Source organism: Panthera leo, chromosome D1, assembly GCF_018350215.1.
Source record: "Panthera leo isolate Ple1 chromosome D1, P.leo_Ple1_pat1.1, whole genome shotgun sequence".
Taxonomy (NCBI): Eukaryota; Metazoa; Chordata; class Mammalia; order Carnivora; family Felidae; genus Panthera; species Panthera leo.
Window position 1 is genome coordinate 102,715,517 of NC_056688.1, and position 67,315 is coordinate 102,782,831.

General features: G+C 45.8%; 1 protein-coding gene and 1 non-coding gene across 2 annotated transcripts; both read right to left on the reverse strand.

The window, feature by feature from the left end:
* Positions 1-31,328: 31,328 nt before the first annotated feature.
* Positions 31,329-32,386, reverse strand: LOC122201336 (olfactory receptor 1052-like). The gene is given in 3 exon segments (XM_042907208.1): positions 31,329-31,938; positions 31,940-32,246; positions 32,299-32,386. Coding segments are annotated over 3 exon segments (1,005 nt in total).
* Positions 32,387-43,721: 11,335 nt separating this feature from the next.
* TRNAR-UCU lies at positions 43,722-43,794 on the reverse strand. Its single transcript has one exon. It is a non-coding gene; the product is annotated as a tRNA-Arg (tRNA).
* Between the last annotated feature and the right edge of the window lie 23,521 nt (positions 43,795-67,315).

Here is a 67,315-nt window from a genome sequence, read left to right on the forward strand (position 1 = left end):
AGATCCTGCCTCCAGTTAGGGGCACTTTCTGAGGTCCTGGGGGTTAGGACTTCAATATGTAAATTTGGGGGAGGACACAATTCAAGCCATAGCAATCATAAAAGACCACATGGCTTTCTCCTTGCTATCCCTCTCTTGGATCACTCACCCTGGGGGAACCCAGCTGCCATGTTTTGAGGACACTCCAGAAGACCTACAATAAGGTTCACATGGCCGGGAACTCAGGCCTCTGGCTAACAGCTCTGTGAATGAACCACCTTGAAAGCACACCTGCCAGCCCCAGACGACCTTGAGATGACTGTGGCTTTCTCTGACATTTTTCCACCCCCTCCCCTCCCTACTTCCCCCCCTTGATTGAGGTATAATCAACAAGTAAAGATTGTGTATATTTAAGGGTACCCCTTGATGATTTGACATACAGATCCATTGTGAGATCATCATCACAATCAGGCTAATTAACATAATCATCACTTCACATAGTTAGCATTTCTTTTGTGGGTATGGTGAGAGCATTTAGGATTTACCCTCATAGCAAATTTCAAGGATACAAGACAGTATTAACTACAGTCACCACGCTGTATCTTAGATCTCCAGAACTTGGTCATCTTGCATAACCGAAAGTTGGTGCTCCTTGACCAACATCTCCCATCTCCCCGTCTGCCCAGCCCTTGGTAACCACCACTCTACTCTGCCTCTAGGAGTCTGGCTTTTTTTAGATTGCACATGTAAGTGAAATCATGTATTTGTCTTTCTGTGTCTGCCTCATTTTATTTATTTAGCATAATGCCCTCCAGGTTCATCCATGTTGGGACAAATGGCAGGATTTTCTTTTTTTGAAAAGGCTGAATAATATTCCATTGTGTGTGTGTGTGTGTGTGTGTGTGTATACCTATCTCTATCTGTCTATCTATCATCTATCTATCTATCAATCATCTATATCACATTTTCTTTAGCCATTCACCTAATGACAATATTCAAATTGTTTCCACATTTTCGCTATTATGAATAACACTGCAGTGAACATGGGAATACAGATATCTCTTTGAGATCCTGATTTCATTTCCTTTGGATAAATGCCTAGAAGTAGGATTGCTGGCTCAGAAGGTCGTTCTAATTTGGATTTTTTTGAGGCACCTCTATACTGTTTTCCACGGTGGCTGAACCAGTTCACATTCCCACCAACAGGGCACCAGGGTTCTGGCTGACATCTTTTCTACAACCTCATGAAAGACACTGAGCAGAATCATTCCGCTCAGCTGCTCTCAAATTCCTGGCCTGCAGAAATAGTGAGATAACAAATGTTTGTTGTTTTAAGCTGCTAACTTTTGGGGTAATTTGTTATTCAGCAATAATTAACTGAAACAGACCCCACAGGAAGGGAGAAGGCAGAAACCAGAGTCTAGAAAGTACACAGAATGATCTGCCTCTGGCTATGCTGCCTACTGGCTTTCTCTAGTACTTCATCCATGGAGAGAAGCCTGGTAACCCCGTAGCTCCTGAGTTTATACATTACAGTTCCAGTAACACAGAAATCCTAATTCCAAATTTCTGAGAGAATGTAGAGTCTAATCTGTGTCGGTGGTGGCAGAGGATAGGTCTAGGGACAAATCCAAGTTTTGTGGGGCTTGCAGATTATATCATTGTGGGGAGGCTCATTAAGGAAAAGAACATAAGTTTACATCCAAAAAAAATGATTACTGGGAGTGACTGAGAAAATAAATCACAAGGAATTAAACGTGTTCTAAAGCTGACAGATACCAAAACATTACAAAAGTTTTAAAAATCGCATGATATTCATAATAGCTCTGATGGCTGGGAGAGGGTTCCATAGATATCTTCTGGCTCTGTCCCTGTCAAACACACATGCATCTGGGTGCTGTAGGCTACGTGAACGCAGTGATGTGAGTCCTGACTCTGTACGTTCGTGCATGATGCTGGGTGAGTTGTTACGATGGGTGATGGCGACTCCTGGAAGTCATTTTCCACTGGGTTGACTACCGGAACTTGAGTAAGATGAAACTATTTACAAGTCATAGATAAATGTAGTAAGCCCAAGTATATTCCTGCCTCAACTACCCCTTAGCTGGATCTCCTATTGTCTGCAGCCACCCTAAAGCTGCAAGGGAGAACGTGTGATGGGGCAGGGGAGGGGTGGACCTGCCGTGGAAAGATACACCGGTTTTAACCAATTGTAGCTAAAATTACTTCCTCTTACAATTATACAGAAAGCATCTGACCTCGTGAACACCTAGCTATGAACTTCCCAGAGCCTTGGAAGAGTCTGGGCAAGCGAGGAACTTGCTTCTGGGCAGGGTCTTGTAACTTTTTTCAAGTTTATTTATTTGTTTTGGAGCGGGGGAGGGACAGAGGAGGGGAGGGAGACAGAGAATCCCTAGCGGGCTCCAGGCTGTCAGCACAGATCCCGATGCTGGAACTCACGAACCGTGAGATCATGACCTGAGCCCAAATCAAGTGTCAGATGCTTAACTGACTGAGCCCCCCAGGGACCCCAGGGCAGGGTCTTGCAGCACAAAATGGTAGCTGGAGACCTAACCTGAACCTGGTGGGTGAGGTGAGTGTTCCCTGAGAAAACAAACCAAAAAAATTCTTTAATGTAAATACATACAATATGCAGTGAGGAGAGGTTTGGGCAGACTGAGAGAGCACGGGAGCAGAAGTGGGGGTTGACTCAAGCTTGTAGGGTAGACTTCCCGGAAGCCTTGTGTGGAGAATGACATCTGGGGTGAATTACAAAGGGTGAGTGAGAGCGAGGTGGAGAATGTTCTGGGCAGAGAGGTGACATATGTAAATGGGGGACGTGTGGGAGACCGTGCTGACAGCAAATGTTTTAGTGATGTTGAGTAAAGGGTGTGAGGACGGCCTTGCCAAGAAGCCAGAATCAACCAGAGCCAGATCATGAGGGGCCTTGCATGCCAGGCTGTGCTCTTCAGACTAAACCTTGAAGGACACGGGGACTCAGGGAAGGGAACAGAGAATTCAGAGGACCAGATGTGCATCAGCCCAGTACTTTTAGTCACTGCGGGTGACTTAGTGGTGTTAAAAGAAAATGTTTCACAAATAATTTACTGATCTAGTAAACTTTTATTTGGCGATGCATGAATCGGCATCATCCCCTCTGGCAGATAGAAAGGAGCACCGAGGAGCTGTACAAGGCGAGGATGTTCATAGACCAAAGTGAGCAGGAACAAGGAAGCTGTACTGAGCACTTGCTACCTGGTCAAAGCAGGGTTACTTTCTGTAAATGGAGAAAAAGGAAGTCAGGGAGGTGGGTCAGGTAATTTGTGTTGAGCAGACAAGTGTTGATTGGATGACCTTGGCTTACTTTTTCTGGCAGAGCCGAGCATAGAACTTAACCAAGTTTTGGTTTGCTGCCATGGGCTTGGCATGAGCAACTCCATCTTGGACCTCATGTGGTTACTTTCGCAGTGGAAACAGGAACTCCTTCCCATCTCATGTACAGAAATGTAGGGGGAAAAAAATCACAAAATCATTCAAAAGCTATGACTGGGCTCAGATGTAAGGAAAGGAAATCCCGAAGAGCCAGAACTGAAGAGTCTTCTAAAAGCCAGAATAGTGAGTGGAACTTGAATAATGGTTCCAAGGGGAAGGAGACTGGATAAGGATCTTCATAGTTGAAGCCTGGGGCTTTAACGGCCATGTTGGGAAGGGAGTTTGGACCACACACTTGGCAAGGCAGAATGTTGGAACTGACCTTAGGAGTCATGAATCTGGCTGTTGCCCAGGTTCCTATAGATAAAGGGTTAGGACATTGGAAAACAGAAAATAAGGGGTCACCCCTTCCTGAACTTCAAACATGGAGACCTCTCAGACACCCCTTCTGCCCAGGGTCTGGGCTGTGTTTGCCACCGATAACAAATTCATACATGTAGGTATAGAGATCTTACTATATGCCAAGTTTTATGCACTAGGGACATAAAGTTTTCTTTTTGTTTGCTTTTTTGTTTTAAAGCTGCTGAATGATTATCTGGGAACATTTCCAGTGAGAAAAAATTTGGAAAATTTTGGAATTTCTTCCCCTTAGATGGTCCTGGCCTCAGCATTTCTTCCTTTTCCCCCTTCCTTCCTTCCTTCCTTCCTTCCTTCCTTCCTTCCTTCCTTCCTTCCTTCCTTCCTAAGTTTATTTATTGATTTTGAGAGAGAGAAAGAGAGAGAGCACATGCACAGTTGGGGAGGGGCAGAGAGAGAGAGAGAGAGAGAGAATCCCAAGTAGGCTCCATGCTTGGGGCCCACCCGAGCCTCGATCTCATGAACATCAAAATCATGACCTGAGCCAATATCAAGAGTCAGATGTTTAACTGATGAGCCACCCAGCGGTCTCAACATTTCTTTTTCCATCCAAGCTGCTGCAGGGTCTTTGTTTGAGCCAAGAAGAGTTGATTCCTAGATGCACATCTGGGCAGAAAGAATGGGGAAGACCCCACCCATAAAGAGAGACTATAAATCTCCATCCAGGGTCAGAATTCTAGGCCTGGTGCCTTGACTAGGAATTTTTCCACAAGGCTTGGGGATGTATGGATCGGCGAGAGGTGAGCAGTGTAACCGAGCACCTTATCTGTCTTCCAGGAAGCAGATCCGGATGAAAGGTTAGTGAATAGATAATGGCCCACAAGTTGGGGGCCACAGGGCCTTGCAGATCTGAAGTCCTGAGTGAGGCAAGTGGTGAGCAAATTGAGCTGCAGGGAAAAGAGCAGGGCGTATAAAGCCTGGGTGGACGCATCTGACTCGGGAAAATCTATGCATAGGGTGGGGTTAGACTAATTTACAGCCTGAAGGTTTATAACTGTCTTCCTGACGCAGGGTGTGGCGTGCAATGTCTGAGGTCCAACCTGTGAAAAGGCCCAGAGACAACCTGGAAGCTGCTTTGTTTACCTGCCCAGGGAGGGGGCATTGTTTTGGATGGAGCAGGGCTATTTTGTTCCCTGAGTTACAGATATCTTCTTCTTGGAGGATGTGGTGTCTACACACACACACACACACACACACACACACCACACAGTTTGAGAGAGAGGGTGGGTGCGGATCTTATCGGTTTTGTTCCTCTGGAGAACCTTGAAGAATACTGATTTTGGCACGAATAGTGGTTCCAGAGGAACAGAACGTTAAGGATGAATTTCCTGAATTGGTTCCGGAGTTTCTGGAATTGGCTCTAATCTGATCAGATTTAAAGATACTAGAAGGAAACAGAGCCCTGCTGGTCCATGTGGCAACTGTTTACAGAGATGCACAAAAGATCTGCGTTGGTTACTCCCAATCAACCACGTGTAAGAAGCAAGGAGCTAAGTAACTCTGTATATGATACTTTTGAGCATTTTGGAAAATCAAGAAATAGAGTGACACTGGTTGGCTGCTCCGAGGGCCTCCGGACCAGATGGCAGAATAAAAGAATGAGCTCAAGTGTTTGAATTCCCAGCTCAAGCCGCAGAAATGACCTAAAAGCTTCCATGTGTTCTCCAAGGCAGACCCTTATCGGTTGCAACCCCAGGACCAAAACTGCTGAAAAATCAGACGCAGGATCTCATCGTGTGACTGGCTGGTTTACCAAGCAAGTGAAGGCTTCAAGCGCGGGCACTGACTGGGAAAAAAGCGGAATTTAAACAAGTGTGTTGGGGACGTGTGGGAAGATGGTGGTGAAGCTGGGAACATTGAACCCTAAATCCTGATGGGCAGTGGAAGAGGTCTCCCTACCCCCAGTGGCAGGGGCATCTCCCCACCTCACAGCGGGAGTGTCCATCTCTGGTCTCTGGGGATCCATTCGGCATTGCCTGAGAAAACAGTAATAGCCCTTCCTGAGGCAGATGCCAGGCAAGACAAGGCTGAATTTCCATAGGATCCTCTTTGCTTCTTGACCTATAGACTGTGTGTGTATATGTGTGTGTGTGTTTGTTTGTTTATTCTTTAACGTTCATTTATTTCTGTTGAGAGAGAGAGAATGCAAGCCGGGGAGGGGCAGAGAGAATCCCAAGCAGGCTCCACACTATCAGCCAAGAGCTGGACTGGGGCTTGATCCCACGAATTGTGAGATCATGACCTAAGCCGAAATCAAGTTGGACCCTTAACCGACCGAGCCACGCTGGTGCCCCTATAACTTGGGTTTAGAAGAAAAAAAGGGGCTCTTGGGTGGCTCAGTCAGTTGAGCGATCAACTCTTTTTTTTTTTTTAATTTTGTTTATTTATGTATGTATGTATGTATTTATTTTTAATTTATTTTTGAGAGACACAGAGAGAGATAGAGCATGAGCAGGGAAGGGGCAGAGAGAGAGGGAGACAGAATCCTAGGCAGGTTCCAGGCTCCGAGCTATCAGCACAGAGCCCAACATGGGGCCAGAACCCATGAACCGTGAGATCATGACCTGAGCTGAAGTTGGACGCTTAACTGACTGAGCCCACCTAGGCGCCCCTGTTCATTTCAAAGCAGGCCTCACTGGGGGGCGGGGGTGGGGGTGGGGGGCAGGTGCCTGTGTGGGGTCAGTGGGAGGAACTTGCGAATCTTGATCTCTCAGGGTGTGAGTTCGAGTGCTGCATTGGGTACAGAGATTACATTTAAAAAAATAATAAACTTAAAAAAAAATTCCAACTGAGTAAATGTCTAATTTACTCTAATTGGCTTAATTAAGTGATTTGTGAATGGGGGGGGGCAGCCCATCTCGGAAGCAGAGGGGAGCTCTGAGGAGATGTACAAAATAGAAGGGTTAAAAAATTTTTTTTTAAGTTTATTCATTTATTTTGAGAGAGAGAGAGAGAGAGAGAGAGAGAGAGAATGCGTGTTCGGGCGCTCACAGGCTTGCACAAGTGGAGGAGGGGCAGAGAGAGAGAGGGAGGGAGAGAGAGAGAATCCCAAGCAGGCTCCACACTGTCAACACAGAGCCCGGTGCGGGGCTCAAACCCACAAACCTTGAGATCCTGACCTGAGCCCGAGATCAAGAGTCAGACGCTCAACCGACTGAACCACCCAGGTGCCCCAAAATGGAAGGTTGTTTTTGTTTTTTTAATAGGAAGGAGTGTAGGACAAGGAAGTTATTAGGAAAAGAAAGGATTGTTTCAGGCCAGGTCACCTTCCTTCAGAGGGAAAGGCAGGGGCTCTTATCATGCAGATGACCTCATCTTCCCTTGGGGAATGGAGAGGGCCCTTGTGACCCATTATTAGCTCATTGGTGCTGACCAGAAAATTCCTGACTGACCCATTAAGACTTCTATTTATGGGGGAGGTTGAAACTACAGTTAGGTCAGGTAGTAAACCCTGGTTTGGTGACTTGGCCTAGGGGACGCCATTTTGGGCATGTGGTTTTCCTTCTGACACTTTACATTTTTTACAAAGGAACTAACTCCGGGAACTTGATTCCTTCTCCGTGAGCAGTACTTACTGCTTCTTGCCCGCTGCTCTGAAAAAAGCAGCAGTAAAGCCCTGATGTGATTATGGCCTGAAGGATAATCTCCACGAGCTGCTAGGAGAGGCAGGTGCAGGAGAGGACAGAAGGAAGGTGGAGATCCCCGTCCCCGTGTTCTTCGTAAGGAAGGGAAGGGAGCCGGCAATCCTGATGAGGCCGGGGTCTCCACTGGGCTGACTCCCCCTCCTGACCCCCAGCGGATGCGTGGCAGTGTCTGGAGATGTATTTGGTCGGCACAGCGGAGCGTAGGGGGTGGTGTGCTTCTGGCATCTCAGGGGGAGGTCAAGAATGCTGACAAACATTCTATGGTATGGGCACAAGCCGCCCCCTCCCCCACAAAGAATTATCCAGCCCCAAATGTTAATAGTATCAAGGCTGAGAGATCCTGGCCTGCACCTAGGAAGGACTCTGAACATCCTTGGACAGGGGTCAGGCAGGAGGGTGTGGACGCTGACACAGCAGAGGAACCTGTTCCACCCTCTTCCATTCCCTGGCTCTTTCTAGATCATCAGTGACTCATGGTCTCCGCCCCCCCCCCCCCCCCCCCCCCCCCCCACTGAACTCCTGAGCCTGTCTGAACTCATCCTGGTGGAGACAGAAGGAGTTCTCCTTCAGAGGTGGGACTCACCCTCCCGGAGCCCCAGGTGGAGATCACTCCCAGCTGGAGACAAGCCCTCTGGGAGAAAGCTCTAGAAAGCAGACTGGTCCATCCACAGGGGCTGCGTTACTTGCCTACTTGTCCCCTGCCTTGCCTGTCTTCTTCCCGTCCCCGGGGCCCTCCATAGCCCTCCTGGAGCTCATTAGAAGTTCCTGGTCAGACCAACTCTACCACAATTGTTGGGCAGCCATCCCTGAAGAGGAAGCTGGTGGAAGCTGATAGGGTTTTCTCAGAGGGAATAAAAACTGAGCTGCCTCCAGATTTCTTGAGGGAAACTGGGTCTCCAGGTGTGCAGGGGGAGTGTGCTGGGGGTTAATTCTGTAACTTTCCACCCAGATTTCCTTGAGCTCCCCACTCCCTGCCCTTAGGGAGTGCACAGTCTAGCTGGAGACACAAAGCCTGCACACTTAAAATGATTATAAATGGCTTTAAAGAGGGCTCAGTGAGAGCACAGGCTTCAAAGGAACAGCGCTGGGGGTCAGAGTGATGACAGGGTTACCCATATCCAGAGCTATGGAGGGAGCCTGTGCTCCAGAGCCCCCAGGCTCTCAGGACAACTCTCAGGACGGTTTTCCAACCCTGTGACCTTCTCCACAACAGGAAGGCAACAATAAAAATCTACGATTAAATGAGACTGTGAACTGCCCCTGCCCCCACTCCCCATGCGCGGTAGGTAAGGCCCATTTCTAGGACTCCTGGATGCTTCCAGACGGCTGTCTGTGTGGCAACATGGTCCACAGGTGCAGCTTGGAGCTTCGGAAGTGAGGGGTATCAGCTCCTCATGGAAAGATGCAGCTCTGTGACTTTGGAGGCATCTCCTCCGGTTCTAGGGAGAAAGGTTCCTGCCCATTATTCAGTCTCTGAGCTTCTATTACGTGTCAGGTGCCTTGCTGGGCACTTTGCTGTATTACCCGTGTAAGCCAGGCAATTAACAAAAAATGTAACATTCTCATAAATAAACTTTAAAAAAAAAAAAAAAAAAGGCAGGGGCACCTGGCTGACTCAGTCGGTAAAGCGTGCAAGGCTTAGGATGGTGAGTTCGAACCCCATGATACGTATAGAGATTATGAAAACAAACAAACAAACAAACAAACAAACAAACTTAAAAAAAAAAGAATCTTGGGGCCCCTTGGTGGTTCAGTTGGTTAAGCGTCCGACTCTCGATTTCTGCTCAGGTCATGATCTCACGGTTTGTGGGTTTGAGCCCCACACTGTCTCTGCACTGACAGCACGGAGCCCGCTCAGAATTCTCTCTCCCTCTCTCTCTGCCCCTATCCCACTCCTGCTCTCTCTCCCTCTCAAAATAAAGAAATAAACTTAAAAAAAAAAGGAATCTAACATTCTCTCTGTATCCAATACCAGGTCAGGGGCTGTTCAACGGGGACATAAGATTAAAAAAAACCCAAACCAAAAACAATGCACTCCAGGCACTCATGTCTCACGGGGGAGAAAACGCGTTTTCTACCATGGTCTCCTGGCTTTAGAAAACCACCCTTTCTTCTTCCCCATTTTCCTAGACTGTGCTGGACTGGAGCTTCCTGCTTGAAAGTAAATGTTTCTTTTTTTCCCACTCAGCACTGTTTTTTTCTTTAAGAAAGGCAAACCACAGCGCAGAGGAAGGAATGAGAAATTCTCTCTGTAGGAGTCAGAGAAGTTTCCCAGAAGAGATTACGTTTAGGCTGGGACTAGAATGACAGCTGGAGGGATTTGTCAGGCAGGCTGATAGAAGGTTAGATCGCATATTTCAGGCGTGGGGAAAGCCATGAGCAAAGGAAGAGCAATGTGAACATGCACGACTGGTTCTGGCCAGCCCAGGTCATGAGTTGTGGCTGCTGGGCAGGTGTTTGGTGGGACCTGTGGGGTGAGTGTTCCCTCGAAAGTTAGGTTGGGACAGGCTTGTAAGGCAACACTAAGGAGTTGAGAATATCCCCCACGGGCCAAGGGTTGCATACTCCAATGCCTTCAAGGGCTACTCAAATACCTTACGTGGACGAAAAAGGTAGGTTTCATTCTTTCTGCCTGGATGTACGATTTTGGTGGGGACGGGGAGCTCATATTCCATCCCTCTGCACAGTTTTCACATCCAAAAGATAAACGTTATCTTCATGCGTTCAAAGAGTACTGACCAAGCCAGGCATTGTCCTAGGCACTGGCTCTCTGACTCGAAACATGTCACTTGTAGGTCCCTGTTTTCTCTTCTTGTGTTTACCAGAGAGGTGAATACAGTCAGTTTTCTTTCCTAGCAGGAAAAACTGTGATATGAAGGCAACACTTTATATTTTTTTTAATGTTTGTATTTATTTTGAGAGAGAGAGAGCATGAGTGAGGGTGGGGGACAGAGAGAGAGAGAGAGGGAGAGAGAGAATCCCAAGCAGGCCCTGCACTGTCAACGCGGAGCCTGAAACATGGGGCTTGAACTCATGAACCGCAAGATCATGACCTGCGCTGAAATCAAGGGTTGGACGCTTATCCGACTGAGCCACCCAGGCGCCCCAGTTCAGTCATCTTTTAAAGGCCCTGTCTCCAAATACAGTCATGTTCTGAGGTATTAGGGGTTAAGGCTTCAACGTGTCAATTTAGGGGTGGGGGGGACACAATTTAATCCATAGCAGAAGTTGTGTATTAAAGATGCTGGACAGAAAGAGGGAATTTTCCTGGATCTCCATTGCCTCCAGGGAGCCTCCACACCAGTGTGAATCACTTGCAGCCTTTAAAAAAATATATGATTCCATTACAATTCAGGACGCATGGACTTCTCCCCGATCCCTTTGTCAGCCTGAAAAATCTCTTTGTTATCAGTCTAGCCCTAGCTTCAGCCTAACTGCTCTTTGGGAAACTTCTCTGACTCCTACAGACAGACTTCCTCATAAGCAACCTTAGGACTTTAAGCCGTTAAGGTCAGTTCTCTGTTGCTAGCGGGGGAAGGCAGTTCCCAGCAGATTCATAAGGGCTTCCTGGAAGAGGAGCGATTTAGCCCAGTGTGTGTTTTCCCGAGGTGTGAGGCAGAGGAGGGGCATTTGGAGGCAAGGGAGACTCACAAACCATGAGATCGTGACTTGAGCCGAGATCAAGAGTTGGACCCTAAATGACTGAGGCACCCAGGCGCCCCAACATAACATTATTAAAGGCTAGCTAGTTACTCTTAAGTGCTAAGGCTTGCTCTCTCTTTTAAAAAGGGAGACTAGATTAAGAAAGGTTTAAAAAAACCTTTTTTAATGTGTATTTATTTTTGAAAGAAAGAGAGAGAAAGAGACAGAGCAAGAGCAGGGAGGGCAGAGAGACAGGGAGATACAGAATCCGAAGCAGGCTCCAGGCTCTGGGCTGTCAGCACACAGCCCGGCATGGGGCTCGAACTCACAAACCGTGAGATCATGACCTGAGCTGAAGTTGGTCATTTAACCAACTAAGCCACCCAGGCGCCTCTGGATTAAGGAAGGTTTTATGTCAAACTAGCACCCAAGCAGGGGTGTCTACCTTGATGTAATCGTAAGAGGTAAGGACAAAATAAAGAATTTTCTGGTGATTCAACTAAATGCTATTTAATATCAGAGCTACATGATATCATCTCATTCTTAAAAAATACTAATGTATAAAAATATTTGGTCTTGGCGGTACATTGAGTTCCATAGAGACGGCCCCGGGGCAAGTGAGAGCCACCCGAGCACTGGCCTACTCTGTGCCTCGCTGAAGAAAATAATTAAACATGGGCATAGGAGATACTAAGAAGTCAAGAGGCAAAAATGTCATCATATGCATTCTTTGTGCAAACTTCCCAAGAGGAAGCATGAGATGCTTCCGTCAGCTTCTTAGTGTATTCCTTTTTTAAAACGTTTATGTATTTATTGAGAGAGACAGAGAGAGAGAGAGCACACAAGCAGAGGAGGGGCAGAGAGAGGGGGGAAAAGACAGAATCCCAAGCAGGCTCCACACTCAGAGCAGAGCCCAGTGCAGGACTCAAGACTCCTGAACTGTGTGGCCCTGACCTGAGCTGAGATCAAGATTCGGATGGACGTTTAACCGACTGAGCCCCCCAGGCACCCCTCTCAGAGTATTCTAAGAAGTGCTTAGAGATGGGGCATCTGGGGAGCTCACTCAGTTCAGAGTCCGACTCTTGTTTTCGGCTCAGGTCATAACCTCGCAGTTTCTTGAGTTCGAGCCCCGCATTGGGCTCTGGGCTGGCGGCGTGGAGCCTGCTTGAGATTCTCTCTCTTTCTCTCTCTCTCTCTCTCTCTGCCTCTCCCCCACTGACACTATCTCTGTCTCTCTCCAAGTAAATAAATAAGTAGATAAACTTAGAAAAAAAAGTTTAAAAAGAAGTGCTCAGAGAAGTGGAAGACCATGTCTGCCCAAGAAAAAGGAACATTTGAAGACAAGGTAAAGGTAGACAAGGCCCATCATGAAAGAGGAATGAAAACTAGTATCCCCCCCTAAAAGGGAAAAAAAAAAGAAGTTCAAGGACCCCAATGCACCCAAGAGGCCTCCCTTGGCCCTTTTCTCCCCTCCCCCCTTCCCCCCTCCCCTCCCCCCTTCCCCCCTCCCCTCCCCCTTCCCCCCCTTCCCCCCTCCCCTCCCCCCTTCCTTCCTCCCCTCCCCTCCCCTCCCCTCCTCTCCTCCCCTCCCCTCCCCCCTCCCCTTCCCTCCCCTCCTCCCTTCCCCTCCCCTCCCCCCCTCCCCTCCCCTCCCCTCCCCTCCCCTCCTCCCCTCCCCTCCTCTCCTCCCCTCGCCTCCTCTCCTCCCCTCCCCTCCTCTCCTCCCCTCCCCTCCTCCCCCTCTCTCCCCCCCTTCCCCCCTCCTCTCCTTCCCCCCTCCCCACTCTCCCCCTCTTCCCCCTCCCCTACCCCCCTTCCCTTCCCCCTTCCCCCCTTCCGCCCTCCCCTTTTCTTCTTTTCTTTCCTTCTCTTTTCTTTTTTCTTTTTAATGTTTATTTATTTATTTTGAGACAGAGAAAGCAGGGGAGGGACAGAGAGGGAGAGAATCCCAAGCAGGCTCTGCGCTGTCAGCACAGAGCCCAAAGTAGGGCTCAAACCCAGGAACCGGGAGATCATGACCTGAGTTGAAATCAGTAGTTGGAGGCTTAACCGACTGAGCCACCCAGGCGCCCCCTGCTGGTATTTTCAATAGCCGCTAACCTTGCCTGGTACCTTATGGGGGTTGTAAACCGGCATGGAAATTTAAAGCAGGTTCTTGTTGGTGCACAGCACAAATGAGTTGCATATGGGGATGGTAGTTTGTTCATTTTTCAGTTGTCTCTGATGCAGCTTCTATGAAATAATTATTGTTCTGTTAGCTGAATGCCACTCTGTAATTGCAAAAAAAACCCCCACAAAGTTGCAGCTGTTTTGTTGATACTCTGAGTGCTTCTAAGTAAATACAATTTTTTGTATTAAAAAAATATGTGTTCTTATGAAGAGGTTTTTCCAAGCAAGAAAGGAAAACAGTGGTGTCTGAATAATTGTTTGTGAGCCTCCTGTACTCTCACGGGACCCTTGCAATGACCACTTGAGATGGGTGGTTGTACCCCGTTTTCGCTTGGGAAAACTGAGGGTCAGGGGGTTATGTACCTTGACTCGACGTCACAGAGATATCAAGAGACAGAGTCACTCTGAGGTAGCATGAACTCAGGTGTGCTAAGGCCCTAGTCCCTTCTGTACCACTGTATAATTCTATAATCTGGTCCTTCCCCGTGACGTATGAATTCAGGAAAAACCGTGCCCACTGTCTGTCTGTGAAGACGCAGTCATCAGAAAGGGACAATATAGTGTATTGGCTGAGAACATTGCCTCTGGAGCCATTGCCTACCTGGATTCAAATTCTGGCTCTGCTTTTTATTAGCTGTGTGACCTTGGGCCAGTTACTCAGCCTCTCTGTGTCTCGGATTTCCAGGGATAATAATAGTATCCGTTTCATACGGTTATTGTGAAACTGAAATGAGTAGATAGTGTAAAGCTTTGTAAAGCTTTAAAAATAGTACTCGGGGCGCCTGGCTGGCTGTCAGAAGAGCATGCAACTCTTGATTTTGGGGTCACGGGTTCGAGCTCCATGTTGGGTGTAGAGATTACTTAAAATTAATAAAATAAAAAAAATAGTGCTGGCATACATTTGACTCTAAGTATTAATATTATCCGTGCTTTAGCGGGTGGCTACCATGGTTTGGCTGGGCTAGAATGTTCCACATTCGGTTAGGAAGGCAGCTTGCCAAAAGCATCTCTTCTGTAAGTGGCCTTCACCTCCTTATTCCTCAGGCTGTAGATCAGAGGGTCCAGCACGGGGTTGACCACAGAGTAGAAGACGGACACGACCTTGTCCTGTTGTTTCATGGAACTACAACAGCTCAGCTGAGCATCCGGGACGGTGATGCTGCGCGCCATCGACGAGGCAGGTGACGGTGAGATGGGAGGCACAGGTGGAGAGCACCTGACTCAGGAGGAGCCACACACCCCGCGGATGGTGACTGGGATGTAGGCATAGGAGGCCAGGGTAACGCTGACGTAGAGAATACGGTAATCGGGGCAGAAGATGCCCTGATCACTGCCCTCAGCAGTGTCTGCACAGGTGGTCGGAGCACAGGCTCACAGGAAGTGACTAGAAATGCTAATGAAACCAACATATGTGTGCTCTTTGAAGGTCTAGATGTGGCTTCCCCGACTGCTACTTCCTTTGACCTTCAGAATAGCCCTGGGACATGCGCTTGCTGGGGTGTGTGTGTATATATACCCGTATCGAGCATAAGGAAGACCTGCATCATCATACTTGGTGGCTGCGTCTTGTTTTGTCGTGTATGTGTGTCGCCATTTACTTAACTGGTCCCCTTGGTTGACGGTAAGGTGTCTCCAGCTTCTCCCTGTTGTAAGCGACTCTCTGACAGACGCCCCCAGGTATGGCGTCCGGAGGCCAAGTCCAGTGAGCACAGGGTGTACAGAACCTGCTTTTCCTCTGCCAGGAAGGAAGACTCTGGCTGGCACCTTGGGGAGCCTGGCACCCTGGGTTTCCACAGCCCCAGGGGGAATCACCGCACAGAGCAAAGGGCCTTGTTAGGCAAATGATTTGTTTGGGTAGAAGAAATTTGGTCCCTAGACTCTGATCTGGCAGACAGTCTCAGCAGATGAGCGGCTGGATTGCCCACACTTCCTGGAGGTAAGAAGGGGTCTCCCCATGGAAGTGAGACAGTGCTCTGTCCCCTGGCCTTCCCCACTGCACCCAACCTGCACTGGTCGTGGGACGCATCTCCCTGGCAAGTGCCCCCTTCGGTGGGCCAGGCTTCTGCCTGTGAACGTGCCACAGCCTCGGCCGGGCCCTCCGTGGTGGATGTCGTTATGGTGCCCAGGAGTCAAGGTTGCTCCTTGTGGCTCCATTATCTCCGTCCTTTAGACTTAGCTCGGCTGCATGATTGGGTTTGGCCCTGGAGCATGAGAGGAAGCGAGTTGTGCCCCCTTCTGAGCGTGGAAGGCTCTGGATCCCCCCTGCAGTCTCCCACTTTCTCCCTCTTTCCTCTATGGGGACACCAGCCACGGGCACGACATAGAGGCTCCTCTTACCTCAGCCCGAATCTGGGAGGGAGAAGGAGCAGACTCACCATGGACTCATGACAAACGGGAACACGAGTGAGAAATAAACTTATTCTAAGCCTGTGAGATTTGGGTGTTAATTGTTAATATGGCGGCCTCCGCTGTCTGATGTCTTCTTCAAGGGCAAACTTCTTTTCTTGGCTATGGCCCCGGGTCTATCTCATCTACCCTAACTCAGGTCATCCGGGCCTGTCAGGTAGGGTTCCTTGCTGCCTCCTCCAGAGGCAACTATTGTTGACTTTTATTAATTTTTAAAAAATATTTATTTTTTTGAGGGAGCAAGCGATAGAGAGCGAGTATGAGCAGGGGAGGGGCAGAGAGAGAGAGAGAGAGACAGACAGACAGACAGAATCTGAAGCTGGCTCTGTGCTGTCAGCACAGAGCCCAGTGCGGAGCTCAATCCCATGACCTTCGAGATCGTGACCTGGGCTGAAGCCAGCTGCTTAACCGACTGAGCCACCCAGTGTAAATAAAAGCCCTGACTTTTATTAATTTTTAAAAGTTAGGGGCACTCGGGTGGGGTTTGTGAATTCAAGCCCCGCATCTGGCTCCCTGCTGTCGGCACAGAGCCTGATTCAGATCCTCTGTGCACCCCCGATCTCTGCCCCTTCCCTGCTCATATGTGCTTTCTCTCTCTCTCTCTCTCTGTCTCTCTCTCTCAAAGTAAATAAATAAATAAAATAAAATAAAATTTAGATATAACTGGTATCTAACATTTTATAATTTCAGATATCCAACATAATGATTTGACATTTGTCTCTGTTGCGAAATGATCACCGGTGAGCCTAAGTGGACAACCGTCACATTCATAGCTGCAATGTTTTTTTTTTTGTGATGAGAACTTTTAAGGCCATTTAATAATCTACAGTATTATTAACTACAGTCACCATGCTGTACATTACATCCCATGACTTTATTTTATTTTTATAATATGAGATAATATAATATAATATAACACAATATAATATAATATATAAGCAATTTATTTTTATAATATGAGATAATATCATATAATATAATATATAATATAAGCAATTTATTTTTATGAGATAATATTATATAATATATATAATATAAGCAATTTATTTTATTTTTATAATATGAGAAGGTTCTAGCTATTAATGGCAGGTTCTGTGTGACTCTGTTCTTGCAAACCTGGTTGACAGGCGATAGGATGCAATGAAAGAAAGTCCTGGGCTAAATTCTACCAAACGTACAAGTTCTGCCAAACAAACACGCGTTAGTAAGCAAGTACAAACAGCCGATAGTCCTGTCTGTAGGTTGGGAGGGCCCTTTCTCTCTCCTCAGGTACACTGACCAGCAAAGTTTTCATGAAAATCTCACTCAGAAGTGAAATATCGGTGTTCCTACACCAGTTCTGTCAGCTGGCAGGATCCTTCAGGAAGTAGAAAGATGGAGAACCAGAGGGCTGTGCGTTGTTACCACTCGGCGGTAAGTGGGAAAGACAATTGCGTGCCATGAGCTCTTTGTGCTTCCTTCTGCATGGCACTGGGCTAAGTTCTACTCTTTTTTAAATTTAATTAATTTAATTTAATTTAATTTAATTATTTTTTTAATTAAAATTTTTCTAATGTTTATTTATTATTGAGACAGAGAGAGACAGAGCATGGGAAAGGCAGAAAGGAGGAGACACAGAATCCAAAGCAGGCTCCAGGCTCTGAGCTCTCAGCACAGAGCCCCACGCGGGGCTCAAACTCACAAACTGCAAGATCATGACCTGAGCCGAAGTCGGACGCTCAACCGACTGAGCCACCCAGGTGTGCCCCTTGATAAGTTCTATTCTGAGTAATGCAAGTCCATGGGCTTAGACGGTATGTTCTTGAGGAATGTCCCCACAGGGAAGACTATATAAAGGCTATGGAAGCAGCCATAAAGGATGTCCTTTACTATCTTTGCATCTTTTTTGATCGAGGGTGGAAATACATTAGCAGGGCCAGATCAAAGAACCAGAAAGCCAGAGTTGAAAGGACTCCTGGGAAACATCCCACCCAACGTGTCTGAGAGTGGGAAAAGAGGCCCAGAGGGAAGATGCTTGCTAAAAGTTATACACAGCCAGTGACTCTGGGGCTGGAGACCTGGTCTTTCTGAATAAAGCATATATCCTAAAATTACCTAACAATGCCCTAATAATGTACTGCTGTTCCCAGGCCCACTGGGGGAACTGGATCCTTTTGGACGAGTGCTGATTACTCATTAACCATCTGGGGCACAGATAGGCTATGTGCACATGACAGTGAGCTCTTTTCCAGCTGAAATGATCTCCCTATTGACTGTCCCTGCTCATTTGGTGGGGTGGGGTGGGAGAAACATTCAGAATTATGTCATCCAGTCATAATGTCATTGGTGGGGGAAGTGAGGTGATGTTCTGTCTCCAGGGGAATAGAAGCATGCCCCACAGTGGTGACTGTTCTTAAAATTTTTTAATGTTTATTTATTTTTGAGAGACAGAGAGAGAGAGACAGAGCATGAGTTGGTGGGGGGTGGGGGGGCTGCAGAGAAAGAAGGGGACACAGAATCCGAAGCAGGTTCTAGTCTCTGAGTTGTCAGTACAGAGCCCTATGCGGGACTTGAACTCACGAACTGTGAGATTGTGACCTGAGCCAACGGACTGAGCACCACCCAGGTGCCGCCCCCCTCCCCCCATGTGGTGTTTTAAAATAAGAAGTTCAGAGGCAACTGGGTGGCTCAGTTGGTTAAATGACGGACTCTTGATTTTGGCTCAGGTCATGATCTTGCTGTTGTGAGATTGAGCAGTGCCTCGTGCCCCATGCACTGAGCGTAGAGCTTGCTTAGGATTCTCTCTCTTTCCCCATCTCTCTCTGCCCCTCCCCTGCTCATGCTCTTTTTCTCTCTCTCAAAAATAAATAAACATTAAAAATAAATAAATAAATAAATAAATAAATAAATACAACAGTAAGTTGAATTTGAGAATGGAGATCCTCTGTATGCACATGGCTTAACTCTCAGGAGTTACTGTAGGAGCAGTGACTTCCTACAGCGACAGGCCATAACTATTGTTCCAGGAAATTCAGCCCGGAAGATAGGACCATAACCGAAGAAGTAACTTCACTGCTTGCTTCATGAAATCCCTGCAAGCCAATTTTATGTAAACAAATAGTTTGCTCGTCTGGGTAAACAGCTGTCCTATTCAGACTGTAGATTGCTCACCCAGGGGAAACAATGTCCTCCTCAGTAAATCTTCCTTCTCAAGGTTGGCTTTCAGGCCCTGCTTTCCCTGTGCCTGCAGATCCTAAACTATAATGTCACAAACTTCATCCAGTCCTGATGTGCTCCCCGATTTGAAAGATCCACTTTAGGGGTGCCTGGCTGGCTCAGTTAAGAGCATGCAAACTCTGCATCTTGAGGTTGTGAGTTCCAGTCCCATGTTGGGTTGTAGGGATTGGTTTAAAAATAGTGACATAAATGGGGCACCTGGGTGGCTCAGTTGGTTAAGTGTCTGACTTTGGCTCAGGTCATGATTTCATGGTCTGTGTCTTCGAGCTCCGTGTTGGGCTCTGTGCTGACAACTCAGAGCCTGGAGCCTGCTTTGGATTCTGTGTCCCCTTCTCTGCTCCTCCTCTGTTTATTCTCTGTCTCTCTCTTTCACTCTCTCAAAAATAAATAAAACATTAAAAAAATTTAATAAAAAAGCAGTAACAAAAAATATTAAAAAAAAAATCTACCTTGGGGCGCCTGGGTGGCTCAGTCGGTTGGGCGTCCAACTTGGGCTCAGGTCATGATCTCATGGTTTGTCAGTTCGAGCCCCGTGTCGGGCTCTGTGCTGACGGCTCGGAACCTGGAACCTGCTTTGGATTCTGTGTCTCCCCCTCTCTCTGCCCCTCCCCTGCTCATGCTCAGTTTCTCTCTATCTCTCAATAATGAATAAACGTTAAAAACAATTTTTTTTTTTAAATCTACCTTAACCCACTTGGGTCCAGACCCCCAAACTCTGTAAATATCTTCCATCGATTTCCTCCTTTTGAGACATTAAGATTCTGTGCATTCTCTTACTATAGTAGGCCGGGCAAAGACAAGCTTCGGCTGAGCAAAGGTTTTCTGGTGGTCTTTTGAAGAGTTATCAGTTGACTATCTATTCTTTACCCAGGGTTACTGTACTTGAGAACATTTTGCTTCTTGCTTTTCCTCCTCCCTCTTCCCTCTTCCCCTCCCCTCCCCTCCTCTCCCCTCCCTTCCCCTCCCCTCTCCCTTCCCTTCCCTTCCCTTCCCTTCCCTTCCCTTCCCTTCCTTTTCTTTGGCCCTTTTGCTTCCTGTTTTGACTACCTGATAATCAGGAAGAAAAGTAGAGTTACAATGCCTTGTGAAGGTTACCTTGTCAGTATATCTTTTATGGGTACACAGGTTCACTGGTAATTTCATGTGAATGTCAAGACTGGAAGACACCTTACATAGATCACGTTTTCTTAATACCTCCTTTTGCCCCAGGAATAATTGAGGTTCTGGGACAGCAGACCCTTCTCTGATTTGGAGGAGAGATGCTAAACTTTAGGCAAAATCACTCCTTCTCTAAGCTTCAATTTTTTGATCAATCAATGAATCACTGCTTGTTCACTCTTGAAACCAGTCTGGACTGGCCATGAAAGAAACAGTGCTTTTATTCTTTGTTATGACTCACAGAGAAAACTCTGCGCTAGCGTTAAGATGGGGCCCGGGAAGGGCTTGACAGAGAGGTAACCGGCTTAGGGCATTGGGGCTTTCTTTTGTGGCAAGAGGGCTGGGGCCAAGGCAGGGGAACCAAGGGTCCTTTCATGCTCTAATTCTTTCTGCCTTTTCTATCCCACTTCTGTTTTCCTGTTCCAGGTTCCTTTTCAGGTGCTCAGTAGAAACTGGGAACTCCTGATAGGAGTCAAGACTCTATGGGATTAGCAGAAAGCTGGGCTCTGGTGGGAAATATGGGAGCAGCTCCTTGGAATTTTTGGAAGCAGTGGAAATAAACTTGTTGCATAATTTCCTGCAAAAATCCAAGGGGTTTTAGGCGCTAGAGTAGAGCCTAGGCTTTGGAATCAGCTGGACTTGGGTCTACCAATTACGATCTATATTTGACCTCAGAGTTCGTGGGCTCTCAGTTTCCTCATATGTGCGGTGGGTACAACCTACTCACAGAATTCCTACGAGGGTTAAATGAGATAGTGTGTACAATGTGCTTCCCAGAATGCTTGGGACATAATATATGTTCAATAAATATTAGCTATTAATTATCATTGTTGGGAAAGTGCCTTCCTCAGATAGCAGTAGTATTTTGTTAGGCCTGGGCCTTAGAGAGGAATGACAGCTGGTGTTCTTTTTGTCATCTCCTGCCCCAAGACCTAAAACCCAAAGAGGAAGAGATCAGATATATATGAATAAATATGCCCTGATTAAGTACCCAGCACTGTTCCAGGCTCCGTGGGGATGAAACCAAGTATGAGGCTGGGTTTTAGTGAGCCTGCGGTTCCCCTGGGGAGGTGAGATGCCAGCCAGGTAACAGCGGTGAGCAGAGTCTGTGGGCGATAATTGCACAGTGTCCCAGTGATGAATGTACTTGTGTTTGCATGCCGCTCCCAGAAGTGGAAGTCTCATGACCAAAACAGGAACTGGTAAGAAAACAGGGGCTGGAAAAGAGTATAGTTCCCTGCAGCCTCTGGAGTGCTGTCTTTGGCCATTGTCTCTCATCTGGGCATAGAGATGTGGAAGACAGATCAATGTCAGGGGCCAGGATCCGAGAGGAGCTTCTTAAAGCTTCAAAAGAAGCTTAATTCCAAACACATTTTGTGCATAAACAGAAGTCTGGAAGGATCTGGAAACACCCCTTTACTCTGAGTCTGGCTCCTCATGAGCTAGGTTTGACTTCCCAGTGGGCTTAAGGGCAAGAAATCCAATCTTTGTCTTGCTCCCAAGGTACCACCTGTTGGTCTAACTTCATGCTTGACCCTGATTTCACTCAGGATGCTGCTTCCCTTGTTTTGAGCCAGGTTTGGAAATCTCATCTTCCTCTCCTGGCATTTGACCCGTGGCTCGTCCTTGGTTTGGAGTCACCACTCTGCTGTCCAGGATCTGATAACCTGTCCTGGGCTCTGACCCGCCACAGGACCGCACGGTCGGCCCATCACGAGAGGCTGGCTGAGCATGTGTGAACATCATGGAAGAAGATGGGATGAGGAAAGGTACAGATGGAAAGAGGTTTGCTTCGGGCTTCAGGGGCTGCCTCCTTCAGAAGGTGACTAGGATGGCCACGATGGGGAGGAAGAGAAAGCAGAAGGAAGAAAATGGCCCTGGCCTTGGCAACATCAGCACAGGTGGGTTGGCGGTTGAGCAGAGGAACGGAAGTAGGGACTAGTGATGCTGGGGCCACAGGAGAGCAAAATGAAGCTGTCATTTTGCGTGACCACATCGCTGATAACCAGCAGTCAGTGCCTTGTTCAATGCCCAGAATGGATAATGCTGGGGGCCAGGGGGACAGTGTTTCAAACGAGCATCTACTCAGCAGCACACTTTGTGCTAGTTTTTTGGTTTTCTTTTTTTGTCATTTGAGTATTTAATCTTCACCCAACTTTCTTGTTTACAAATCATGCCAGATTGTATGTTGTAAAACCGGATTGAGACATGGGTCTTGTCTGATTTTAGAACCCCTTAACTTCTGTTCTTGTGAATCTACATTTTTTTTTCTGGCACAGCGTTTCTGGTTCACGGGGAAAGAGAAGGACATTTGGGAGTGTGACTTAGGGGCCCAGGAGGCGGCTTCATTACCTGATAGGTCTGGGCTGTATCGGGGGGCTTGTGATTTCCCAGTGACTGCTGGGCCTGGAGGAAAGGGAGTCAGGCAGGGGCACGGCAGACCGGGAGCTTGGGCAGGCCTGACACCTGGCTGCGTTTCTCTGCTCACGACATATAGAGCGAGCTTGTTGCTGGTTTGTTGCTGGGGACCCCGCCAGCCTCGTGGTTATGTGAACTTGTGGCTTCACGAAACTTCCTCCCCTGCAGAGAAATAATCAGGGAGATAAAAATAATAAAATAACACAGGTTGGAGAAATGATTCAGCGTAAGCACGACTAATGACAGCAGCTCAGACGTGCTGAACGCTAATTAAGGGCCTGACATCGTTCTAAGTGCTTTATAGACATTAAATCTCTTTTAATCCTCACAAACCACGTTATGAGGTAATTACTATTGACAGACTCATTTTTCAGACAAAGAGACCAAGGTCATACAGCTTTGTGTGGCAGAACAGGAATCTGGTGCCAGGTCTGGCTGTCTCCAAATGTCGTGCTCGGAGCTCAAGGATGCGCGGCCTCCCCCAGGGAAATGAAAGCGGGCTGGGACACGACTGCACAGGCACGGAGGCCACGCCTGATGGAGCCGCTGCAGAGAACCCCGCGAGGCTTGGGGACCGAATTCCAAATAATTCAAGGACAATCCGTTAGCGGTCATTCCAGTTATTTTTACTATATAAGAAAACTTCTTAAAATGTAGTATCTTAAAACCGCATTCATTGGTTATTTTTCACAGTTAGGGTTAGGAGTTAGAGTAGGACTTGGGGCAAATCGTTCTCCTCCACACGGCGTGGACGGACATCACTCACACAGTTGCGTGCAGCTGGGCCGTCCTGGAAGGTCAAGGCCTTTCTCAACACCTGGGGTTTCGTGCTTTTCCATAGGGCCTTTCCACATGGCTAGCTGGGCTTTCTCACAGCACGGTGGTCTTAGGGTGGGCTTCCAAGATGGAAGAAGTAGACACCAACAGCCTTCTTCTTCTTCTTCTTCTTCTTCTTCTTCTTTTTTTTTTGATGTTCATTCATTTTTTTTTTTAACGTTTATTTAATTTTTGAGACAGAGAGAGACAGAGCATGAATGGGGGAGGGTCAGAGAGAGGGAGACACAGAATCTGAAACAGGCTCCGGGCTCTGAGCTGTCAGCACAGGGGCCCGATGCGGGGCTCGAACTCACGGACCGCGAGATCGTGACCTGAGCCGAAGTCGGCGCTCAACCGACTGAGCCACCCAGGCGCCCCATGATGTTCATTCATTTTTGATAGAACGCAAGTCAGGAAGAGACAGAAAGAGAGGGAGACAAAGGATCTGAAGCAGGCTCCACAGTGACAGCAGAGAGTCCAATGCGGGGCTCCAACCCATGAACCGTGAGATCATGACCTGCGCTGAAGTCGGACACCCAACCGACTGAGCCACCCAGGCACCCCCCAACTTTAAGGCTTTAAGATCTTTAAGTCTCAGCCCGAAATCGGCACATTTTCACTTCTGCTGTGTGTTATTGGTCAGAGCAAGTCACAAGTGAGGTTGCCAGATAAAATACATGGTACCTACCTTACCGAATTTCAAATAAACAAAATAGAGTATTTTTTAGTATAAATATGTCTCATGCACTATTGGGATGTATTTATGCTAAAAATTGTTGTCTGTCTGAAGTTTGATTTAAAAGATAATTAAATTTTTTTTAATGTTTGTTTATTTTTGAAAGAGAGAGACAGAACATGAGCAGGGAAGGGACAGAGAGAGAGAGGGAGACACAGAATCCAAAGCAGGCTCCAGGCTCTGAGCTGTCAGCACAGAGCCTGACGTGGGGCTTGAACCCATGAACCGTGAGATCATGACCTGAGCCGAAGTCAGATGCTTAACCCCTGAAATTCGATTTTAACTAGGCATCTGTATTTTTACCCCAACCTTGATGGGATGGGCAGTATGTCATTCAGGGAAATAAGGAATTAATGGTGGCCATCCTTAGAAATTCAATATCATAGGGTCCATGGAATACTTTCTGAAAAGTAGAGGTGGTACAGAATAGTGGTTAAGCCCTCCTGGCACTCCAGAGTCTAAGTTTCAGTCCTGGTTCTGCCCGTTGTTATTTACATAATTTCAGACAAGGGACTTCACCCTTCTGCGACTCAGTTTCTTTATCTTAAAAATGGAGCTATAGTAATTTGCGTCTCACAGGGGTAGATGGGGAGAATTTTATGAGATGAAAATAAAATTCGTGGTGGCTCAGTTGGTTAAACATCTGACTCTTGATTTTAGCTCAGGTCATGATCTCACAGTTCGTGAGTTCGAGCCCCACATCGGTCTCTGTGCTGACAACAGGGATCCTGCTTGGGATTCTCTCTCTCCCTCTCTCTCTGCCCTTCCCCAGCTCATTCTCTCTCTCTCTCTCTCTCTCTCTCTCTCTCAAAAAGTAAATATATAAAAAAAAAATTAAAGAAAATTCCTGGCACACAGCAGGTGTTTGATAAATGTTACCTATCATTAAGGTAGGATTTCAAGTGAAATTCTGGCTAATGTTCCAGTCCTACCTCGTCAGAGAGCAAAGGGCAAAGAGCCCCCCTGCTTCCACCCTTCGCAGTCCCATAGAAGGTCACACCTAAGGTGACCACCATTTCTTTAAAAAAAAAAACAAAACTGTTTTTTTAAATGTCTTATTTATTTCTGAGAGAGAGAAGGAGACAGAATGTGAGCTGGGGAAGGGCAGAGAGAGGGGGTGGGGAGGCACAGAATCTGAAGGAGGCTCCAGGCTCCGAGCTGTCAGCACAGAGCCTGATGGGGGCTCGAACTCACGAACCATGAGATCATGACTTGAGCTGAAGTCAGACGCTTAACCGACTGAGCCACTCAGGCGCCCTAGGTGACCACCATTTCTAATACTGTCTTCGTAGTGGCAGAGTGGCCATTTAGTTGTACCTCGGTACTTTCCTCAGGCTTGCCCTGGGAACAAGCCAACACATGCTTGTGACATGTGTCCCGGAACCCCTGCCCCATATCACTACAGCTTTATTACTTTCCAAGGTTTTAGTCACCCTGGGACTCTGCGATCTCAGGCTCATGGAGTGCAGAAGATGAGCCCCCAGGAAGAAACACAAAGGACAAGCTGCAGAGTTCACCATGAAGCAAATATCGGGTTGAAGAAGTTAAAGCTAAGACATTGTGGGGGCGCCTGGGTGGCTCAGTCGGTTAAGCATCTGACTTCAGCTCAGGTCATAATCTTGCGGTTCATGGGTTCGAGCCCCGTGTCGGGCGTTGTGCTGACAGCTGGGAGCCTGGAGTCTGCTTCAGGTTCTGTGTCTCCCTCTCTCTCTCTGCCCCTCCCCCACTCACGCTTTGTCTCTCTGTCTCTGAAAAATGAATAAACCTTAGAAAAAATTAAAAAGAAAAACAGCTAAGAAATTGTGGCTTGTAGGAAAAATGCTGCCAAGATCCTTCCCACCATGTTTCCCGTTAGAATGAAGGTGTCTTCAGGCTCCTTAATGTGTGGAAACAACGTGAGCAGTGAGAAAGAAAGAAAAAACAGCTCGACTGGGTCCCTCAAATGGATCCTTTTGCCTTTTCCACATCTGTGAGCAGCTGTCAGCCCCATGGCGGATGGGCGATCAGGAGCCGGGGCCTCTGGTCGCAGGTAGATTGAGACCCTTTAGCTAACGTGTGATTTGGATTTAACCATGAACTGTGACGGCCACACCACATGAAAAGTCTGGCTGTCAGAAGAAGGCACTGGGGGATGACTTCCCCGGGGAGGTCCACGGTGGGGACGTCCGTGCCAGGACAGACACCCACATTTGGGCACAAGGTCTGAGCACAATGTCGGATGGGAACCCTAAGAAGTTGGGCAGGATCTCGTCTTGCCCAGAGATCCTTTCTCTGGTCCTTCTTCCTGCTGGGGCACTTTTTGAGAGCCTGCCAGTCTCGCCCACATCACTTATTTACTGGTACTTTGTGAACTGAGTGATTGGGTTACTTACATTAAAAGTTGCAACTTTGAACTTAAAAGCACAAGTGAGTAGAACAGAGTAGAACAGTGAGTAGAACAACAACAACTGTGTTGTCAGATACAGTAATCATACCCCCAGGAAGCCACGGTGTTCAAACCCTGAGGTCACGCTTCAGACACCTGGTTCATTGGGCAGCACTTTACGGATTTGTGGGCATGGAATTTTCTGTCTGGTTTTAAATCTGGAGGACCGGCCCTGGAACCTCTGTCTCTCGAATTACGGCAGACATCATATGAGCTTTGCGAGCATCTTAGAGGAGAACGGAATTCTGAGATCGGCCGGTGCCCCTCCTTTGAGCAAATCTATCTTCACGGAGCTTATCCGCACACTGTCCACGAGTCAGGCTTGCTTCCCATCTGGCTCAGCTTCTTGGTGGCCAGTTTCTCTGAGGTCCTGGAGAGAGTAGGGATGAAACTTGAGGTCTATGACATTCTGGAGTGGGGGCGTGGCCAGCGTTCAGTATTCTGACCTGTGCAGAAGTCAGGGCAACTGCTCAGTGGCGGGATCCATGAATCATCCGGAGGATGTCTGTCCCTTCTTTGATACTGGTCACCTCTGACCAGTCCCAGCTGGAAGCGTCCTTGGACCGTCTTGGGTTCTTTCTTCCAAGAAACACCCCTTTCTCACTTGTATCTGGCTTCTTCCATCCTGCACCAAGTTGTCCCCTGAAGTGATGCCTGGAGAGACATCCCATGTGGCCAGTGATAGCTGTCAGCGATGGAGAGCGTGAGTGTTCCACTAAATATCCCCAAACCAGAACTGTCTCCCCACCTGGTTACACTGTCCTTCCCCAAGGGCCTCTAAGGTTAGTTTAAATGAGTTTGAGACGCTTGGGAACAAGATGGACATTGGAGAGATTCGCAGTGACTTACCCCCTTTTCCATCTGTAAACGGCGGGCTTTGGCCATCACGTCTCCATTCCCTGTGGGACAGGCGGGGGCCCAGCAAGGCTAACTCGCTTTCCTCGGGTGATGGAGCCAGTGCCTACTAACAGTACCCATTCACTCAGCATCCAGTACTTGCCGGCAGCGGTCTGCTGTGGCCCAGTGCCTTGGCTGCCTGGCCAGAACCATACATCGGCCTTCCTTTCGGCACCTGTGGCTGCAGCCGCCCTTCCACCTGACCTTTGGCTTCACCACCACCCAATAGAAAGTTCCACATCACAGGTACTGAGTGGGCTCTGGGTGGTCCTAAGACACGGTGTTGATAAAAATTTAATTCAAACGCTCTTGAGACAGGTAACACTTTGACTTCATTTCCGAACAACATTCCAATGACTCCTACTGGGTTCCACATGGTTTTAGGTGAAGGAAGAGGGGAGGAGAGGGTGAGCTCTGTTCAAACACGTCGGTGTGCATGGGGCCGAGGGAGCTGGGTGCCTGGTCTCTGAGCAGACTTTGCCGTGTCCCCCGCTGCTCCTGCGCTCCCCCTTCTCTGCCTTATCTCCGCCCCCCCCCCCCACCCCGCTTTCCTTGTAGGAATTTCTGGCAAGCCCGTTTACTTTGTAGTCTGTGACTGGGTGGCTCAGGACCGTGGAGTGAGGGTTCTCAGGAACTGATAAAATTAGGAGCAGAGTGTGAGTTTACTGTGCAGTGAAAAAGGGGTTGACATCCCCGTCTCTGTTCCTGGATCCTCTGTGTCTCCTTGGCCCTAAGAGAAATTATTATTCAAAGGAAAGTTTTCTGCCAGGCAAATGGCTTATTTACATGAAAAGATCACAGTCCCTAAACTTCTGAGTCTGGGATAGAGTGTCGGGTGTTGATGGTGGTGGGGACGGGCTGGCACCTGCTGTATTCCTTAGCGTGTGTGATTCTTCATTTATGTGTCACCTTGACCGGTCTAAGGGATGCACAGAGAGCTGGTAAAACACAACTTCTGGGTGTGTCTGAGTGGGGTCTCTAGATAAGACTAACATTTGAATCGGTAGACTGATTAAAGATCACCCTCACTAACGGGGGTGGGCCTCATCTAATCCATCAGGGGCTTGAAGGAAACAAAAAAGGCAGAAGGGTGAATTTCCTTTTTGCTTGAGTTGAAACATCCACCTTCTCCTGTCCTCAGACATCAGTGGGCATGGTTTTGGGGGCCTTTGGACTCCCACCAGGGCTGACACCATCAGCCCCCGGTTTTCAGGCCTTTTGATTTAGACCGAATTACACCACCAGCTTTCATGGTTCTCTGCTCGCAGATGGCAGATGGTGGGATTCTCAGCCTTCATCATCGCATGAGTCAATTCCTATAGTAAATCTCCTCTTCTATGTATGTATGTATGTATCTATCCTATGTATGTATCTATGTATCTATGTATCTATCTATCATCTATGTATCTATGTATCTATCTATGTATCTATCTATCCTATGTATGTGTGTATGTACCTATGTATCTACGTATCTATCATCTATCTATCTATCTATCTATCAATCATCTATCTTAACTATCCTATGTATGTATGTATTTATGTGTGTATCTATGTATCTACGTATCTATGTATCTATCACCTATCTTATCTATCCTATCTATCTATCTATCTATCTATCTATCTATCTATCTAATCTATCATGTCCTATTGGTTCTATTTCTTTGGAGAGCCCTACTACAGTATATTAAGAAAAATGACCCCAAACGTGTAAACAAAGCCAGTACCATCATTCAGCATTGATCAGTAGGTTCACCCACACATTATTCACTTTGCCAAGGACATGTTGTTTCACTATGATATTGATGAAGTTACGCGTGAACAGGGAGGTTTCGTCTAGAAGAGATGCGGTTGCTTCTTGGTTTCCTCTGGGATGTGAACCCCCTTCTGTTGGCTCAGCCCAGTGTGCTCAAGTCTCCCCCTGCCCCCTCCCACCAAGATCTACAATGGTTAGGCGCTGTTTCCCTGTCGTCCCCATTTATACCATCTACATTTCTAGCTCCATGGTTTTCCCCCCTTCCTGACACATAAGCCAGAGTACATCAGTGGATTTAGGAATTTCAAGCTAGACGTAACTGGGAAAAACACAAACCATCTACTCCCCATTCCCCAGTACCTCAGATTTGCCAGATGGATAGGCAGACATACAGGGATTTCATCACACATGTGATGGGGTTCAAGCTAATTTTATTTGACTCCCAAAAAGATATTAAACCTCAGTTGACATCTGGATGTTACAATACATTTCACCTCGTTCTTCCCCTCTTAAAGTAGTAAGATTGATTTCTGTTACAATAAAGAAGGCTTTGTCTAATGACATAAAGTTAATTTGACTTGGATTGAAGAAAGTTCTATGGCCTGTCAGCTTTTTATTTTGTTCAAATTGTTGATTTATATAGAAATAGTGGCTCATTATTGCTGTAGATTACATTCTGATTCCTGGCTGATTATAATGGAGATTTCTGGAGCAGGGGTTCCATTCTTTCCCACAAAGTCAAATGATCATGATCTCCTTCTGATACACAACCCCACACAGACCGTTTCTCCAATATCACAGATTCAGAAGGGCAATAACCCCTAAGATGACCTTTTAGGGAAGGTTGCTGTGGCATTCAATGATTCTTTCTATATGTGAGAACTGTCAAAGATAGGAGGAAGATAGAATCTGACTCTCACTGGGAATGCAAACTGATGCAGTCACTCTGGAAAACAATATGAAGGTTCCTCAAAAAACTAAAAATAGAACCCTAAGACCCAGCATTTGCGCTACTAGGCATTTATCCAAGGGATACAGGTGTGCTGTTTCAAAGGGGCACATGCACCCCCGTGTTTATAGCAGCACTATCCACAATAGCCAAAGTATGGAAAGAGCCCAAATGTCCATCGATGGATGAATGGATAAAGAAGATGTGGTATATACATACTATGGAGTATTACTCGTCAATCAAACAGAATGAAATCTTGCCATTTGCAACTACATGGATGGAACTGGAGGGTATTATGCTAAGTGAAATTAGTCAGTCAGAGAAAGACAAAACTCATATGACTTCACTCATATGAAGACTTAAAGAGACAAAACAGATGAACATAAGGGAAGGGAAACAAAAATAATATAAAAACAGGGAGGGGGACAAAACAGAAGAGACTCATAAATATGGAGGACACACTGAGGGTTACTGGAGGGGTTGTGGGAGGGGGATGGGCTAAATGGGGAAGGGGCACTAAGGAATCTACTCCTGAAATCACTGTTGGCACTACATGCTAACTAATTTGGATGTAAATTTTAAAAAATGAAAAAAAAAAAAAAAGAATCTGACTCTCACTTCTGGGACCACTGATTGGAGGTCCTAGGGGTCTGTAAGATACAAGTGTGGATGTACAAGGGGGGCACCTGGGTGGCTCAGTTTGTTAAGCGCCCAACTCTTGATATCTCATGGTCCAGGAGATTGAGCCCTGCATCAGGCTCCACAATGACAGCTTGGAGCCTGCTTGGGATTCTCTCTCTTCCTCTTTCTCTGTCCCTCCTCTGCTTGCTCTCTTTCTCTCAAAACAAAGAAATAAACATTAAAAATGATTAAAAAAAAACAAGTGTGGATGTAGGATATCAGGGGATGTAACAGATCCGAGCTGAATGTAGTGTATTGACAGAAGTATAATAGTGATGTTGCCAACCAGGTAGATGTTCCTGCCTAGGGCTTGAACTTCAGGGAATGATGGAAGGGTGTAGAGTCAGTCAGAGCTGATATGTGGCTGGACGCTATGGAGGGTGGTACAGTGGCTAGTGTAGGTGGCTTTTTGTGGCAGCTGAGCAGTGCTGAATGCCCGGGGGCAGCAGCACTAGCCGTGGCAATGGACGATGTCCCCTATGGTGGCAGCCTGCACATACCATTCTCGTGGCTGGTGTTCAGCTGTGCTTGGCCACTCTTGGTTCCTGTCCCAGGCTTCTCTTCTGTTTTATGAGCTACCAGACACCTTGCTAACAAATTCCTTTTCTGCTGAAGTTAAGGACCCTAATTTGTACAGCAGCCTCGACATCTTTATTCCTTAAGCTGTAGACCAGGGGGTTCAGCATGGGGATCACCATGGTGTGGAACACAGAGAGGCCCTTGTTATAGGCTGCAGCACTTCCAGGGTTGGGTTGGACATAGACAAAGAACACAGACCCGTAGAAGAGGGAGAGGGCAGTGAGGTGGGAGGCACAAATGGAGAAAGCTTTGTGCTGGGCCTCCAGGGACCTCATCCTACAGATTGTGACCAGGGTGAAGGCATAAGAGATCAAGATGGCTGAGACCGTGGGGACAGTGACCAAGGCAGAGAGGCAAAGCAGGATGACGTTGGCCACTGTGGTGTCTGAGCAGGCCAGTTGGAGCACAGGGGGGATGTCACAGAAGAAAGGATCAATGACGTTGGGACCACGGTAGGGCAAGATGAAGGCATTCCTTGTCTGCGGAGCTGAAACGAACACCCCCGCAGCGTAGGTGACCATTACCAGCTGGATGCACAAACGCTTAGACATGATGGCGTGGTAGAGGAGAGGGTGGCAGATGGCCACAAATCGATCATAGGCCATTACGGCCAAGAGCAGGCTCCCCTGTGCCGTGGAGGATCATGGAGGCCATCTGGACCACACAGCCTGTAAACGAGATGGACCGGTCCGTGGTGAGGATGCTGATCAGCAGCCTGGGGGTGAACACGGAGGAATTGCAGGTGTCCAGGAAGGAGAGCACGCTCAGAAGAAAGTACATGGGGGTGTGGAGGGTGGACCTGGCACGGATCAGGTCTATCATGCCCAGGTTGCCCACCAGTGTCACGGTGCAGATCATCAGGAAGACGGCAAAGAGGAGTTGTTTTTGGTCAGCCTGGTCTGTGAGGCCCAGCAGGATGAATCTTGTCACTGCGGTGCCCCGATATCATCCCACTGGTGTGGGATGGTGTGGGATTCATACCCACAGGACAATGAATGCAGGGAGGAGAAACAAGAATGTTAACATTCTCATCAAAGAGGTAGCCTTTAATCTCTTCCACTTCGTGCATCTCTGAGTGGCAGGCTGGTCCCCAAACTCCATATCAATCCCATCATGTCACCCTCATGCGAGGTACTGAAGGTCCTCTGTACCCCTAAGGATAATGTCTACATTCTTCAGCTTGCCACACGTCCTCTGTGACGCCTCTGTGCTACTGTGCACTCAACTTGCAATTCTGGACAACTTACTTCCACAAACACAGTGCGTGATTGCAAATGTCTGTGCTTTTTCAAATTCTACATTCTTGTTGAATGTCTTTTGGTCTCTCCAGACCCAGCTTAGAGGTCCGTCCCCTCCCTCTCTCCCCGGAGTTGCACAGATGCTCCTTTACTTGACATGACACTGTATTTTAACTTTAAAAATAAAACGCCCGTCCATCTTTCCTGTTGGACTTTACTTTATTTTTTAATTTTTAATGTTTACTTATTTTTGAGAGAGACAGAGTGCGAGCAGGGCAGGGGCAGAGAGAGAGGGAGACATAGAATCCAAAACAGGCTCCAGGCTCCGAGCTGTCAGCACAGAGCCCGGCGTGGGGCTCGAACTCACAAGCTGTGAGATCATGACCTGAGCCGAAGTCGGCAGCTTAACCAACTGAGTCACCCAGGCACCCCTCCTCTTGGACCTTCTTACCCCTAGCAGCTGGAGAGTGACTTCATATCTCAGTAATTTGTGCCCTGGTATCTATCAAGTGCTGGTATCAGTGAATAAATAGAAATTCTGAATTCGATAAAATCTTCCTCATTCAGGGAATGCCAGCAGGATCCTGTCAGTTGTTTTGGCCCAAACCATTTTTGGCCACCTTTTTTCTCACCCCTCATTGAACCCCTCAGCAAATCACATCGGCTCTACCTTCAAAATAAGTACCAGCTTCCCACCCCTTCTTTGCAAGACACCCTCATAAGCTTGCTTGAATTAATGCAACTGCTCTTAGCTGGCGTCCTGCTTTCCTATTAAGAGGAGAAGCCAGGGCAAGCCTGTCACCACACCAGAGAAATGCAGATTGCTCACAATGGCTCTGGGAGCCTGGCCACTACTCCGTCACTTCCTTGCACCTCTCTGTCCTCTGGCCCACTCTTTTCCCTCTTGCTTACCCTGCTCTAGCGACTCGTGCCTCCTTGGCCCTCTTAGGACACACAGGTGTGATTCAGGACATCTGCACCGCTGTCCCTGCCCCTCGGAGCACTCTTGCTCTGGTTAGCCACAGAGCTCCTTCCCTCATTTCCTTTAAGTTCAGGCTCAGATGTCACCTGCTTGTAAAGCCCTCCCTAAGCATCTTATTGACAATGAAACCCTGCCCTACATCAGCACTCACTATCCCTCTTCTCTGTTTCCTTTTCCTCCTCAGAGGACCTTTTCTCTTCTAAAGAATCTTTTTTTTTTAAATGTTTATTTTTGAGAGAGAGAGAGAGAGACAGACAGACAAACAGAATCTGAAGCAGGCTCCAGGCTCTGAGCTGTCAGCACAGAGCCCAATGCAGGGCTCAAACTCTCAAACTGTGAGACCATGACCCGAGCTGAAGTCGGACGCTTAACGGACTGAGCCACCCAGACGCCCCGGACCTTTTCTCTTCGAATAGAGAAACATACACATGCAACATACGCGTGACTTCTTGCTGTTGCCCACCATCTCTGTCTTGATATTAAGATGCTAGAACCGCAGAACCAGGCATTTCTGTCAATTTTTCGTTCATTGCTGTGTCTCCGGCGACTGGCACATAGTAACCTCTCAGTAAACGCTTATCGAATGGGGGTAAGGAAGCGGTAAAGAAGATACAGGGTCTCTTGGAGGCAAACCTGGCTGCCAAGAGGACAGTTACTACCCAGATGGGTGGGTTCAGAATTCCCGTCGCCCAAATCAGGTGGTAAAAATTGGGGAAGGGTTATGATAAGAAGTGGGTAGGGGTGGAATCCGACGACGATGCTGCGTGAAACCCAGAGCCGCTGAAAGCTGGTGCCTGTGGTGTCCTAGGGTCACGGCAGTAGGACCTGACTACGGGAGGCGGTTCGGCCGCTTAACGTGCAAGGTGGGCTGGACCTTGGGGGTGGATTTCCAGTCCTGGAGTTTGGGCCCAAATGTCTGAAGTCACAGCCCTCATCTTGAATCTCTGACAACCATAAATTTTTAACTCCAGCTGTGGAGGCCTTAGGGTGATTCTTTTCAGATGGGTATATGCTTTGCAGCCTATATTGATAATTTTGGTAAGATGTCTTTATAAGATGATAAATTTTTGGTAACAAGTATATCATTTAATATGAACTTGAATACTCATTTGAATATATACATATTAATATATGATTTGAGGTGGTTGAAATGGTTAAGAGTATCTGTAGGGCACCTGGGTGGCTCAGTCGGTTAAGTGCCCGAGTTAGGCTCAGGTCATGATCTCATGTTTTGAGAGTTTGAGCCCCACGTCAGGCTCTCTGCTATCAGCACAGAGCCCACTTCAGATCCTCTGTCCCCCTCTCTCTCTGCCCCTCTCTCCCCCCCATCAAAAATAAATAAACAAAAAAATTTAAAGAAGAGTAGCTGCTTAATTTGACGTAACATAAGGAGGATGCTTAGCTAAATTGAATTAGCTGAATTTATTTTTGATTTGGCTAAAATGCAGAGGAACATTTGATTTATTAGATATATAGTTTTTGATTTAGTAATTTTGAGGAGTTGTTTAAACAACTTATGAGGTCTTCTGAAGGGCTTGGGAAATGAGGTACATTAAATTTGTGATTGTGGTTTAAAAAGTTCAAGGGCATTTAATTAATTATATTTGTTGTTCTTCTTCTTATTTTTTATTATTTAAAAAAATGTTTATTTTTGAGAGAGAGAGAGAGAGCGAACACAGAGGGGGAGGGGCAGAGAGAAGGGGAGACACAGAATCCGAAGCAGGCTTCAAGCTGTCAGGGCAGAGCCTGATGTGGGGCTTGAAACCACGAACCTCAAGATCATGACCTGAGTCAAAGTCAGATGCTCAACGAACTGGTGGCTGTGTCAGCCACCCAGACACCCCTAATTAGTCATATTTATTTTCTTTTTTAATGTTTATTTATTCTCATGAGAGAAAGAGAGAGAGAGACAGACAGAGAGACAGAGAGACAGAGTGCAAGTCGGGGAGGGGCAGAGAGAAAGGGAGACACAGAACCTGAAGCAGGCTCCAGGCTCTGAGCTGTCAGCCCAGAGCCCAACATGGGGCTTGAACTCATGAACCATGAGATCATGATCTGGGCTGAAGTTGGATACTTAACCAACTAAGCCACCCAGGCGCCCCAATCATATTTATAAATGGTGTTTAAATGTTTAGGAGAATTTGCAGCTATAGATTTTTTTGTGTATATGACTTTGAATTGCTTAAGAGAATTTGATTGTAAATAGTGCTTAAATTAATTGAAGGAATTTAATCTGTTAAATTTTGAGGCTAAGGGAACATTAACCAAAGATTAAGTGTGATTGTTTTAAATTTTAACAGACATTACTAGATCTAAAATTCAATTGATTATATTTGAAAATTGCATTTAGTGGCCTAAGAAAAATTAAGTTCTAAATTTACAACTTAAAATATTATAACCAATTAACAAATGGCTTTAGATAATCTTTTCCATGTACAAAAGATTTGGACATCAAAAAAGTCACTTGTGGGGCGCCTGGGTGGCTCAGCCGGTTGAGCATCTAACTTCGGCTCAGGTCATGATCTCACAGTTCGTGAGTTCGAGCCCCACGTCGGTCTCTGTGTTGACAGCTCGGAGCCCAGAGCCTGCTTCAAGTTCTATTTCTCCCTCTCTGCCCCTTCCTCTCCCATGCTCTGCCTCTTTCTCTCAAAAATAAATAAAAATTAAAAATTAAAAAATAAAAAATTATAATCAACAAACGGCTTTAGATAATCTTTTCCATGTACAAAATATTTGGACATCAAAAAAAGTCACTTGTGGGGCACCTGGGTGGCTCAATTAATTATCTGATTCTTGATTTTGGTTCAGGTCATGATCCCAGGGTCGTGGGATTGAGCTCTGCATCAGACTCCATGCTGAGTGTGGAGCCTGATTGAGATTCTCTTTCTCTCTCTGTCCCTCCTCTGCTTACGTGTGTGCATGTGTGCGTGCTCTCTCTCTCTCTCTCTCTCTCAAATAAAACAAAACAAATATTTGTTGAACCTCTGCTCTGTGCTATTCTGTAGGCCAGGTACTCCCCTCACCCTGGCCTCATTTGAGAACCGAGTAACCTGCTTGCGATCACACAAGGATGAACGGGTATTTGAACTTGAATGACCATGTGGACAATGCTTGGCAGAATCCTCTATTCATTGGGTAGGGATTATAGCCTGAGGAAAGAGAATAAATAACTAGAGAAATAAATACGCTAGAGAAATTACTTAATGAAAACTAATAGATCAAATAGGGTAACCAGAGAAGAATAGTAAAACCCAATAATTCAGCCAGTCCAAGTCAGATGTTTAAACCAGAAAAAACTCGGGAGAACAGAACATGTTCCAAGCGCAGCAGGAAGTCCTTACGGGAAGTCTTGTTAGGGGAAGTCATTGCTCTCCCATTTGCGGCTCTGGGCCACAGATTCTGATTCAACCATCCAGTTGTACAAGGGTGACCTAGGTGTACAGAATTTCTTCCATCTGCAGAGAACTCTTGCCCTCAGTGGCCGGGTCTCTTGAATCCCCCAAGGGAAACTGGGACCCCCCCCCCCCCCCCCCCCAGAGCCTCCAGACTCTGAATATACACCTTTTGTAGTTTCTACACTCATACAACATGGACACATTGGAAACACAAGGCAATGCTACTCTGATCCCTGTTCCAAGAACCAATTCTACGGGGGACGCACTAAGAGGGTTCTTGAAAGTGTCGAGTGAATCAATTTCGTTGGATTTTTGGGTGGATGGAGGTATAGAAAGAACAGCGGGGTTATCTTTCAATTTTACTTTTTGTTTTTTCGAGTGGGAAATGTATTCCAGTTGTACAAAATTCAGAAGGGACTACACTGAAAATAAGTCCTCGTCCTGCCTGCTCCCTTCTGATTCCCCCCCGCGCTCAGATCTCTGCCTCAGAAGCTACCAGTGTCTTGTGTATCTTTCCATGGTTAGTCATCGCTTATGTAAGTAATATGTGAACCTATATTTTCTCCTCTTTTTTAAAAGATGCAAATGGTAACAAACTATACATATTGTTCTGTACCTTGTTTCTCTTTTTTATTTAACAACTTATTTTGGGGATCTTCCCAGTACAGTAATTAAGGGCTGCCCACCTTTCCAGACCAGAGGCTGCACAATGTTACGTTTCATAACATTGAAGCAGTTCCCCACTGAGGGACATTTAAATTAAACTCTTCTACAGTTAGCAACAAAACAGCGCCTAACTTAAGGCAATTTCCGGTGAAAGCAGTTTGCAATTTAGAGCCTGGAGACCCTCAACAAAAGATATTCGCATGCACCTGTGACTTGGCTTTCGTGCTAGACTTTTCACTGTTTTATTTTGCGGGGAGAAGAAACCTGGCTCGCTTTCTTCTGCTTCTTTTTCTTTTTCCCTCCCAGTCAGATGAGATAGATGCTCACCAGCTTTGGTTACTGGTCTTTAGCACCTGGTCATACCTGCAGCTTCGACACCACTGGGTGCTCCCTAGAAATGCAGAAGCCGGTTCCACCCCAGACCAGCTACTGAATGGGATTTGCATTTTAAGCAAGCAGCTGACTTCTATTCTGGTTTTGGGTTTGAGACATGCTGAACAGCAGCTGGAGGGGATTGAGCTCATGTGCCAGGTGGATGCCTGTAGAGAGGTGCAGAGGGGAGAAGGCTCCTGGTCCCTAATTGTGAAACTCCCTCACAGGGACCTCTGTGTCGAGGCTGATACTGAAGTGACCTCACATCTGGTGCCAATGTCTGCAGGTGAGTTGGGAGGGCTGAAAGGGCGAGTGTCGTTGGAGACGGGACTTGCTGAAAGAGAGAGCCCTTGAGAAGTCGACATTCTCCATTCTGTCAGGATGAAGGGATGTCAGACAGCGCCCCGGCCACGGGAGAGGCCCCTCCCTGGCATTGAAGGATATTGAAGGCCCCTCCCTGGATATTGAAGTAGCTTTTTTTAAAAAAAGATGTTTTTATGTAAGTGAATGGAAAGGACAAATTGAACTTCATCACCATGCCCAGGGGCAGCCTCACCGATGGGATTTCAGGAGACAACTTACTGGTCCAGAGACCCAGAGCCCAGGAGAACATGCAGACTTTGAATGTCTGGCCTTGAGAACCCAGCTCCAGGGACAATGGCGAACACAAGTGGCCTAGACCACAGAGAGATTCCATACCTCTCTCTCCCCCCGACCCAACCATTGCAAATTGCACCATCGAAAGTTGAAAGTTCCACCGCCTTTGAGAAGGGGTTTCTTCCATCCACTGCTGGCTCCTGGGGCTGGTGGCTTGTTTTGGGGCAGCACCACTGCCTGGCAGTGAAGAGCATGGGACATCCTATTGGCCTTCCCTGGATTTGAATCCCATGGCCAGCCGTGACTGTTTTTGTGACCTTGGGCAAGTTATTGAACCTCACTCGGTTTTGCCTCCTGCAAAGTGGAAATGATAGTGTCAACCCTGGGGGCTGCTGTGAAGATGAATTTGAAGTGCTTCTCAGCGCGTATGGCAGAGAGGAACAATTCAAGACTTGTTACAATTTCTAAATGGGGATGTGAGGGGACGGGAAAGAAGGGAAGCCAGGGAGACGAGGCGGGGCAAGGAAGCAGTGCCCGGAGACACAACCCCTGTGGATGTGTGAGGTTTGGGACCCACGGAGGTGGGGGGGCAGGGCAGACCCTCCTCAAGTCTCTCCCTTGATGGCCTCTCCTCAAGTTTAATGAGTGTGAAACTTTCACAGAAACCCACTCACACAAGTCACCTTCCTAGGGGCTTGAGGCAATTAATTCCCACCCCCCCCATTAACAGAAGAGAGGTTGTTAGTGATTCTTTTCCTCTTTCTCATAAGACCTGAGACCCCGTAAGTTTCTCTGTTATTATTATTTTTTCTGACGACACAGAAATAATAATAATAATAATAATAATAATGGCAACTGACATTTGTATGGTTTAGCCATAGCTTGCCTGTGCGTTACCTTATTTTGTCTTCATACAAACCCTCGGACGCCTGCTTAGCAAACATTATTGTCCACCTTTTGTGGAGGGGGAAATAGCGGGTCCACAAAGCGACATGATCCGTTCAGGGTTCGTGGCTGGAAAGAAGCACAGATCTAGGATTTCTGACCCTTGGTCTCTGTTTCCTCCCTCAGCTCCCAGCCTCCAGACGCTGGGCCATCTTGGAGGTGTCGTTGTTCTACCCTAGAGAAATCATCCAAAATGTTTTCCAGGAGAGGTGGGAGCAGATTCAGCACCACACCCTGTGCCCCAGGATCACCGTCCTTGATGACATCGTCCATTCCTGCCCTGTACATCGGCAGCAGGTTCTGATAACAGGATTCCTACTATTTTCCCTCCAGACTGTATGCCCTGCAGGACGGGGATCTCTTTGTCATAGGACTTGGAGGCTGTTGCTGAGTCCCAAGTGGATTGACTGCAGCCTCCCAAGCATCACTTCCCCCCTCCCCCCGCCCCCGGGGGTGCGCCTTCTGCATTTCTCTTCATGTTCTCACCCTCCCTGGCCCAGATGCATCCTTCTTCAGGGGACCTCATTCACACCGCATTCTTTGTGAATATCACCTCTTGGACTGTCTGACTTAGACCTGTCCTTATCACGGGCTTTGGATGCTTCCCGGTGGGGCCAGCCCTTTCTTTTTGTTCTCACAGCTGCTGCTCCTGAGTCTGTCTCCTGCCACCTGAGATATCCCACCTCTCTTTCCCTGTGAATTGTGTCTTCACTTCCTGTATCATCCTGTTTGGCTGCAGGTATGAGTCATGCCTCAGAGGTGAGACAGGGCTTGACTTTATCTTGAGCATCACATGGAACATCCTTCTGACAGAGGGACCTGTAATGCATGTTTGTTCACTTAAGAATAATTCTACCAGGGGCGCCTGGGTGGTTCAGTCAGTTAAGCGTCTGACTTCTGCTCAGGTCGTGATCTCACGGTTCGTGGGTTTGAGCCCCACATCCGGCTCTGTGCTGACACCTCAGAGCCTGGAACCTGCTTCGGATTCTGTGTCTCCCTCTCTCTCTGCCCCTCCCCTGCTCACACTCTTGTCTTTCTGTCTGTCCATCTCTCTCTCAAAAATGAACAAACATTAAAAAAAATTAAAAAAAAAAAAGAAGAATTCTATCATGGGGCGTCTGAATCATAGGGACGCCTGGATGGCTCAGTCAGTTAAGCCACCGACTCTTGGTTTCGGCTTAGGTCATGATCTCGTCATTCGTGAATTTGAGCCCTGCATCAGGCTCTGTTCTGACAGTGCAGAGCCTGCTTGGGATTCTCTCCCTCTCTCTCTGTCCCTCCCCTGCTCATGCTCTCTCTCTCTCTCTCAAAATATATAAAGAATAATAAAAAAAGATTAATTCTACCATAGAAGATAAGAGAATCTATGTCAATTATATACTTCAATTGAAAAAACAAACAAACAAACAAACACCCAATCTTGCAAGCCCTTGACCTTGGACTTCTAGTGTCCAGAACTAAGAGAATAAAAATTCCTGTTGTTTAAGAAAAAAGAAAGAAAGAAAGAAAGAAAGAAAGAAAGAAAGAAAGAAAGAAAAGAAAGGAAACTAAGTATAGAGCCAGGGAGCTGGTGAGAAAGGAGGTAGAGAATACGTCCGAGGAATACTTCTAGGAGTTCGTGAAAGGATGAGAAGCAGCACATGATTATGAAGCGCGTGAGAAGGCTCAGGAGGCACTCACTCATGAGGTCTTCAGTCGGGCCCCTTGGTTCACGTTCATTTTGGGTTCCACTCGTTCTCTGCCCAGGGCATGCAGAGAAAAGGTACGGTTGCTCAGCCGGTCCCTGGTGCACTGCAGCTGCTGACCAGGCACGTGTGCTCCTGTGTCTTTCTGATGGAACACCGAAGGCTCCAGATGCCTTCCTCCTGACGCTCTTTGTACATCTTCCCACGTTGTCGTTGTCAGCAGGGGAGCTGATGGCAGAGAAAGAGGACACGAGGGTGACAGAGGGATGCAGGCATATGCACACGCGCATGCACATGCACACATTGGGCACACGCACACACACACACATTGGGCACACACACACACTAGGCACATGCACACACATATGCACGCGCACACATTGGGCGTATGCACACACATACACACATTGGGCACACGCACACACATATGCACACGCACACATTGGGAGCACACTCATACACACATGCACACATTGGGCGCACACACACGCATACACACACATTGGACACATACACACACATGCACACGCACACATTGGGCACACACATACACACATGCACACATTGACAAACACATGCGCACACACACAGGCACACATTGGGCACACGCATACACACATGCGCACGTACACATTGGGCGCACACACAGACGCATGCATTGGGCACACACATATACACACACACACATTGGGCACACGAACACACATACACGCTTGTACATGCACACATTGCTCACACGTACACGCACACAGGATCCACGTAGTGTGGTTCTTCCTCCCTGTCTGAACTGTTGCCTAATTATGTCTCTTTCCCCCGGCTTCTCCCTGTATTTTGTTATCGATTTAACAAACCATTCTTTCTGAACATCTGAATTTGCTCCTTGAGCTTTTCTGCTCAGTTGCCTCCCTGGTGGTGCACGAGGCTCCTGCCATTGCACCGAGGTGATTTCCCACATAGCAAGTCCATTTTAGCTCCATCTGATGTGCCATAGAAGGTTCTGTCCCATCCGTGGGTTTACGTGGGGGTGTGGAGATGAGATGGCTTGGAACACACAGGAAGCACACGAAGGAAGCTTCAGGGAGGAGGGAGAGAGGTCAGAAGTGAATCCTGAGCTCTCTGCACCAAGTTTGATCGTGGGACCATTTGTCAATGGCTGGCCACACGTCTCTTTGTGGGACCTCTGCCCGGATTCTTCTTTAATTTCTCCATCCACATCTCGCCCAGGGCTTACAATCTCAGGTGCTTCTCATTCTAATGAATTCTCTGCTCTGAATCTGAAGGGCTGCCTCTTTCTGTGTTGGGTCTGAGGACTGGACGAGCCAGCAAGGAGGGACTACAGCGAGGATGCCGCTCCGAGGTGAAGCCGTCCAGGGTGGCCCCACTCCTCCCCTGCGTTTGGAGACCCTTCATTTCCGGCCACACTGGGAAATGGATGAGGCAAAACAGAGTTTTGTTAGGCAGGCAGCTTGTTTGTTTCGGGGAGATCCAGTCTCAAGACTCCTGAGGCTGGGATGGGACGCTGGGGTAGAGCGATTTGGAGAAGGCTTGGAAAAGGCAGCGGATACACTCTGGAGAGACCCACAAGCCCCCTTGTATGGTCCTGTGGATCCTGACTATCCTACCTGCCATCAGACATCACCACTCTCGTCCTCATACTTCCCACTCATGGTTATATGCTACTGCTTTGAGTAATGATCTGATGTCCAGTGGCCTTACTCAACTCACAGCGGTTTATCTGCAGACTCCTTTGGGTTTTATAAATACACAATCACATCATCTGCAAATAATGGCTGTTTTATTTCAATATTTATTACAGTGGCTTGGCCCTCCAACTCAATATTGAATAGAATTGCATCAGTCGACAGACTTGTCTCCTTCTTGATCTCAGGAGAAGCACCTTCAATATATTACCATCAAGAACCACGTTTGCTGTAGTCTGTTTGTTTTTGGGGTTGGTAGATATATTTGACCAGATTAAGGAAATGTCTTTTTATTTCCAGCTTGCTAGAATTTAAAATTTAAATGTAGATTTAAAAAGAATCACAAATAGGTATTAAATTGTACCAAGAATATTTTTCTACATTTACTGAGGCGATCATACAGTTTTTCTTTCTATATTCGAAAAACGTGGTAACTTACATTGATTAACATTTAAACATTAAATGAGTCTTGTTTGTATGCCCAGAATAAATATGAGAATTAATCCAGGAATACAACTTTGAGATGTATAACCCTTCTGAGATATCACTGGATTTAATATGTCAACATTTTTCTTATGGCTTTTGCATTTATTATCATGAGGGATTGACTTATACTTTCTTATGTGTTCTTGTGTTATTATGGATTCAGCTTAGCTGGCTTCATAAAAGACTTGGGAAATGATCCCATTCATTATTACCTTAAATGTTCAGAGATTTCACTTGTGAAACCCTCCTGGGCCAGGAATTGTCTTTGTGGGAAGGTTTTTCATACGAATTCAATTTCTCTCTTTTAAACATTTTTTTAATTTTTAAAGTAATCTCTGGACCCAACATGGGGCTTGAACTCACAACCCTGAGATCAGAAGTCTCATGCTCTACTGACTGAGCCAGCCAGGCGCCCCCATATGCATTTAATTTCTTGATGAGGTATAGGATTATATATGTTCTTTCTCTTCTTGTGTAAGTTCTTTTTTTTTTTTTTTAATTTTTTTTAACGTTTATTTATTGTTGAGACAGAGAGAGACAGAGCATGAACGGGGAAGGGGCAGAGAGAGAGGGAGACACAGAATCAGAAGCAGGCTCCAGGCTCTGAGCCATCAGCTCAGAGCCCGACGCGGGGCTCGAACTCACGGACCGCGAGATGGTGACCTGGGCTGAAGTCGGACGTCTAACCGACTGAGCCACCCAGGTGCCCCTTGTGTAAGTTCTTTTAACTTTGGTAGCTATCAGAGACGCTGAAGCAAAGTACACATGGGCTTCATTCCCTATGTGTACAGGTGGAAGGAACCCTAGATGTGGGTGAGGAATCCCAGATGTGACTAATAGACTCAGGTTGTTGTTTTGATGGTGCTTGGCAGGAAGATATAATGGGTGGGTTTTAAAAACTCCCCCATTTATCGGCAGTGGCATGAGCTTGTACCAATTTGAGTATATTCAGAAAATGAGATATTCTTTTGGACACTGTCAGGTTTAGGTCTCCATTAGGATTACTTCAGCAAGTACAGCTCCAGTGGAGATTGGGGTAGAAGCCTGCATGGCATAAAATAGAGGAATCTGTGGCCACAGATGAGCCAAAATATTCTGGATATAGAGAGGGCAAAAGAAATCAAGGATGTAGTAAGAATGAAGGATTCAACCCTTTAAGAATTTGTGGGTAACCAGAGGAGACCGGCTCACTACTCAGTCTGGGCAGTTTCCAGGGAGGGGCAGAGGACGTGGTAATGGGACGGGAGGGTAAGGGATGTATGCAAAGAGGGATGGCAGTGACGGACTGGAGAGTCTAAACCGGGTAAGGAGGAAAGTGAGGCCATGGGGAGGTTGAGAGACCTTGTAAGTGTGGTGGGGTCAGTGGGCATTAGGTCTTAGGGGGTTTCCAGAGCTGGGATACTGGAGTGTAGACGGAAAAGATGGCAAGTGTTGGCTGGAGAATGGGAGTCTTAAAATTGAGGTTATGGAGGGGTTGTTATTGATGGTGCCAATGTCTATGGCATAATTATAGCAACGACTAGCTGGGAGAGATAGGCTGTAAGGAGGAGGTCAGGAACTTAAGGGTCGGGGCATTAGGAGGATCAGTAATGACACTGTTCTCAACCTTGGCTACATATTGTAATCACCTAGAGAATTAAAAAAAAAATTGATGCCTCAGTTCTCTGTAGACCAAATTAAACAGAATCTCTGTGGGTTAGATTTTAATATAGGTTTTTTTTTTTTTTTGAGCTCCCTAGGTGATTCCAATGTGCAGTAAGGATCGAGAACCTCTGAGTTGTAAGGGGATCAGAATCACCAAAAGAATGACCTTGGGCCAGAAGCTACAACTTTCCCAAAACAAGGGGTAGGACCCACTGGTATAGACGGTTTTCACAGGAGGGCTGGTGGGCGGCATAGGGACAATGTGAGAGTACATTTTTTTTAATTTTTAATTTTTTTATTTATTTTGAGAGAGAGAGAGAAAGAGTCAGCAGAGTAAGGGCAGAGAGAGAGAGAGAGAGAGAGAGAGAGAGAGGGAGAGAGAGTGAATCCCAAGCAGTCTCCAGTGTCAGCACAGAGCTGGATTCGGGGCTCAAACTCACAAACTGTGAGATCATGGCCTGAGCCGAAATCATGGGTCAGAACTTCATCCGACTGAGCCACCCAGGCACCCCAAGAGTACATTTTTTAAAAGTGTGGTGGTGGGGGAGGGAAAATGGGTTCGAGGGGCCAATGGGGGGGGGGGGGAAAGGGGTATTCTTTTGCTTAAAACCCACCATGGGTCCCCATCTCATCAGAATGAAAGTATAGGCTCCTCCCATGGTCTGTAGGGACTGACTCGGTCTCTTCTCACCACCTTCTCCACCCCCTAGCCCCCCCCTCCCTGCCGTGTTTCCTTGGATCTCCCTCTTGCCCATTCTTCTGTAGCCACCCTGTTTCCTTGTCTGACTTCCAACTCAGGTTTCTGCTCACATGCCCTCTTATTAGAGAGACTTTGCTGGGATTTTATTTAAATACAATGCTTGACCCCCGCCCACCCTTCCCCCTCTTGCTTCATAGCACTTCTTACGGCTGCAATGGCACATGCTTACTTATTTTCTTTGTCTGCCATCTCTACAAGAATGTAAGCTCCAGGAGGACAGGAACTGTTGTCTGTTTTGTTCACTGATGTGCTCCCAGGGCCTAAAGGGGCACTGGAACAGAATGCATGCTCATTGCATGTGCGAGGAACGAATGAATATATAGAGCAAATGAAAAAAAAGCAAAGCAAGTTGCATTGCCAGATGTCCAACATGATCCTGTGTGTGTGTGTGTATATGTGTGTGCATAAACTACATATACTCAAAGGTCTGTCAGGGTATGTGCTAGATGTTAACAATCATTCCTGCAGGGCAGGGGAATGGGTGGGACTTTCACTTTATACCTTTGGATGTCTGAATTTGTTCAGCTGCCCTGTATGTCCTCTGCCACCTTCCCCCCACCACTCCCTTCATTTCCAACAACAAATAGAAAGGAAGACAAAAAGACCACCTGACTTCAGTGAGGGGGGAAGCAGGCAGCAACTGAAAACTTGGAGCAAATTTAGGCAAAGTCTGGTCCGAATCCACATGAATCTCTGAAATGAAGGCCCCACCACATCTGAATAGAAACGAGGATGAGGAGATCGGGCTCCGGAGGAAAAGGTAAATCTGTACATTTATTTTGTGAATTTCCCTCAGGTTCAAATCTGTAATGAGAAGGTATAAAATATCTATCATCCCTGGAGAAAGGTATAGATGAGAGATGCTGATTCTGCAGAAAAAAGCAAAGACCTAGAGATGATAGAAATAGGAATTTCTGAATTGGATTCCTTTAAGATCGTACACTGTAAATTTGGGTGCATAACTTTTCCATTTTCTTCATTTTTATTTTTTTTTAAGTTTATTTATTTTGGGAGAGAATGAGAGACGCAGAGAGAGGGAGAGACAGAATCTGAAGCAGGCTCTGTACTGTCAGCACAGAGCCCGACCCGGGGCTCAAACTCACAAACTGTGAGATCATGACCTGAGCCGAGATCAAGAGTTGGATGCTTAACCGACTGAACCACCCAGACGCCCCACTTTGCCGTTTTCTGATTGAAGGTGAAATTAATCAGAGAAAGAGTATCTACCTGGAGAAGGAGCTCTGTGTAGTGAAATAGTTAATGAGAACTACAGGACCCTGGGATTACAGAGGCAGGTTGTTTTAGACAAACAGGTAGGTTGTTCAGCTGAGAGAATGGGACATAGTGTACAAAGTCTGGAGAAATTTTAAATGGGTATGTGGGTCCATGCTAGTCTTGGCATTCAAGTTTGGTTATTTGTACAGAGGATTAATTTACCTTTGAATGGACGGTTGTCTTCCTTTGGTAACTGTTAGTGGACAGAGAGTTAACTTCTTTCTAAAACAGTACAAGGCTTTTTGGTTTCATCGAGGAGAGTGAATGGGTCTATTTTCTTTCAAGGTTTCACATTTTTCTGCATTTCGTCTGTGCAGAGATAAGAACTGGAGGGACAGCAGAGCACAATAGGCTATTCTTGTAATTCAGATGTGACTGGGCACCGTGAGTACCTCTGTTCTTGACCCTACACCCACCTTGAAGTGGGAATGTTCTTATCTTTTCCCAGAAAGCACAGCAGAATGAATAATGACAATTTTACTGAAAGTCTTGGGGAGACCAAAAAGCTCTACAAATCTTGGGGAGATAGTTTCGGTGTATGACAAAACCTAATAAAAATTCCCATTAGTCATAAATGTTTTCCTTCCAAAGGGGAAAGATTTCACATTTCCTTCATATCTCTTCTGTTTTTTTTTTTCCTATGTTTATCCATTTATTTTGAGAGAGAGAGATAGAATGTGAATGGGGGAGGGGCAGAGAGAGAGAGATAGGAAAATTTTGCTGCTGAATTGCAATTCATTCATTCATTCATTCATTCATTCATTCATCCAATGTTTCTTGAGCACCCCCTATGGGCCAGGCAGTGTTCTAGGCCCTGCGGAAACAGGGACAAACAAGATTGAGAAGATTCCTGTTCTCACCGCTCTCACATTATGAGGAAGGGGACAGACATAAACAAGAACGTATCAGATGTGATAAAGTCTTTGAAGAATGCTGGCCAAGAATGGTGGACAGGGCTGTGTTGGGGTGACGGATGGAGACGGCCTTTATGATCAGGTGACATTTGTTGATTTAACCCTCTAAGTTCACAAAATACATTTCAAGTTTACTTTTTACGGCTTCCTCTCAGAGTCTGATTTGGGGGTTGGTGTTCTAACACCACCGGTGTGAGATGGTACACCTCCCATCGCAGAGGTAAGTGTGGATATAGACCAGGGATTGGCAAGCTTCCATAAAGGGCCAGAGAGCACATGTTTTTGGCTTTGCAGGCCATTTACAGCTTTACTATTGTGTTTGTAGCACAGAAGCTGCCATAGCAATAGGTAAATGAGTGGAGGGGCTGGGATGTGATAGAACCTTATTGACAAAAGCAGGTGGTAGGCCGTAGCTGGCCCACCCACTGTAGTGGACTGACCTCTGATCTGGACTGTGCTTTGCCTTAGTTTACTGCCCACCCCCCCCAACCCCCACCTTGGCGGGGGCAGCAGCTTCAAGGGGGAAAGCCCCTAGCCTTAATTGTTCTTTGTTAGAAAAAAATACAAGTTAAGGTAGACTAAAAGAAACTTAAATACAGAGAACAAACTGAGGGTGGCTGGAGGGCAGGTGGGTGGGGGAATGGGCTAAATGTGTGATGGGCATTAAGAAGGGCACTTGTGGGGATGAGCACTGGGTGTTACATGTAAGTGATGAATTAATCACTGGGTTCCACTCCTGAAATCAAGACGACACTGTATGTTAACGAAGTTGAATTTAAATTAAAAAAAAAATGGTAAAAAGAAAGATGCTTTCTCCACAAAAAAAGATAGACTAATTCAGAAAGTTTATACCATATACAAGAAAAATTAAAAAAAAAAAGTCTTTTTTTAAGTTCACTTTTTTTAAAAAAAATTTAAAGCCAAGTTAGTTAACATATAGTATAATAATGATTTCAGGAGTAGAATTTAGTGATTCGTCACTTACGTATAACACCCAGGGCTCATCCCAACAAGTGTCTTCCTTAATGCCCCTTGCCCCTTTAGCCCATCCCCCCACTCAACCCCCCCACCAGCAACCCTCAGTTTGTTCTCTGTATTTAAGAGTCTGTTATGGTTTGAGGGGGAAAAAAAGAGTCTTACCTTTACCTTCAAAAACACTCTAAAAGTAATCAGTAATCACTTTTTTTTTTTTTTAAGAATAACGACTCAATGTATATCTTTCAGATTTTTCTCTATGCGTGTATATACGTAAGTATATACATACAGGCAGCCAAATAGAGGTTTCCTTTTGTTTTGTTTTTCTCCCCCCCCTTCCCTTCCCTCTTTTCCCCTCCTTTTCCCCTCCCTTCCCCTCCCCTCTCCTCCCCTGCAACCCTCTCCCTCTCCAGCCCTCCTTTCTCTCTAGCACTTGGGGGATTGATCTGAAATACCGTTCTGCAATTTGTTTCTTCCACCCTGTGTTACATCACGGTATGTCCCTTCGGATTTGAGAGGCAGCGTCCCACAGTTGGTGGAGTCCGGTTGTCGCCAGCTGACATGACGCGAGGGTCGAATTCTTTTTGGGGAATGGTGCTGCGAGCAGGTGGCGGGGAGGGGGGGGGGGGCTTCTACGTCTCCACCCCACCGGGTGGCTGCCGGCTGCACCGGACCCTTGTGATGAGAGCAAGTCTCAGGCCAGATGCCACAGCTGCACGGCCTTTTCTTGGTGAGCAGGGACAGACAGCTTGCCCGGAGTGTGGAAGGGGTCTCTGGCTTGAGAGGCTTTTTCCCAAGCAGGCACCTCTTGCAACAGGATTGGCAGACTCCTCCCCGCGATGCAGAGAGAGGGGCCCCAGGGGCTCTGGCGGCTCCTCTCCACACGGATGGTTGGGCTTGCTTTTCATTTTTTTCCTAACACCTTATTCGTAGGAAGGTCAGGGGGCCTCCTACACGATCCACACAAATCACAGAATCCCTCCCCCTTCTCACTGAGAAAAATCAAATGATAGTATAAAGAATATGATTACAATGTAATAATAAAGAGAGTAATACAATGAACACCCATATATCCTTCACTCAGACTCACCATCACATTTTCCCACGGTTGCTTTGCCCATTTTTCTTTCTAAAAAAAGGATATATACGCACTCACACACGCATATACAAATTAGAAACATATATGAATATATATATTTAAAATTTCTGTTTTACTTTGAATTGTGGTTTCGAAATTCACTATAACTCTGATTTCTCCACTCAAAGCTATTTCTTCTCTTTTTAAAACTATTTTGACTCTGTCTGATGCTTTCTTTTTAGCTTTTGATTTTTCTTTTTAAATGTTTATTTTTGAGACAGAGACGGTGCGAGCACGAGCTGGGGAGGGGCAGAGAGAGAGAGGGAGACACAGAATCTGAAGCAGGCTCCAGACTCTGAGCTGTCAGCACAGAGCCGGATGTGGGGCTCAAACTCATGAACCGTGAGATCATGACCTGAGCCAAAGTCGATGCCTAACCGACTGAGCCACCCAGGAGCCCCAAAGCTTTCTGTGATATTCTTTATGCCTTATTCCTTAAGTAGCCCTGAGGGGCTGAATAAAATTTATTTTTCTCACGTAAGTTCCTATCTTTAGTTGAGCTGCTCAGAAATGTTGAAGCTGAGGCTTATGTGATTCTCTTCCCTTTTCTCCAAGTTGCCAGATGGTCCACTAGAGCGTATGCACCACCAGGGCAGGGGTTTGGGTGTGGTCGCTGTGCTGTCTCCATAGGAAGAGTGCCCGGCACACGTCAAGTACTCATTAACTAAACGTTCATTGAGTGGCCTGTTCCGGCTCCGGCTGTCGCTTAAGAAATCCAGGCAGATGCAAAAGAAGGCGTAATCTCTATGTCAAGAGAATAAAACATTTCCAGAAAATCCATAGCCAGTGGACTGAAATCCATAGCTCAGCCCGCTTGAGCTGCAGTGCCCAGAACTTAGGGCTACCTGTAAAAGAGCCTGGGTGTAAAGTTTTCAGCTTGGCACATGCCTGCCACACACACGGGGGGAGAAAGGGGAATGGGTGTTGAGCCGCGGGAACGTTTCCGCTGGACCCTGGGAGTGTGCGCGTAGACCCGTCCATGCAAGGCGCTGAGCGTGGAGAGTGTGAGAGATCGCTAGATGGTAGATAAAAGCCAAGTGGTCAGGCCACAGGGAAGGCAAACACAGCAACTGCTTCTTAGAAAACTGTTCAGAATCAGCAGAGAAACATCCTGGTGGTGACCTTGTGACAGCCTTCTGTCTGCGTGACTCACATGTCTTATTTGTGTCCAACCAAAGGCATCTGACGGGTCAACACAATTTCTAAAAACCAGAGACCGACTTGGAGGTTTAACAATGGGTCTGAGCTGAGCCCGCCTACCAGTCAATTCTGAACTGTCAAGATAATGAATTGTTTAAATCAGACAATCTTTTTTCCTTGTGAACTTTGTGGCCTCTGCCTTTACACATCCCGCTCTCGTCTTGGGTTGGCAAAACTGTCTTCACAGGGTGTCTGTGCCTCATACATATTCAGGACTGGCCACAGGGGTGGCCATGTGATTTGTGGGGCCTAGGCAAAATGAGAATGTTGGGCCCCTTGCTTAAAAATTATTAAGAATTTCAAGATGGTGCTGTAGAACTTTCAAGCAAGCAGGTGGGGTCCTCTGTGGTTGCACAGGTAACAAGCCTGTGAAGCTGGCTTGCTGTGTACCTGGATGTGATGAAACCCTCAAGGCTTAGGCTAATTGTCTCTGAGTTATTTTTGACAGTTAATCTGAAGATCCCATCTCACAAGGCTGAACCTCTCTGCGTTGGATCAGATTTTCTCTGCTTTGCCTGGCGGTGAACTCAGACTAATGAACACTCTTGACAATTAAGAAATTGTTTTATTTTCTTTTTAATCAGCAGCAATTAGGAGTAGCTGCCACATAGGAATTACCCTGGTTAAACATGGGGGCTGAGTATATGATTTTATGTGGGTTCCCTTCTACAAATCTACTGAAATGTTAGCAAAAGAAAAATAAAGGATAGGAACCTGTAAAGACAAAGAGAGCACGAGAGGAGAGCAGAGTAGTTGAGGGAAACTAAGGAAGACAAGTAATCCTTTTAAAAAAAGTTTTAAAATTTTTATTTACATTTGAGAGAGAGAGAGAGAGAGAGAGAGAGAGAGAGAGAGAGAGAGAGAACGAGCAGGGGAGAGGCAGAGAGAGAGGGAGACACAGAATCTGAAGCAGGTTCGCAGCAGAGTCTGATGCTGTGAGATCATGACCTGAGCCAAAGTCCGACGCTTACCCGACTGAGCCACCCAGGTGCCCCAAGACAACTCATTCTTAAGCTAACAAGATATTAGTTAAGTCTTGCCGTGGAAGCCCCTAAAGAGTCACGGGCTGGAGATGCAGGGTTATCTCTAGAAGCAGAGGAAGACTGGTGCCAAAAACAAGGAGATAATTGAAAGTGAATTAACGACGATTGTACCCCAGGTTCCTTACCTTGCCCCAAGAAAAGGCTGGGGGCAACTTTTTTACTCGGGAGAAGTTGGACCCCAGAGCTTTTGGATCTGGGGATACCGGACCCAGTTGAGGGCAGTCGTCAGGTGCCAGACTGAAAATAGGGATTAATGAAAATCTTGAAGAGGTTTCCCTAGCAGGCTGAACCCCATTTGACTCCCAGAATGCAGGTGGCAAACTCACAGCCGATAAGCAGGGATGCAGAGCAGTCCTTTCTGGGGAGACCACCAACTAGGAAGACAGCGTCACCCATAATCCATATCTCCCATCCCCAAAGGCCAGTGTCTCTTTCTATTTCCATTCTTTGTTTTAATTTTTCTTGTAGTGCTATCATTCTCTACTGATATTACATAGTTTATCCATTAGTTGTGTACTGTCACTCCCAGTCGGATGTAAGCTCTGTGAGAGCAGGGACTCTGTCTTGTTCGCTTTCTATCACCAGTACTGACGATGGCACGAGGCAAGTGCCTAACAGATATTGCTAATCGAATGGATAAGAAACTGTATCCACAAAGGAACAGGGTACTATAAAAAGAAAAGCAGGAAAGATATCAAAATACTAGTAATGTGATCAGAAAATTTAAAACTTCAATAGACTTGCAAAATAACATTGGGAAAATATCTTCAAGTATAGAATAAAATAGTGGAATATAATAAAGAAAATAGAAGAAAGCAAGAAGATCATTCAAAGAGTTTTAAAATCTGATGAGTAGAAATTCCAGAAAGAAAGAACAGAAAAGTTGGAGGGGGAAAGATGATCACAGGAATGAGAAAGGAAAATTTCCGGGACTGAAAGATACGCGTTTTCAGAGTTCAGAAGTTCACTGAGCATCTGGGAAAACAAATGAGGACAGTAATCATGAAATTTCAGATTGCGGGGATAAGAAGAAGATTCTGTAAATCTCCTGGACAGTAAAAAAGAGCCAACAGACAAGAGGCGAGTAATGGAATGGCATTGGACTCTCAACAGCAGCCCTTGAACCACAGGACAGTGGGGTAGCATGTTCAAAAGGCAGAGAAGGTGATCGCCAACCCTGAATTCCACTTGGACAAACTATTAAATCAATGTGATGGTGAAATGGAGGTTGGTTCACATCTGCCAAGTCATTAAAAGATACCTCACATGCACCCTGAATCAGGAAGTTACACAGAGAGTAGCAAAATTAGGAAACGAACCAAAAGAGAAGAAGACCTGGGATCCAGAAAACAGAGAATTCAAAGAGGAGAGAGGGGGAAGGAGTGCCCATCCTGAGGTGGTCCTAGGATGACAGCCATGCATCAGATCAAGAGAGCAACTGGTCTGAGAAGAGCAGGAGTGTGCTGGGTCCTTGGAGATGTGTCTCTGAGAAATACATTGAATTAACAGATCACTCGGTGTTTTTATTTGGTGTTGGAAATGGGTTTTTGGTTCTGTCTGGAAGTAGTCTGGGGATAGTTTGAATATGTGTCAATTATAGGTGCATCTAGAACTAAGCAGATGGAAAACCAAGGCAATTATTAATCGAAGAAAAACAAAAAGTCATATGAAAAAGGGTATGTCATCGTAACATACCAAATGACTCAGCTATGAATTACATTTTTATAGCCAATAATGTATGCATTAAATTTCAATTTAACAAAAAATCTTGATGTAACTTTATTAAGAGAATAATCTAGAAGGGAGGGATACAGGGATGGGGGTGTGGTGTGTGAATTAAAAGAGCTAAATCCTTGTTTACCATATTATGAGGTCAAAAGTTACAGTCTTGAACTGAAAAACAAAAGAAGCCGTAAGCATGTGACCTAGAAATAGGGCAGTAAACAGGATAAGAAACAAATGAAAGAGTCGAAAGCGATCCCTTTGGGGTGTGGAGACTGGGCGTAGGGAGGAGTGGAGCAGGGAGGCTTTTCCTTGTTATAAGCCCCGTGGTAAGCTGCACAATGAAGTCCTTTGATAAGAAAAAATAATTACATAAAAAGCAGTATGCTAATGAGGGGCATGCTCCTATACGGCCTCATCTGAGGGCTTGGAGACAGCTGCATCACTGGGGTTTAGTCATGTGGGATGTGGTGTCTTCTTTGAAGCCGTCACGAGCTTATCATGTTCTTTTACTCTGTTGGGGTCAATGGTCTGGGAACCAAGGGACGGAAAGGGGCATGGATTCTCTCACTATACATTTAAGGATAAATGAACATGCAAACATTGGTTATCTCTCCTAGCTGAAAAACACCCCAAACCTTCTCTGACCCCACTTTCCCCTGTAGCTTTTGCTCTATTTTTCTGCCTCGGTTTACAGCCACATTTCTCTCAGGAGTTGTCCCCTGTGTTTCATTCTTCTCTCATTTTCCCTTGACCTCATTGCAACAAGCTTTTGCTCCCACTACAATACTAAAAACAGCTCTTCCCAAGATCTTTATTTTTTTAAATTAATTTATTTATTTTGAGAGAGAGACAGTGCACAAGCAGGGGATGGGGAGAGAGAGAGAGAGAGAGAATCCCAAGCAGGCTCCACACCATCAGCACAGAGCCTGATGTGGGGCTTGGACCCGGGAACCATGGGATCATGACCTGAGCTGAGACAAAGAGTCACTTAACCGACTGAGCCACCCAGGCACTCCATCGTCCCAAGATCTTTAATGGCCTCCATGTTACTAATCCAATGGTGAATTCAGCAGTAGCTCAACTGGCTGAGCCACCCAGGCATCCCTGGCAGTGTTTGGCATGGTTGACGATACTGGATTCCCTGAGCCACGTTCTTTGCTTGGCACTCACATGGCTTGCTCTCCAGTTTTCTTCTTATTGTTGGCTGCTCCTTCTCTGTGTCTTTTGTGAGTTCTTCCTCATCTTCCCAGACTCATCGTCTAGACACGCCCAGGGTGCAGTTCTCAGATGGCTTCTCTTCCTACTGCTTCCTACTACTCTTCTTCTAACCTACATTCACTCCCAAGGCACACTCAGGTGGTCTCATTGCTTTAAATAAGATCCAGCTGAAGACTCCCAATGAACCAAAAATCTCTGTCATATCCAGCACCTGACCACTTCTTGCCACCTCTACCGCTCCTCTTCTGCTCCAAGCTACCGTGATTTTCCATCTGGGTTATTGCAATAGCCTTCCGACTAGTTCCCCTGCTTCTGCCTTTTCCCCTTTGCAGGCCATTTTGAAAAATTCAACAGCCAGAGCAATCTTTTTAGAATTCAAGTCATACCGTACCACTTCTCTGCTCATACGTCTTCAATGGCTTCCACTATGACTCTCCTTCCGGGGAAGCCATCTTTCCTTACACTTGTAACAGATTTTCTTTATAAAATTTTGAAGTTTTATGCATAAATTCATCTTCATGGCATATCTTCTTGGTGGCATGCATCTTTACTCAGTAGAAAATTACATTGTAGGGGTGCCTGGGTGGCTCAGTTGGTTAAGCGCCCGACTTCGGCTCAGGTCATGACCTCGCAGTTGATGAGTTTGAGCCCCGTGTTGGGCTCTGTGCTGACAGCTCAGAGACTGGAGCCTGCTTCGGATTCTGTGAACCCCTCTCTCTTTGCCCCTCCTCTGCTCGTGTGCACGCCTGTTCGCGATCTCTTCTTCTCTCTCTCTCTCTCAAAAATAAACATTAAAAAAAAATTTTTTTTTAAGAAAATGACATTGTAAAATTGGCTGCTTTTTTTTGGCCCTGAGTTTTATCTTATTGAGTTCATATTGCCATACATGTTTCCTTTTTAACATTTTTTTGTCTTCTGTTACTGTATTAGCCAGGAGAGCCTTAGCTCTGCTGCAATAACATATAGATACCAAATATCTGTCTTAACTCAACATAGTTGCCTCCCCCCCTCATCTCATGGTAAGTATCCAAAGCCTATTGTCAACAGCTCTCTGGCTAATTGATGTTTCTGGTTCAGTGGTCAGAAGAGGAGAAAAGCTGAAGTGTCACAAAGGAAACTTCTAGTGCTGCAGGCTGGAAGTGACAGACATCTCTTTTTCTCCCATGTTATTGCCCAGAACCAGTCTTCCATGTGCCCGGGAAGGAGGAAAATAAATGGCATTTGTGGACCAAAAAGCATGGTCTTTCCCTTGGTCACTTTTCAGGAGCTTGAGGGTCAAAGGGAGTATATGTACCATCATGGAATCGTACCTATATTTTGGTTACGACATGTACTTCATTATTAAAGAAACAAAAACCAAAACCATATTTATGTAATTCCCCAAGTCATCTCTTTTCCTGTCTCCTGCTTCTGGTTTAGGGTGTGTGTGTGTGTGTGTGTGTGTGCGTGCGCGCATACACACACACGTCTCCATCATTGCCTTCAGGCAGCTCTACTGCTGAATTCGGCAGCTCTTCCAATTCTTTGAAACTTTACAACAATCTTGAGACCTAATTCTCTTCATTTTAGGGATTGAGACATGAAGGCTAGTGGGGTTCTGTGTCGTATCCAAGGTCACACCACAAGTGAGTGGCTGCACCAGGATGCCGGTGCCAGGGTCCTGACTCCTGCCTTGGTTTCGATGCTTATCCTGCATTCCTGGGGATAGAACCTACCAGACAGGAAGGCTGCTCTTCCCATCCAGCCCCGCAGCTCTCTGCTGCCCTCTCCTGACTTCCTCAGTTATGACCGGTGAGAAGTTCCCGCAGCGAACCCCTTATGTTCTGGCAGCCTCTTAAGTCCTGTGCCCTCTCTTCTTGATACTTCATCCCCTCATCCCCTCTGATTCCCAGGTGCTGAGAATATAAATAGGAACTAGTAAATATTCTTGTTGATTAATGTTTAAGAGCAGCAATCCCCATGAGGTGTTAGAGAGTTCTAGTGGGTTTCCACTACATGCTGATGCATAATCCCCAAGGACTCCTCATAGCAATGCCACAGGAAGTGCTATTAAGTCTCTTACAAATAAAACCGAGTGCCAAGAGGATGCGCGAACATGCTCGGGGTTATCCACTTACTAACACTTATTCTACACACTGTTAAAGAACATTGCTTATCTGCTGGACAGTGTGCTGGGTGTTGGGAAAAAGAGAGTGTGAGTGGGGGAGAGGCAGAGAGAGAGGGAGACACAGAATCCGAAACGGGCTTTGAGCTGTCCCGCAGAGCCCGACGCGGGGCTCGAACTCACAAACCATGAGATCATGACCTGAGCTGAAGTCGGTTGCTTAACCAACTGAGCCACCCAGGCACCCCATATTCATAAAATTTTTTTAAAAATATTGATTCATTTTTGAGAGAAAGAGAGAGGGAGACAGAGTGAACACAGAGGAGGAGCAGAGAGAGAGGGAGACACAGAATCTGAGACAGCCTCCAGGCTCTGAGCTGTTAGACAGAGCCGGACAGGGTCTCGAACTCAGGAGCCGTGCTATCATGACCTGAGCCAAAGTCAGATGCTTAACCGACTGAGCCACCCAGGCACCCCTGATTCTAATTATTTTATTTTATTTTATTTTATTTTATTTTATTTTATTTTATTTTATTTATTTTTATTTTATTTTATTTTATTTTATTTTTGAATATAATTTATTGTCAAACTGGCTTACATACAACACCCAGTGCTCATCCCAACACACAAAACATTGAATCGGTGATGCTTCCCTCATGTGTGAATTTCTGTGGGGTGGTTGACCTGCTAATTCAGACCTCACCATCTCCCCGGCGTAAAGGGATGTCCCGAATGCCCCTGCTGTGATCCTCCCCATTGCCAGTGTTGGACGCACATTCATTTGGTTTGATTCTTTCCTTTTTTGTTTCTTCTTTTCAAAAAATTTTTAAAAACTTCTAGCTAGTGAACATACAGGGCCATATTGGTGTCGGGAGTAGAATTCAGGGATTTGATTCTTTCCCTTTTGGATTCGAGGTACACTAAGTCTTGGAGGCTGAGAGAATGAATATTTCCTCCGCTGATTTGCTACCTTTCTGTATCCACACTATAAATTCATTCTCACACACACCCGCATTGGGATCTGCTGCAGCAAACATTTTCTGAGCTTTTCATCTATTCTTTCATTCCACAATTATTAAAATGCTCCCTGCGCCCTGGGCAGAAATCTATGAACAACACAGATAAATCCCAGCTCTCATAGAATGTACTAGTGCATTCCAGACGGTCTAGGAGTACATTGTCTTCCTAGTAGCTTCTCTGGATTTACAAAACCTGCGGATTTCTGTTAGTAATTCCTTGTTTATTGTGAGCAGGGTGAAGGTTACTGGAAGGGGGGAAAAACTTCATTTCATTGGTGATAATCATCTTTTTCTGTTTTTAATCCTTTCCTTCTGTTGGCTGAAGAGTCGTTTCCTCTTCCCTTTTGTTTCTCTCTTCCTGTTAATCCTCTAAAGACCTCTATACCCAACGGATCCATCCCCAGTGGCCCCTTTATAGTGTGTTCTAATACCAGGTGCATCATAATAGACTTAATACATGTTAGATAATGTAGTAAGTCCTCCCTGCCCCATTTACTCCTCCCTACAACGCTGTGAGTTTCTATCACAGGAATACTTCTTTCTTTCTTTCTTTCTTTCTTTCTTTCTTTCTTTCTTTCTTGAGAGAAAGGAGGGCAGAGGAAGAGGGAAAGAGAGAATCCCAAACAGGCTCTACTCCCAGCACAGAGGCGGATGCCGGGCTTGATCTCTTAACCGTGAGATCATGACCTGAGCCAAAATCAAGAGTCAGATGCCCAACCAACTGAGCCACCCCGGTGCCCCGGGAATAGATTTTTTTCTAAAATGAGTTAACTTCAAATCTTTATTTCAATCCTATTGATTTCTATGCTATTACTGTCTGATTTTTGAATATTCAGAATAGCTTCAGTTAATATTTAGATTCAACTGCCTGTTGTATGCCTGGCACTTCAGGAATATGTGACAGATGGAGACAAAATTAGGCCTGGCTAAGGGGACATTCAGTACCACGGATGATGTGGTCTAGCCACTTTGGGCATCCAAATTTTGACCACAGTCGGGATTTACCCAATCCAACTCTCTAGCTTGAAGAGTACCTACGGACAACTGATGGAGTTCATGCTGCAAGAACCCTGACTGCTCCATAAACACAACAGTACTGGATGAAACAAAAAGAGAAAATGGAAGAAGGCATAGTCAGGCTTAACTACAAGACAAGCAGTTTTGAAGATCCAAGCTGACACAGAAAAGCACAAACAGCGATCAGGGCTGAGAGGGTGGGCGGACTTGTAGGGTTTGGGAAGCAGAAGCAGTCAGCAGTGGAACGGGCGTCCGAAGTGTTCCCTGTGGGATGGGAAAGCAGAGGCATCTCAACTGGCTGAGCGCACGGCTGGGCTCGGCTCGCCTGGGGTGCATTCCTTATCCCCCACCCTCAGGGGAAGAGCCTGGAAATAAGCCTGCTGCCAAATGCTGAAGGGGCAGTGGCTCATATCCAGATCCAGGCTGGGGGAGAAGGATGAGACGGCCTGTGAACAAACGCTGAGTCGAGCTTCTCCTTGACCCAGCCTGGGTTGGCCCATTGGCTCCGCAGGACAGTCCCTCTTGCTGCCCTTACTACACCTGGATTGTGACTGGGCCCCCCCCAAAAGCTGCTCAACAGGATAAGTGCATATGGAGGTAAAGGAGAAGGGAGGAGGAAGAGAAGGGAGGCAGAGGAGGATGACAAGGACGAGGAGGAGAAGGAGGGGAGAGAAGCTAAAACAAACAGACCACCTGCTATCCCAAAGGAGATTGTAAATCAAATAAAAAACTGATGGATAAAAGCTAACACTGAGAAAAGCAGTCGATAAACCAGCAATCGAGACATGGATCCACTTTGGGTGAAACTGATTTTACAGAATGATCAGACAAGGCTTTCAAGTAAATGTACTGGTTATTTCAAAGAAATAAATGATATCAAAAATTTCATTAAGATAATAAAAGGTTATGGGGAAATAAGAACGGAGAGATATGGAAAAAGGCCAATTAGAATATTTGAACATAAAGGGGTGCGTGGGTGGTTCAGTCGGTTGAGCTTCTGACTCTTGATTTCAGCCCAGATCATGATCTCATGACACGTGAGTTCAAGCCCCACCTTGGGCTCTGTGCTGACAGCATGGAGCCTGCTTGGGATCTTCTCTCTCTATCCCTCCCTCCCTCCTTCCCTCCCTCTCTTTCTCTCTCAAAATAAATAAATAAACTTAAATATTTGAACATAAAACAAATAGTGATTGAAATAAAAAATGTGGGGCTTTGAGTTACAATGGCTGTTTTGCTGTATAGACCTAACTTCACTCCCTTTCTAAAGCACAGTGAGATTACAATAAAGAGATGAACAAGAGAAAAGAGAAACAAACCAACAAGAATGGGGAAAATAGGCGAGGAGACAATGGCAACAGTATTTTGGGATCTGGAAGGGAGATGGGTGAGTGGTAATTGATGGGGGTGAACCTGGGGCAGCCAAACCTTGAAATCATTGTGGTCTCAGAAAGCTGAACGACAAAAAACAAATCCTGTTCATGCTGAGAACCCTCTAAGTCTCAGGAACTAACAGTTCCAGAAAGCTCTGGATTGGAGCAAAAGTAGAGCTAAACAGAAGGATTGACTGACAGCCGTGGAGAAGCAGTTCCCTCTTCAGATGTCCTCTCCCACCTGCCACGCTAACATGTGATACACATACATATGGATCACACATGATAGATATAATATGTGATGGATACATATATATTAGAATACATTCATTCAAGAAGGTGGATTAAATAACACTTTTAAATATACAAAGACTGACTGCAGGGGTGTCTGGGCGGTGCAGTTGGTTGAGCATCTGACTCCTGATTTTGGCTCACGGATGTGAGATCGAGCCCCACATTAGGCTCCACGCTGGGCATGAAGCCCACTTAAGTTTCTCTCCTCTCCCTCTGTCCCTCCCTGATGCATGTGTGTGCACGTTCCTCTCTCTCTCTCTCTGTCTCTCTCTCTCTCTCTCTCTCTCTCTATATATATATATATACACACCCTGACTACATTACCACACATAGATCCTCACCAAAAGGCTACTAAAATTTGCTTCAGAAACAGGAACGTGAAGACAGAAGGGAAATGTGGAATGCAGAAGCAGGTGTCCTTCAATCAGCTCAACTTCCCACCTGCCCCTAAACCAAACGACTTGTTCTACTGAGCACAGAGATTGAGAAAGTGTGTTGAACATGTCAAGTAATGGAGTCTAAAAATTACTTTTTTGTTGTATATGACAAGAATTACAAGATGGGGGGGCTATTCAAGGTGAGAGGTACTTAAAGCACATTGAGGACTGATTGAAGTCAAGAGGAATTGAATAATTGCAGACTTTGTCAGTCTGTAGTTAAGCATGTACGTTAAAAAAACTCAGAGCAGCCATCGAAATAAGACTTACAGTTTCCAAGTCAGAAGAGATTATACGTTATCAATCAAAAGAAGACAGAACAGAAGAAAAAGAAGATAAACAGAAAGCACAAAATAAAATAATATAATTAAGTCTAAATTCCTAAATTATAAAGAATGGAAATGGGTTATATTTGTCTATTAAAAGACAGAAGCAATCAGCTAGATCAAAATAAAATGTAGCTTTATGCTTCTTATAAAACACAGAGTGAACACACACACACACACACACACACACACACACAGACCGAAAATAAAAGAATGGAAGGGCACCTGGGTGGCTCAGTATACTAAGTGTCTAAACTCCTGATTTTGGCTCAAGAGATGATCTCACAGTTGTGAGATCGAGCCCCATGTTGGGCTCCGTGCTGAGCATGGAGCCTGCTTAAGATTCTCTCTCTCTCTCTCTCTCTCTCTCTCTCTCTCTCTCCCTTTTCCTCTCCCCCACTCGCACACACTCTCTCTTTCTCTCAAAAAAAAAAGAAAGAAAGAAAGAAGGGAAGAAAGAAATGAATGGAAAAAGATGTGTAGCATATACTAACCAAAAAGGTAGAGCAAAATTAACATTAGGACAAAGTAAATCTTAAGGCAAAAAATGTTAATGGGGATAAAGAGAGTAACCACAAAATACTAAATGTAACCACTCAGCAAGGAGATGTTACAATTATGAAATCGCATTCTTCTGATACAATTTGACATATTACAATATAGTAATAGAGGAAATAGAGAGGATCTATAAGAAGAAAGTCAGAAAGCCTAGCAGGGGACTAACACAACTCATAAATCAAGCAGACAAAAATTAGGAAAGATAGAGCGGCTTTGAATAATAAAATTAGCAACTGTGTATATGTATGTTTCTAAAAACTTCACACCCAACAAGGACATATATAGCCTTTTCAACTGTGGATAGATTCTTTATAAAATTTGACCATGAGGTCAAAAAGGACATCTCAACAACTTTGAATAATTGATATCATACCAACCGCAATATCTTACCACATAATTAAATTAGAAATGATTTAAATGATCGATTAACACCCCCACTCTCTCCCTCTTTCCACTAATTGAGAAACTTAAGAACACAACTTCGAATAACTCTGAATAAAGATGAAATAAATGCCATAACAAAAAATATTTATAGCTGAATAATAACTGTGCTAAAGCAATAAATTGTGTGATGCAGCTAACGTGGTATCTAGAGGAAAATATGTGGCTTAATTGCATTTATTATAAACTGGAAAAATGAAAATAAATGAGTACTCTTCAACTACAAAAATAGATAAAAAAGAACAATAAACTAACGTATGGAGGTGGAAGGAAACAATTAATATAGGAGAAGAAATTAATGAAATAGGAAATTAGGACACAAAACCAAAAACCTGTTCTTTGAAAAAAGGAAAAAAGAAGGAAAGTGAGGAAGGAGGTAAATCTCTAGCAGAATTCATCAAGAAATAAAGGGAAACTAGGTAAGCAAGTAATATTAAGGAAAAAAGCTTGGTTGACAGCCATGAGGTTGGTAAATATTTGGAATATCCTTCTGGATACATGGCCGAAGTGACATTATCAGTTAATGGGGAAGGATGTTCTCAATATGGAAGCATTTATTTTTTTATTTTTTTTTAATTTTTTTTAAATTTTTTTTTTTAACGTTTATTTATTTTTGAGACAGAGAGAGAGACAGAGCATGAACGGGGGAGGAGCAGAGAGAGAGGGAGACACAGAATCAGAAGCAGGCTCCAGGCTCTGAGCCATCAGCCCAGAGCCCGACGCAGGGCTTCAACTCACGGACCGCGAGATCGTGACCTGAGCTGAAGCCGGACGCTTAACCGACTGAGCCACCCAGGCGCCCCAATATGGAAGCATTCAGATCTCTGCTTCACAGCTTAAACAAAGATCAAGTCCACATGCATTACACACCTAAGGGTAAAAAGCAAAATCTAAACATTTTTAGAATACTTTTTAGGGCGCCCGAGTGGCTCAGTCAGTCAAATGTTCAGTTCTTGGTTTCGGCTCAGGTCATGATCTCAGGGTTTGTGAGCTGGAGCCCCACATGGGGTTCTGCGCTGTCTGTGTGGAGCCTGCTTGGGATTCTCTGGCTTCCTCTCTCTCTCTCTTTCTCTGCCTCTCCCCTACTCACGCTGTCTCTCAAAATAAATAAATAAACTTTAAAAGAAGGAATACATTTTCGTTAAGGTACAAAAACACAACCGTACAGGGAAAGAAATACATTTCGCTACATAAAACCTGAAGATGCTTCCTACACAGAGTTAAAAACCGGGAAAACACTGACTATATAACAAAGTAGACACAGTTGGAAAATACACAGAGTTCCTAGAAATCATTTAAAATGATGGACTGCTCCGTGGAAACATGAAGAAATGCAACGCGCAAGGGGTAAGTCCGTGTGGTCAATATGCGTTTGACCTGATGCCTCATCCTCAGGGGGTCACAACCGTAAGAGGCCACACTTATCTAGCGCTGGCCTCGTGTGAGGCACGGCTGGTGGGAATATAGTCGGTCAACCTCTTGAGAGGGCAATTTGGTATTATCTGGTGATGTGGGAGATGCTCGTTTAGGTGTATGTCCTAGAGAAGTAGTCCTTAAACTCCGGCTTGTCTCAGAATCACCCGGACGGCTTGTGAACGCACACCTTGCTGGGCTCCGCTTCCAGAGATTTCTAACGCCGTGGGTCTGGGGAAGGGACCGAAGATCTGCGTTCTGCCGTGTTCCTGGTGATGCTATCGCTGCCGCTGGGCTTTGAGAACTTCTCCCCCTGGAAGCCTTTTGCAGAGGTACACAACGTGACCTGCACAAAAATGTTCCTGTTAGGAACACAAAAAAGAGGGACAGTTTAAATGCTCTCCAGCAAGACAATGAATAAGTAAACTGTGGGTTCTTTAATATAACAGAATATGCATAGAAATGAAAATAAATGAACTAGAGATAACAAAGATATAAAACAACAATATGCTATGAAAAAAAGCCAACTACAACGTGATATGTGGACCTCGATGCCATCTTTGCACATAACAAACAAAACACAGAACAAACAACATAATGTTTATGGGTAACAAATGGTATAAGTCAAGCATGAGTAGGATGATACCAAATTTCGGATATTTGTTAATTGTGAGGGGATGGGGGCTGAAGTAGATAAATAGAGGACCTCAACTGGATCTGCATTGTTTCTATCTATCTATCTATCTATCTATCTATCTATCTATTCTCTATCTATCATCTATCTTCTATCTATCATCTATCTATCTATCTATCTATCTATCTATCTATCATCTATTATCTATCTATCATCTATCTATCTATCTATCATCTACCTATCTATCATCTATCTATCATCTATTATCTATCTATCATCTATCTATCTATCTATCATCTATCTATCTATCATCTATCTATCATCTATTATCTATCTATCTATCATCTATCTATCTATCATCTATCTATCTATCATCTATTATCTATCTATCATCTATCTGTCTATCTATCTATCTATCATCTATCTATCATCTATCTATCTATCATCTATTATCTATCATCTATCTATCTATCTATCTATCTATCTATCTATCTATCTATCATCTATCTATTATCTATCTATCTATCTATCTATCTATCTATTATCTATCTATCCATCCATCTATCATCTGTCTATCATTAATTGTATTTTCTCAAAAAAAGATCTTAAGTAAATATTGCTGTCCTAGTTCAGGCCACTGTAACAGAATACCATGGACAGGGTGGTTTATTACCAACAGAGACTATTTCTCACAGTTCTGGAGGCTGGAATTCTAAGGGCAGGGAGCCAGCATGGTTGGGTTCAGGTGAGAACCCTCTTTTGGGGTACCTCCTGCCAAATTCTTGTATCCTCAAATGGTGGAAAGGGGGCAAGAGTCCTCTGGAGTCCTTTTTATAAAAAGGCAGTAATCCCATTCAGAAAGTCTTGTCCCTATGACCAAATTCGTTCCCGGAGGTCTGCCTCTTCTCTTAATACCATCACATTGGGCATTACGTTGGGCATTAGGATTTAACCTATGAATTTGGGGAGACACATTCAGTCCATGACAGTTGTCAAAGCTGGGTAGTGGGTATAAAGTTATTATGTTCCTTCTTATGTTTATATTGGAATCATTTCATGATAAAAATGCATTAAAAAGAATACCTGAAAAAATACCAGGCCAGACTTTGTTTCTGGGTTTTTAAAATGTTTATTTATTTATTTTGAGAGAGAGAAAGAGAGAGAGATGGGGGAGGGGGAGGGGCAGAGAGGGAGGGAGAGAGAGAATCCCAAGCAGGATCCATGCTGACAGCACAGAACCTGACGTGGGGCTTGATCTCACACCCATGAGATCATGACCTGAGACGAAATCAAGAGTCGGATGCTTAACCAGCTGAGCCACCCAGGCGCCCCTCTTTCCAGATGTTTTTAAGGCTGACCGTGATCATTTAGAGAAGATTGAGCCCCTCTTCTGGAACAATAGCCATACACAGCTTTGTCTGCTTCCTCACGATGATGCGTAAAAGTACAAGGAATGATTTCTAATCCCCTCGGGGAGGAAGAGTGAAGACCCTCGGCTTTTCGCTCTGGTCTGGGTCCCTCTTCCTCCGTCCGAGTGTTGGATCTGCTTCTCCACCTCTATGTCCTGGTTTCTGGGCTGGGATATCTGACGCTTTGGGCAAGAGGCACAGAAAAGGAATCTGCCCATCCAAAGCCTCTTGTATTACCCTCACTCACAAAGAAGAATTCTGCCTTTAACTGCTCGGTTTTGAACTTCTCGGGGGCGAAGCTGGGACAACGCAGTGACAAACTTAAGAAACCTGCAAGGCTGGATTGGCTTACACTGCGAAGTATTACCAGCGGGAGACAAAATGTTCCCGAGGGGGGAGGGGGCGGGAAGGGAGACAGGAGCCAGCGGGGCCGGGGTCTGACAGCAGAGGTTTGGTGTTTGCCTGTTTTCTTGTCCCTCCAGGTAGTTCTTTCCCTCCTGCTGGCGCGGTGGTCTTCCTAGCTGCTTTGTCTAGCTTCATAGGTCAGCGCCGAAGAGGCTTTTTGCTTTGCATTTTTAGGGAGTGAGAGTCTCTGTCAGACTGGGTCAAACTGGGTCAGGGCTGAAAAATTTCCATGGAGCAGGAGGTAGGTATGACACTGGTTCAATGTCTTCCTAGCGTAGAGCTGCCCCAAATTTGAGTGTAGCTACCTTGTGTCCCCTGTTAGGTGAGGGAACCCTGCTTTTGTTGCCTCGTTTACCTCGAGCCACATCCTTGTCAGCCGGCATTATTTCCCCACCTTTATCAATGAGAAAGTGGGCTCAGAGGGGCCGACCTGCTCCAGGTAACTGGTCCATCAAGAGGCTTATGTGGATTCTGATCCGTGTCTATGCTGTGTTTTTTTTTTTTTTTTTAATTTTTAATGTTTATTTATTTTTGAGAGAGAGAGAGAGAGAGAGAGAGAGAGGGAATGAGTGTGGGAGGGGGCAGAGAGATAGGGAGACACAAAATCCAAAGC